This window comes from Seriola lalandi, unplaced genomic scaffold (genome assembly GCF_002814215.2).
Source record: "Seriola lalandi dorsalis isolate HSWRI2012SDOR001 ecotype SW California unplaced genomic scaffold, Sedor1 jcf7180002054885, whole genome shotgun sequence".
NCBI classification, from domain to species: Eukaryota; Metazoa; Chordata; class Actinopteri; order Carangiformes; family Carangidae; genus Seriola; species Seriola lalandi.
In genome coordinates, this window is record NW_019525437.1 from 3489553 (window position 1) to 3561641 (window position 72089).

A 72089-nucleotide genomic window follows, 5' to 3' on the forward strand; every position below is an offset into this window, starting at 1 on the left:
ATCTTTCACCTGAATGAGTTATGTTTAATCAAGCAGTTGTGATTGCATTTGAAACAATCCCACCTAAAAATATATAGATGAGTAAAAAAGAGACACTTCAAAAAGATGTTTTTTACTCATGACTGCACCTTTAATGCTTATTTTGGGGGCCCTTTGTGTCTGAATGGGCCCCAACATCAGCATTAACGAACCGTATCACTGCACAGTGAGGATTTTACATCTTCCACTAGAGGGAGCCAGAGTGATGTAGTGTCTTCTTTTGTTTTGAGTTGACTATCTTAACATAAGTGTGCTTATTGGTAGGTCAGTATAATTATTTCACTTATTAATCATTCAGTTTGATATCTTTTTTTGACTTAGATATAAATTTGCATAAAAACTTTAGTTTCTACTCAAAAAGGGGAATTAATTAATTGCAGTTGCAGTGATGTGAACACAGTTAACATCATTCACTGTTTTGGATATTAATTCCCATTCAGTAAATTATTATTTGTGTGTTGTTTTAAAAAGAAAAAATGTCAGGATCTGCATGTTTTCATGCCTCCACACAGCATCCTCCGTCCCATTCTCATAGACACAATAAATTAGTAATGTCTTTAAGGAACTTTTTCAACTTTGACACAAATGTTTACTTGGACTCAAGGATGAACTGACTAGATTGAGGTAGCTAAAGGTCAAGGTCACGGTGACCTCACAAAATGTGATTTTGGCCTTATGAATGCAATAGCTGCAGAACTCCTCAAGGGGAGTCCCTTCAAATTTGGTACAAACGTTCTCTTGGACTCCAGGTCAAATAGATTAGACTTTGGTAGTCAAAGGTCAAAGGTCAAGGTCACAGTGACCTCAGAAAAAACTTTTTTAGCCATTACTCAAGACATCGTACTGCATTTATGACACACAAATGGTTCATATTTTATGTGACTGGATAGAACAGGGATGTAACCTGAAACGAGTCTGAGTGGCGGAGGTGGTAATTCTAGTTTTTATTTGTATGTTGTTCTTTTTTGTTACATTTCTTTTCTCAGGATCATCATGTTTTTTAAACTTTTGAATGGTGATGTCTTATATATTCTATTGCAAATGACTGTAACTGACTGTAAAAGGTGTTTTATTTTTCACTTAAGTAAACAACCTTACAGTCCTCTTGCAGTCCTCCCCTTAACGCTCCTCTGAGTAAGTGTTTAAACTCACGTCGGCCTCTGTGCCTCCCCTCTCTGAGGTGCTCTCTTCTTGCAGCTGACATTGGCATTTCCATTAGCAGTAGCATCTTTGTACCCTGTCAACATGGTCCATCACCACAAGGCCCTGATCTGTTCACATACTTATCAGCCATGTCATTTATGGATTGGGGGACAGTGAACATGGAAACAGGGTTTGCCTTGACGCAGTTAAAGGCAATGACAGTCCTCACGTGAAAAAGTGCATGTGCAGCTAATGCAGCGGCAGTGTGAAAGTTTCTCGTGCTACAGTTACTTGTTCTTCAGATAGCAGACATTATTTTTGTTCCTCAACTGCTGGTTCAGGATCTCACACAGAGCCAGGGTTATTTCTGTCACTATATATATTAATATGTGCTTGAGGAAATAGGTCTGTAAAAATATATATAATATCTCTTCTGAGCTAATTAGCATGATAATACTCAGAATAACATTCATTTAAAATTTATATAAAATTTTCCCTTCACATAGCTTTCTAATAACAAAAAAAGTCCACACATTTAAAAGATTTGAAAACTATATTTTATATACATTTCAGTATAATTAAACCTTACATATTTGGTTTCTTTTAAAACCTTCAGATCCATTACAAATTTAATTCAGGTCCAGTTTCAAAATAAAATAATTAATTAATTTATTTTTCATATGTTCCATGCCGGGGCAGCATGGTAGGTACACGGTCTCCTCACAGCGAGAAGGTTCTGGGTTGGGACCCTGGGCTTGGGGCCTTTCTGTGTTGAGTTTGCATGTTCTCACTGTGCCTGCATGGGCTCTCTCCAGGTGCTCCGGCTTCCTCCCACAGTCCAAAACACATGCATGTTAGGTTAATTGGTGACTCTAACTTGCTCATAGGTGTGAATGTGCGTGTGAGTGGTGTTTTTTTCTCTATATCACAGCCCCGTGATAGACTGGCAACCTGTCCAGGGTGTAGCTAATGGATGGATGGATGGTCCATGCCAGTGTTTAAAAGTAATAACTTCAGGGAAAGACTGCGGTTATGGTTTAAAGAAGACAAACATTACAAATCTGTACACAATCTCTTCAAACTCAATCAAACACAGGAGAAGGTAAGACATTATGACTTTTAGTGCCTGATGTGGCTCAAGTTCTAAAAAACATTGATACTACACTTCCTATATTGCAGCTCACTTGTGTTTTTTCTTTAGATGCTCATGGAGGTGCATGGTAAATGCCCACATCTTGTAACACAGGCTTTCTGCTATGAAATTGCATATGTAATACAAAATTACTCACAAGAAATTGTTCATAAGACTTGACAACACTCATCAAGAGCCACAGATGACTGTTGTATGACTGTTTTTACAAGTTACTCCCCATGACTAGAAAATTGACTGACATGTTAAACCAGTGGGCTGCTCCTTTAAATAGATAATCAGCATTTTGTATATTTCTCAACCAATCATAATAATCACATAAAAATGCATCAGGAAATAGAAAATAATTATAAGAACTTTATTTATATAGCACTTTTCTTAACAAAGTGACAGAGTGCTTTACAAGAAAAAAGTAAAACCAGATAAAAGAAAAACCCAAAGTACCTGAGCGTAATAAAAAATGTAGAACAGCATAAATTAAAAAACATCTCAAATCAACATTTTACAGAAACATCTGACAGTAAGTGAAAATGGGCAATAAAATATGTAAAAACAATAATAAGGGATAAAACAATATAAATAAAAGATGTATCAGGCATTACCAAAGTTTACAATGTCTGATTTGGGTTGAGAGAGAGTTACACTATAGACTGATTGAGTTTGAGGTTGATAACTAGTTCCAATCTCATATTTTGAGTATTGGCGGTGCAGTGAGTCTTTAGTTTCCTTTTGGATTATGGACAGTGCCTTTAACTGACCTAGAATTTTGACCTTTGACCTAGAATTCCTCTGTCCAATATGTTTAACATGTTCCACTCAACAGGAAGAGACAGAGAGGACCTGACCTTTCATAAATCTCATCATTGTTATTCTGACTTATTTACAAGTGACACATGAAAGCATACCGGCAGCAGCGGAGGACAAAAGTGGGGGTGGAGAGTGTGTGTGTGTGTGTTCACATTGTTTAACTTACTTTACCTTTGTCCTTCAGCAGCAGGCACATGGATGACACTCTGATGCTCTACACCCACAGTTAAATAGTTATAAACTCTCAGGGAGCACGGCTTAAATGATCTGCTTCTCCCGGAGCACAAGTTACAAAACAAATAAAGGCCTGTATCCCCTAAAGCCGTGACCCAGGAGGCTACAGTGTTGGAAACATTCGTCTGAATGAGGCGGTGATGTGGAAAACAAAATGTAACACACGTGTGAGTCGATGAGCAGTTTGTTCCACAACGATGTTGATAGTCAGTGTAAAGTCGAGCTCCAACAGCTTACCTGTACTGGACAAGAATTTACGAGACATCAAATATAACTCGACGCCAACCCTGAGCTGTCCTCAGTAGTGTGAGTTCTTATAGGGCTGGAGATTACACAGTTTGACTGGTCACTCATTCAATCTCAGAGTCCGAGGTTTAGTGAACCTACAGAGAATCTGCAGCTTCCCATCAGTTTTACGAAGCTTTGCAGCAGGTTGCAGCTCATTGATTAGCTGTTTGGTTCACTCTCACTGCTCGTGTAACCTGAGGGCCAAATGTACAATATACTAGTCTATATCAATGAAGGCTAGTCTACAGTAAATGTATGAGTGATATCTGTTTGCAACGATAACTTTCGGTACGCCGAGGGAGGATAAAACAAACAGGGCAGGGTTTTAGGAAAACAGCATAACAATTAATGATCTGTGGAGGTTCTGCAGCAGGAGTCTCCAGATGCCGACGTTCTGCAGCAGGTTTTTGTTCTCCGTCTGCAGTTTCTCTGTGAGGTGTTGAAGTTCTACAAACTTTTGTAATTGCTCATCTTTCTCACTGTCGTCTTGTCGGGCCTCTTCTACTCGTTGCTCAAAGTCGTACATTACTGTCCTCAGATTTTCCATTTTTAGTTCTTAGTTTTTCCAACGGGGATATGTTCTTTATTTTGTGTCTGATTTTGGCTAAAGATCACCCATACACACCCAAACATCAAAAGAGAGCAATCCCACTGTATACAACCTGGCCAGCACTAAACAGCAGACAAGTGACTAGCTGATGAATGTAGTGGAACATTTAGCAGCTAAAGAGCCAGATATTTCCCTCTGTGAGGTTACTCTGTATCTGCACTGACAAGACATATATTGTGTAACTATATCTGACTAAGTACATGCTGAACAAACAGTACCATGGTGAATAGTTCATGACATATCACAGATGCCATCTTTAGCTGCATGTTCACAATACCGACCTCTTCTTAATGCACGACTCTAGAATTAATACTCCCTTTCAGATGCAATTAAATAAGGTGTTAGTATCTGATACTGATTCTGGAGCGATTCAGCTGCCCAGTTTCAACCAACACAGGGTGAACACCGTGTACCAGCTCTTTCTGTGTTCGCTCAGATTTCCCCGGCTGTTTAGCTGAGCACTCACACGTCGCTCAAAGAGCCTGTTTGTAATTACACTCTCTTATGTGACGTTACATTGGATGTTGCAGCTACAGAATATATACCTTAGATGGTAATTAGATAACTAGGTAACCGTAGATGGACACTTGTGCATGTGTGTGGTAGGTGTTTGTGCGGAGTTAAGCTCCATTTTCAGTTCAGCTGTAGATGCAGTGTACATTAAAAGTATGAGCTCAAAATTATGATGCGGAGCAAAGAAAGTAAAAATATATGTTTTTATTTAATTTATTATCGCATTATTCTTCAATCTCATTTTACATTAATGTTTTTCATTCTAAATCAATGTTTTTATGTTCATTTTTCATGTGAAGCACTTGGTAAATGTAATTTCATTGTTGTAAGCACTGTGCTACATTTCTTGTATGAAAGGTATTATTATTATCATCATCATTATTATTATCATTATTATTATTATTATCACCATACATCCAAGTGTTCCAAAGAGGCGTTTCCACTGTTAGGGTCAATATTTTCAATACAGACACCTCAGAGAGTATTACCACAAATACACCATGGATACTTAGTATGTTCACAAACATAATGTTGTCCACCAGCTTTGAAAACTAAAACATGATTACATATAAGAGATTACACAAAAGATATTTTATAATAATAGATAATATATTTCAAAATAAAAACTAAAATATCAAAATATTTGATAATGAAAACATGTATGACACCAATCTGTTGTGACCCTGTGATGACCTTGGGGGTGAGAATTACTGTGTTTTACATTTATTTTACACTTGATATTAATATTAAGTATTTAATATTAGATACACATATTAGAAAAAAAGATGCAGTATAATATTATTTTTTATTTCAGGGTGAAAGTTCATTCTTAACTTTGACTGTAGTTTAACAAAAATAATCTGAACATACACTTACTTACTAATTGTTGTTGCAGCTTTAAACTGCATGTTGCAGTTTTCCTCAGTGGGCAAGTTACTAAAAAAGCTAGTTAGTAAAACTTTTTTTGTCAAACTAATTCATTTAATTTCTTTTGTATATATAAAATCTTTCAGCAAGAGTTTTTCTAACATGGAGCAACAAGTGTCACTCCAGGAAAGTTTGATCACCAGCTGCAGTTCCTGGTCTATTTATCTACCGCTCCATCATCACTTGGCTGTAACTAGGCAGCAGAACCATAAAAGAGCTGCAGATTTCTAGACATGAGATCATGTCAGCGCACTGCGCTCACCATCCTCCATGAATGCACTTTAAGTCAAGGCAAACACAGGTGCCCTCAGTTCTGTCAGACGAGGGGAAGAAGCCCTCTGCGGCCTCCCTCTGTGGTCGACCGGCATGCCAGTCTCATTGTGTGCCCACGCAGCTGTGACCTTCTCAGGGATCATCAGGGAATCTGTCCTACTGATTGAGATTCCAGGTAAGATTAAGTGCGGCCCCTGGAAATCTGTGTCAAGTGTACGGTGTGTCAGCCCTCAAAAGTGTGTGCCCTCATGTGTCTCGTGTGCAGACAGCACCTGAAAGATTTACACTTCACGCAGTGTTAGTGGTCGTCACAGAAAACGTGATATGATACATCTTTAAAACTACCACAACCATACCAGACGCTTTACGCAGCGTATAAGGCTGAAAATACCTCACAGTAAACGCAGCTCTCAATACTGACCAGACTGAGCGCCCCATGTCACTCACTGAGTCTGTTTCCTGACTTCTTGTCTGGGAAACTGTGTGCCAGGACTCTGCCATGTATGATTGCAACATTTTTAATGGGATTTCTTAATGCACTTTTCATAGATAGTTTCACCTTTTGTGATGGTGATTGTGTTAATTTTCTCTTTTTATTCGGTAGTTATCGTTATAATAAACACATATTTTTCATATATATGCATTTTTTATTGTATTAAAACATTTTGGATTAAATAAAGGCTCATAAAGATAGAACCAATAGACCATATTCATACGGTGGCTATCTTCCCCTGATGATACACTCAGGGTGGGAAGCTTGAATGTTGTCACAGAAAGGATAATGTGGAACTGCTGTGTTCCAGGTTGCAAGTCATATAAATGTAAGGAATCAAGCAGATCATTATCATTTAACTGCTTCCAGATCGATGAGCAACAGAAGAGACAATGGAATGTGAAAATCTGGAGGAACATCGAGCCGTATTTCAAGGTAAAACATATTTGATAATCAATTCGCTACCGTCAGACAACAGCTAACGTTAGCATTCAATTACTTCTTAGCTAACATTACTGTTATATAGTGCTACATGATACAATAAGAAAGGAAGAAAGTAATTCTGAAACATCACCACAGATCTCAGACACGTTTATTAAATCTGGAAGTACACACTGGATGTAATCAAGTTGCAGTGTAGCAATTGCTGCCCTGCTATCCTTTCAACCACTTAAATTAGCCGCAGTCATATTACTGTATCACAGTGATGCAGGTTGATCATGAAACTATATCATTTGGATTGATTTATCATCATTTAGTTTTCAATTCAATTCACTTTGATCCACATCAATTAACACAATTTTAAATGTAATAGACTATCATGTCGACTGGCAACTTTATTGTGATGTGTAAGATCTGGCCAGAGTTTTAGTTAAAAATGTTCAAAAACTAACTATTTACTACCACTATCAATAGTTTATGAAAGAGCAACAGTGATGATGTCATGACCAAGACTTTCATCTATTGTATTTCAGAGATATCTACTGAAATGAGCATGCTAACCAACTAGCTGTGTCCCGGACCGTGTTGTAATACCACTTTATGACACTAGATGCTGTGTGAGTCAGTGTAGCATCTAGTCTGCCCTCAGTCCCATGAAGAGGAACAGCTTCCTCCAGAGCTTGAAGTTACACTACAGCTCCTGACTTTAAAAAAAAAGCTCCCGACTAGCATCACAGAAACGCAGAGATTGCTGAAGCTCCTAAAAAGCGATCTTTATCTCCATCCCGAAAGACCGCTCCGACAAGAAACCATGTTCAACGGCAAAGAAAAGCGGCTTCCCGCAGCTGGAGACAGCTCCGGGAGAGTAAAGAGATGCAGTTTGATCACAGAGCAAATGACAAACCGTACAAACAAACAAACATTTCAAGTGGCATAAGTGCATGATATTGATGATTTCGACAGACGTTTTAGCCATTTAGTAAAATTTATCCTGTTCCTGTGGCTGTTATATTTCTTATTTTATTATGACTGTATATTGATTGTATGTGGATCCAGTGAATACACGTTAATCAGTTGACCATGTTGTAACCACTTAACATTACTGTTATGAGATCAGGCATGACTGAAAGTTCACAAGGCCTTTACATTTCTGAGGAGATTTCAGCATACCTCTGTCTTTATCACCTGAGCCAGTACAGATACCGCTTCCTCCTGTCCCACCAACACCACCGGCAGAGAGTGTACAGACACGGTGAGGAGGGTAGGTGAATAAAACTATCCAGCGGGTTCAGGATCTGCTTCTTCCCCTCAGCTGTCACACTTGTCTATACCACTGTGATAATATCAGAGCCACAGTGTATACATGTTCATACTTCTGATTCATAATAACGAATATTTATACCACAGTTATACCACTGTCTTAAACTGTATTTATTTTAGTATATTCATATCTATCCTTACTATTTATTATACACACACAACAGACTTGACATGTTTGAATATAAAGAACTTGTATGATCTAAACTAATTGTTCTATCACATGTTTGTCTATATCAGGACCAGAATTTTATTTATTTTTTATATCGATGTATATTTATCTTTTGACTGTTGAAGTATTTTACCTTTTTATTGTTATTTCCTGTTAATATGTTATTGGATACTCCACCAAAAACCAAGCCAAATATCTTGTTAGTAAAAACGTACCTGGCAATAAACCTTATTTTCTGATTCTACCTTAGTGATGATGTCATCAGCCCTTCTTCATGCTGCTGTAGCCTGACACCCATGTGTCATGCAGTATCCCCTTGCCTTCATATTTTATAGTTAAATAAAAACATACTGTTTGTATAACCAGTACTCATAATTGGTTTCAGTGTTATCAACAATTTTAACTATCAACAATAAATGCACATATAAATAATAAATTATAAGGAACATGAGGAAAACTACAGTATGATTAATACATTACACCTTTAATGTTGTGTAATGAAATGTTTTTTTTTAACTGTAGGTTTAAATGTTTAACAGTTTTTATGGTTGTGTGGTAAAAGCTGACATGCTGGTTCTTGAAAGACTATGGGAGACAGGTGCTGGTGGTCAGGTCAACTAGCAGCTGTCTATGTAACTGGGTTATCATCTGCCTGCTTCTGTTTTATTAGACATCAGAGACTTCAGCTCTGTTCCAGACACTCATTGTACAGTATGCTGCTTTTCATGTCTGAATAACAGCGTCTGGAACATTCCGCAGCTTTGAATGTTTCTCTATTTGCAACTACCAATCTTGTTGGTATGTTTTTTACAAACAAAAAGGTCACACTACATGAAACACACAGGATGTGACAATACTCTTTGTTTAGATATTTCCTGTGACAAACACTAAATAATCCAAAATAATCCAATTGAGTGTGTGCTAAATATAGCACAAGTGGGATACAAACATTTGGCCCGGGGCACACTGTTAAACCCGACAGCAACAGGCACCAGTGTGGCCAATTAGCACAGACAGAGAAGGTAGAGGGACAGGAGGGCGACAGAGGAGTGAGGGAGGATTCAATGTCAAGACCCAAGACTAAAAGACTGAGCTCACTAATGGAAAGGTCAGGAGAATAACACACGACGGTGATAAACACAACAGACGATAACGAGACAATCCGGTGAAGAGGCTGGTGCACGGGAGAAACCTGTGTGCTGGAAAGTCTCATTCCAAAATGTTTAATCAGAGAGTTTAAGTAAAGCTCAATAATCACCCAAAGTCAGTTTAGTTTTTAAGCAGAAACTAAGATCTTGGTGTATGTAAATCTTTGTTGTGACTGAATGTATCTGTCAGCGCCTTGTAGAGTGACACATAGAAGGGTTTTCTGATCTGACCGGAGCAAAATCGCTGCTCTGTGCCTTCCAAAACTGTTACAAATCACTGTTGGGAAAGTACATACTTTTTATGATCAGAAAGTGCTGTAGTTATGGTTTGGTTATGGTTTTAGTTAAAATGACTTAGGCAGCACTGACTGGCAGTAGGAAAACGAGAGACAAACCTTGTGTATTAAAGACCGCTCCGATAAAAATCAAGTGTTTAACCTTGTTAACATCCATATGATGTTTTTATATAATACAAGATAGAAGAAGATATGATGAGTGAAATAGTCATCAACACCATGACTGAGTGTTTCCACCTTGAACTGCAGTGAATCAATGACAGTCTCATAACAAGACTGCCAGGGTCTCATGAGTCACAAAGCTAAGGAACCAATCCTGTCAACTTGTGGGAGGGGGGCAAAATAAACCTGAAACCTTGTCATTACAGAGAGAGAGAGAGAGAGAGTTTAGCATTAGCACAACCGCTAACACTGTGTCAGCACCTGTCAGTTACAAGCTAACAAACAATATAAATGGATAATAGATGCTAACTGCGCTAACTGTTCTGATCCGTCTGCTAGCCTCTGATGTTTCCTCCTCTAACCATCTTGATGCTATCTGCTCTTTAACCTGTCCACCTGGAGCAAGCAGGTGGTGGGCGGGGCACAAGGCCTGATCCAGATTTATCAGTCAGGGAGAAAACCATGTTAAACAAAATATTAGTATTTTTAGAAAGTTTAAAACATGTCTGGAGAGGAACTTTGAAGTCCGATGTTTCCCAAAGTTTTGTTGTAAATGGTAAATGGACTGATAGTCTTATCAGCCACTCAAAGCGCTTTACAATGGAAGCCACATTCACTCATTCATACACACATTCAAAAACTGATTTGGGGTTCAGTATCTTGCACTTTGAACTTCAAAAGTGTCCTTGGGAAGAACTGGGAATCGAACCGACCCTCCAGTTAGTGGACAACCCGCTCTACCTTCTGAACCAAAGGACTATCCATTAGAACCTTGTGGCTCTTTAACGTTACATTACATGAGGGCTTTGTCAATTAACGTAAATGTGTTATTTTGAGAGATTTGTTGAAACCTCTGATGCTGTCGTTTTTATTTAACAGAACAGAATAACCCTTTGGATTGTCTGACATGACGTGGGGGTCGTATTAGCTCACTCAAATATTAATTTTAATCTAAATTTAAATATATTCTTAGTTTATGAACTTAAAAGACATTTATGTTAGTCAATAAAAGATCAAGGAAAAATCAAGGGGTTTGCAAACTTTATATGGCACTGTGTATTTGTCCCAATATCATAAATCAACAATATTAAAATTATATAATTTTAAAGATGAATATTGGAAAACACAATTGTTTTATTGTGTAGTTTGTTGTTAAGAAATTGTGCTATTGTGTTTTAATATCTTTCTTTCCCTTTTCCCCCTTTCCTTTCTGTTAATATATTTTTGATTCATGCTGTTAATTTGTTTTTAATGTATTGATTTTATTTGATTGATTTACTAATGTTTATTTTGCATGGATGAGGATAGCTAATTTACAATACTCATCATCGACCACGCTGCTCTTTTTAGGTAACAACAAACAAGGCAGACATTTTTAAAACCATAATCTGTGTCTTTGCTCTTTCCTCATATCCCCCCACGCCCCCTGTTCCCTCCCCCGCTGTATCTCTCTCCCTCTCTCAGTCTATCATCCCTCCTCTTGCAGAGACACATGGCACTCAGGCATTCCACTCGTTCCATTATAACAAGCCACATTCCCTGGAACACTTCCTCTGCTCTGTTTCTGCTTGTGGTCCCTGGGTCCCAGAGCAGACCACCGCCCCCCCTCCTCCTTTGCACCACACACCCTCTCTTTCCCTCAGCCACCCGCCCGCTCGCCCCCCCTCTCGGGTGCTTATCCCTGGACATCTGTGGCTCCCACTGCAGAGAGCCACAAGCAGCCAGACCTTCCCACTGAGGTGTTTTTCTCCTGACCTGCCTCTCTGTCACTGACACTGGATCAATCAGCCCCAGTCTCCTGGTGGGTGTAAGGAGGAATAGAGCATCCAAACACCAGGACCCTAAAAAGACACACAAACCAGAGGACGGAGAGGGGAAACCCGGGGAGACGGGCTCCATCACACCCATGAGAGACATGGGGGGAAAGGAGAAGAAGATTTTGGTGATTGCAAATGTCCCTAACTACCAAGGGTGAGTTTCTTGCCAACATGCTGACAGTTGAATACAGGAAAGTATCTCTGTATTTTCACCATCCCAAACTGGGACAGTCATTTTGTTGACCTGCCTACATTGAATGTTTGTGCTGGTCTTCAGAGATGCAAAGCAATCTTAAACCTGCATAATGACCATGTTTTGAATTCTAACACCTCTTTTCCTGTGGTATCAGTTACATCCAGTGCAAGGTGCCGTTTGTCAAGTTATCCAGTACGCTGATTAATTAAGTTTATTTTACTCTTTGACCGAGTTTAGCTTGAAATTATATATTTTTTTAAACTAAACTTTTTCTACTTGTGTTTTAAATATGTTGAATTTAAAGACAAAAACCTGAAGTTTCGTTAATTTCGTTCTGATATTTTCCTATATCACATATCATATGTAATATTCCTATTTATCCTACATCACAGTCATGGTTGTCGAGTAGATTTCTGTGCAATAGCTTCACAAATTGAAGAAAAAAAATAATCGATTTTCCTCAATAAAAATAAAAGTGAGAGAAAAATCTAAATGATTAAAGGTTATTGAGTCCAGTGCTGATTCATACATAATTTTTGTGCAACTCTATCTACTGTGGACTAAAATAAGGGCTGCTTTGTTCTTGGCGAAATGGAAAAGTACATTGGGTGGAAGTTCTACAGTTACACTCTTCTGCCGAGGCTGCTGAGTTGTTGTCAGCGTGAAGGATTGGAGGGGCTGTGGCCACCGAATATGTCTGTTGGGGCACAAATGAGTGTGTATATCTGTTCATAGTGTACAGTGCATAGTGTATGTGTGTATCTGTGTGTGTGCTTATGTTAGTTATAGTAGTGTGTTTGTGTGGCTACGGTGTGATGACTGTGCAGAGTTTGTGCATTTTCTAGGAACCCTGTGGCGAGCTGCTGCACTCGTATGTACTCTGCATACGTGTTTCATGCGTGTGCATTGTACATGGCACTTAAAGCAGAAGTTCAGGGTCGCCCGGGTTCGGTAACAATTTGGCTCCGTCGTAAGAGAACACCCCGAGTCCAAGTATTTGCATTGGACACTCTGGAGAGCAAAGGTGATGATACGTTGATCAGGACTTGGCTGTGGCAGCGATGAAAGCTGCAGCGAGCTGGCAGCCTGGAGAGGAGGGAATGTCGAGTTTAGACAGAAAAAAAATAAACCTGTTGAACACTTGATATTATAGTGTCATGCAGTCAACATGTTTAATATGATCCCTATTAATTTGAAAAGTGCCTGCAGTCACTTTAGTATCATTACTAATGAAGGAGTGTGGGATGGGAAATATGTTCAGTGTTTCCTTTTTTTTTTCTGGTGGGCGAGTTTGCAGTTGAACAGTTTGTCCCCTGAATTTTATATTTGAACTTTATTTTTATTTGCCTGATGTCAGACAAAAGACAGATTTGGTTGGGTGACAACATTCTGAACTATTCTATTCTCTTTTCCATACACACACACACACACACACACACACACACACACACATTCACCTCCCCCACATTCCTATGGTTTATAGGATTTGATGGCTGTTTCCATACGACTACTAAACCAGGACAGCAGAGGCCCCTGAGAGAGAGATAGCACCCTGGGGTGAAGACTGTCCATTCGAGATCACCCCTCCTACTCAGGCCATCTGGGACCAGATCCTCTGTCTCTGGCCTGATGCTTAAAAAAAGCCCCTTAATCTGCCCTGTTGCTGTTTTCGTACAATGCTCACATGTAACAAGCAAACCGTAGTAAAGCTAGGCCTTGGATTAGTTACGCACTTTTACATAAGTACGTACTATATACATGCACGCATGCACACAACACAAGCAAACAGGCATACAGCAGACTCTGTGTCTCCCCTCACCACTTCATGTTATCTTAGCTAGAGCGACTACGATGTCTGTTTACCTAGCAGCGGATACACAAAGCAGAAGCTGGGACACTTTATAGGTTCTCTTTTCAGAAATGTTGACTCATTGTGCAATATTTAAGTTTGGATTATTATTCTGCTGTGTGAATGCATCATTTATAGACCTTTTGAAATGTGGAGATGCGTACTTTTTTTATGAATTCTAAAATCTTGTTTTAACCCAAAAAGCCTAAAAACAAGAAATAGCTAACCTCTGATGAAAGGGAAAGAAACCCCTCCAAGAAATTCAAAACTCTTCTTATTTAGATATAAACATGACAAAGTTAGTTACCAACACAAACAAGAGTCATCTGTGTTGTTTGTTTCTGAGGTAGGAAGGCAACCCTCTCACTGCGACCAGCTGTTGATAATCAAGGAATAGCGCAGTTGCGTAAGCTAACTTCTCGCTAAACCACATTTTCTATTTCTACATGTGTTAAATACACAAGATACGAAGTGTAAATACACAAGCTTAGGAGCTGTTTGAAATCAGCTTTCACAGTGGAGGGCTCGACGTTTCCCCCTGCATCCTCTTTGAGCCAAAGACTAGATCCACAGATATTAAACAGAATTCTTGAATGTGTGAGTAAACTAAGCTGAAAATATTCTGGCTCAGATTTATGCAAAACTTTCATTCCTCTTGAGTCTAACTGCAAAAAAACCCCCCAAAAAAAACACGTGTGAACTTCCAGTAAGATTCGGCTCTTTATGTAACACAGAAGGTTTTTTTTTTTTTAACTGTAGGTCAGGTTACAAAGTGAGGACACATTTTTCTTCATGGCTGTCATATTTTCACCTAATTTATTTTCTTACTCCCTCTCTAGCACCATTTTGTGTCCCTGTAATCACCTGAGAAAGAAGAGTGACACAGAGCAGTGTGGTGTTGTCACCTGCTGCTACTGTCTTTCATTGTGTCTCTGTTTTTAACACTCTCCATTGTCCCCCAGCTTGTACCTCGCACAATTATCCTGCCACAGTAAACCCCCAGCTATGTATAGACTTTGATTCAGCATTTGACCACAATCCTGAACATAGAGAAATAATTTCACAACACCCAAAACATCTTGATGGTCTCTCCTCCTATTAGCATTATTTTCATAATCAACACTTATCGTGCACATATTTCTATAGACAGACGGTATAAATAGATTTTCAGGTTTGCAGTGGCATCACTGTGCTCTTGTGGCACATTTGGCATTTTAGTGGGGGATTTGAATGATGCCAACCCCCCTCCTTCTTTCCCTCTTGCTCTTTTTTCATCTAAACATACACTCATGGACTCACACAGTCCTCAGGGTCTCCATGATTCATTGCTACTTTAAGAGTTATGAGACACACGCAGTTCTTCCTATCGGTTACATGGAAGGATTATGATGGAGAAGACAGATAGGGACCCCCCTGCCGTTTTATAGAAGGGGATTACAGAGGGCCGCCAAGCAAAGTAAACATACACAAACTACAGCATTGCTTGGACAGTGACAGGCTCGCTTCTTGCACGCATGCACACATAAAGCAGAGCCGCATACCATACGCAGCACTTACAGGGTGGTTAAAGTAACAACTGCAACGAGTCGAAGGGACCCCAGTGGAAAGCAATTTATTCCTCTTTAATTCCTGTCTGCCCGGCAACAAGAATTGTAGCACCTTCTGCTTCTTAATGGTTTTTCACCGATGGAGGTTTTCCATTTTTGGTGATAGCGCGCCCCCCTCGACCCTCGACCTGTACTACAGAGCACCCAAAATAAAGCCCTTTAAAGTGAGTGACCCAGGGTCAGCCGAAATGCCCGGAGCATCAGGGGGTGCGCCATCTCAGTTCCAGCCAACACCGTCAAAACAGGTGTGAGAGTTCTTGAAAGGCCGTCTTTAAAACACCTAATTTAAAGGAACAGGCTGGGTGGCGGTCAGGTCAGACAACTGTTGTGTCTCACAGTGAGTGATGGAAGGACTCAGCTTCTTTACTTGAGTAAAAGTACATGAATGTAAAAAAAATGACTTATAAAACTAGAAAAAAATAACATGTATTACCACAAGAAAATGTACATTGTGGAGAGTGTTCGAGTATTAGGGCCACATTGAAGAAAAAAAAGAAACGTGAAATTCTGAAAATAAGTCTTAATATTGCGAGAAAAAACACATTTTTTTTGGCTTTTTATGTCTTTAATGGATAGTACAGTAGAGAGACAGGAAATGGGGAGGCAGAGTGAGGGGGAATGACATGCAGTAAAGGGCCGTCTGATGCGGGATTCGAGCCGGGGCCAACTGCAGCGAGGACTGTAGACTCTATATATGGGGCGCCTGCTTAGACCACTACGCCACTCGACGCCCCACTAACATTAATATTTAAGAAAAAAGTTTTATAGAATCAGTTTCGTCACCAACTTTTCAAAGTTTCTCCTTATTTGTGAAACCTAAAGTATAACTTCACAGGATGCTCCATGTTCCTTATTTTAAAGCAGGTTGCTGCTCTTCTGATATTTCCCCACTAAAACATAACAGAACTTAAAATTACAACTCTACCTCTTCCCCTCAATTTGGCCCCAATACTCCGTTATAATCCCTCTGAAAGTCCTGCGATACATGTAGTGAAGTAAAAAGTATTATAATTGCTGCTACAATGTAGTACATAAACAGTATAAAGATTTCTACAGTGTAGTATAGTCTTGTACCTCTGCTTGCAGTTGTCTATTGCACTTTAAAACAACTGACTGCACTGACATAAATAATTGCACTTCGTGCCATATTGGTTTGGATACGGTTATTGGCAATATATCCCAAATATAAACTATATTGTTGAGCCATTGGACTGTTTCTTGAGGCCGCTGCAGTTGAAATCTGTGTTTGTTGAACTAATCATAAAAAATGTATTAGTTTTATATGGAGTCTGGTACAAAATACCTGCTTTGTAAAGAAAATCAAATGACAAATGTGTAATTTAATTATTAAAGTGAATGTATTGTGATGTTTAACGTGGTCTGTAGGTTACATTTTACCTCTCATGGTAATGTAGTCCAGAAATTCTGCAGGGGAATGCCTCATAAAAAAAAATAAAAAATACAATATGCCTTGTGGAGTTGACAGAGATTTTCTTCATAAAATGATATAACATTTCCGGTCAAGAATTCTAAAATATCCTGTCATGAATGCATTATCATACCAACGTCTACCCTGTACCCTGTACTTTGTTACCTTCTAAGGTAATAGTTTTGTTAAGGGATGCACAGTTGGAGATCTGCAGACTAAACCCATTCATTAACATCGTGAGGAAAAAAAAAAAAAAAAGTAAAACCCAAATATAGAATTTGAAGTTCTGCCAACTGTAAATAAATCAGCGAATGTAAAAAGACCAACATAAGGAGCAGTGACAGGTGCACCCCTGGCCACTCTTTTGATTTTAGCACTGGAGTTGAAATCCAACCCTGAGAACTGCCTCTGATGCTGAAGAACAGCCCTGGCTGCTACATAGAGTCTGCACCGAGAGGTTCATGCACTGTGCTGAAACTACAGCCATTCTCTGACCTCTGTAATTGTCAAGCTAAGGCAGGACATTTACACTCTGGAGGTATAAATATCCCCAGTGATCTTCCATGACTCCCCCAGAGGCTCAACAGGTAGAGCACAGCAGAAAGCCAGCTGTCGCTCGCAGGCGTCAGGCCGGATTTCTCCACCACATCATCAGTCATCCCATTTGGATCTGACACACTGCTGCTCACTGGAGGGCTGGATCAAAGCGTATGGAGCGCGCTGCTATTTCAACAACGTAGTTCAGAGTTGGGCAACAGATTAGATGAGAGATTTTGCTATACTGTTTATAACAAGGTAGTCATTCCTTTAATATCACTGGTTGCATCAGGCAAGTGAAAGCAATGTTGCAAATCAGTGAACAGGATTGATTCATTTCATCATCAGATTTACTGACTTCTTCCATCAATTTGTTGTACCACCTTGATTTTTCTGGTGTTTCTGGTTAATTTATCTATAAATACTGTATTTTCCCAATCAAATGTTTACGCGATTTATTGTCTCACATTTTGAAACTGGAGTTAGGACAATAAGACTATTTTCATAATCAATGAACCTGCAAATTGTTTTCTCAATTAATCACTTGCTCTTTAAAAGCAGTTATCAAGACTGTTTTCAAAAGTTGGTGGTGCTAAGTGGCGCTTTTATTTGTCCAAAACACAAAGATATTAAGTTTACTTTCACGTAGAACAAAGAAAAGCAGCAAATCTTCACAATTTAGGGGCTGGAGCGAGATAATGTTTGGCACTAGAGGCACTAACTTCACTCCAGCTCTGATAGTAGTAAAAATCACCTGAATGACCTATTGAGAAATTAATCAGTTAATAGTTTAGTCTATAAAATGTCAGGAAATTTTGAAAAATTTCCTTTTCCCCTGAGAGTTCAAAACCAAAAGATATTTAATTTACAAAGATTTAAATCAGAAAGAAGCAGCAAATTCTCACATTTGAGAGGCTGGAAGTAGCGGTTTGGAAATCTTTACAAGTCACAAATTACTTTAAGTGTCAAAAAAGTGTTATTTCCCTTTGACTGATCATCTCAGCAGTAGATTTATTCCATGGTGAATGTAATGACATGTTTTAGGATAAAGGTTCATAATGTTGTTGTAATTCCAGGTCAGACAAGAAGACTTCCTGTAATGACTCTGTTTCTAAGAAGAATGGAAAGCTCTTTCCATCAGCAGTACCACCACCCATACCCATGTCCCCCATTGTCGAGAAGATGGAGGGGCTGAAAGAGATCCGCAACCGTAGCAACAGCCTTCGCCTGGGGCGACTGGCCTTCTACCGGCACCTGGAGAAGGTGGAGACCATGCGCTGTTTCTGGGAACTCAAGCACGTGGAGCTGGAGGGAGGCAACAACCAGGTAACGAGCACTGCCTCTGTTCTCCTCCTCTCTCTCTTCATCCACACACAACACTACACTCACTACCTGAGAATCCAATTAGATAATTAAATAAATTAGTGATCACTTGACTTGACTTGGGTCTTTTGGGTGACTCAGCTGACATCTGCCTCCCTGCCGCCATATTTGATTTGATGTACTCAATCAAATCTCAACTTTCTCATTTATTAAAAAAACAAGTTGGAGTTTTTGCAAGAAGAATCTTTTCTCCAATCAAAAATTAATTAAACAGCTGCTGAGTGATTTGCTAGAATTTCTAGGTAAATTATGGAGGTGAGACTGCGTGAGAATGACTGTGTCTTTAATAATGTTGTGCCCCCTGATCGCAACACTGCCATGACTTAAAGTTTAATGAGCAGTGTGCAGGTGGGGGGGGGGGGGGGGGGGGGGGGACACGACACATACTGTACAGAGCGAAACAACATACTGTACAGCAGACATGAGTTGGCAAGTACAACGTGCCCTGACAGGTCAACAAGCTCACTAGAGGGAGCTGCAGATCTTTTAATGTTTTTTTTATTGCTTGTTTGAACCTCCTCAACTCACAGCCTGTCACACACACACACACACACACACACACACACAAACACACATACATACTTACATAAAGCCACAGACTGAAATGAATGTTTGGCACTTAGTCAAGGACACACACACGGATCAAAATACCACAAGATGGCGCTCTGGGGCAGCTTGCTCTGCTCATTTAGAGAATGAACACAGAGCAGGGCCTCTGAACATATGAGCCACTGTTAATGTCAAGAGACCAACAAGAGATAATATTAGATGTTAATTTTAAGAGTTTCAGAAAACAGGTAATCTAAAGGTAATCTTAAACCATTAAGCTTATTTTTTATTTTTAAATATTTATATTAAATTATACAGAAGGACAACACTTTCAGTAGCTACATTTTCATCAAATATAAGTTTATATATAAAATATGAAGTGATGTACAGTACAACCCCAGATACTTAGGCTCTATATCACCTGCTGCTGTTGTAGCATTGAAGATTGTATGTTAACTTTTTCAATTTGGTGGCATTTGATGGCCAGAGATGTGGAGTGGTAGCACATGACACTCTATCCAGAGTCCATGTGTACACAGAGATGGGTTGGGTTTATGCAAGATGCAAATTCAAGACCACTTTCATTTTTTAATGTTGGGTTACACTAAAAACGACACTTTATTTCACTTTGTAAACAGCCTGAATCTCATGATATGAGTAACTTGACATTTTTATTATATATATATCTTATTATTTTATATAATAAAAAATATTAAAATACACAGTTTAACCCCTGATATAAGACCTTTAACTGGCATGAAAACCTTTTCACAACTACTGTATGGTCTCCACAGCTGTCTGATCTCAGGGTAGCTTTAACTAAGTGTAGAAAAGCTACACAAAGTGTTTGCATTGTGAGCATTTGTACTTTATGTTGCGTACTTTGTTGTATATATTTTTTGTCTTGTCCAACTGTAAATCTACAGTGACCACGGGACAGCGCTCAGGGAAATGTTTCAGTGATAAACATAGAGGCACCATATGTAATTTAATATCCTCAACCTATCATAGTGCACAGACTCACTCTATCACCTTCCTCTCCATCTCTGAACTCCGACCTCAGCTGCACCTTTTCCTCCACCACCTCTCCTTCTATTTATTTCTCTTTTCTGTGTTTCTGTTCTCTATATTCAGCCATGAGCTAAAAACTGTTCTACGTGTTTATCAGGAGCACGTCAGCCCAACAGCTTCATTACGAACGCTGCCACTTCACTTCTGCTCCGTGCAGAGGTTCTGCTCAGGTTGCCACTAGGGAATATTTTTCCTCCCAGGGGCCCTGCTCTATAACCTCTGTGACCCTTGGATCCCCCCAGCTGTTGCTGCTTGTTAAATAAAGCTAGCTTTAGACTGTTGTGCTACTTTAAAGAATCTATGAGGGAATTTTATGACAACCTAAAAATCTTTTTTGAAGGGATAAGAAAATGTTCACCTTGGTTTATTTTACTTTTTTTGCAATGCTTAAATCAAAATGCCAATGTCCTGTAACTATAACCACACTTTTTTAACTTTCTTTAATATTATATTATTACACATTTCTGCATGTTTCCTGAGGTTGTGAATGGATGGAAACCAACACAAAGAAGAACCCAAATAACTCTTATCATCTCTTAGAGAAACGTGTAAAGGCACCAAGGTTAAAAGTCCTTCATGCTGCAAACCGACGAGTTTAGCAGGGCACTGGGGGTGGGGGTGGGGGGCTGATCTGCCTGAGTGCAGTCGTCGCATTCCACTATCCTGTATAAATCATCAGCTCCATCCAGACAGATAGTTGTCACTCACACAGAGATACTCACAGTCCAAAAAGGAAACTCTGCTGACAGCACCAATGGAGTGGATCTCTACATGTTTGTCTATATATACAGGAGGAATACACAAATGGGGTTTTTGTTTTTAGTTATTAATTTTCAATATCAGAATTTTGCTAAACATTTAGCTTTCTTTAGCCCAGCTGTGAAAACATTTTAAAAGTCATCCTTTCTCTCTCTCTCTCACATAAAGTGGACATACTTTGACCTGTGCAGCATCTGTCCACAGAAAAGATAAACTTAGCACCACACAGATGCAGGTGTTTGTTTACAAGCGTGAGTACTTGTCTACTCATTTGCCATTGTGTGCATTTGCAAAGATGCATGCACACAAATGTGGCTGTTGAAGCGACTGCCTGACAGATATACTTAGGAGCATGCACGTATGAAGTGCTGTGTCTGGAGTTAAAGGATACTGCAAGGGTCTCACTAACATGCCAGCAGCAGCAGAAGGCATCTGATTCTGCGTACAGCAACGACACCCTGAACCCAACACCACCTGTCCCGCTCTCGTCTCAGAGACGGCATGTTCTCTCCTTTTTGGTCCCTCGGTGGGAGGCACGGAGGAAGCCGGGTGGCGGGTGAATGGGTGGGTGGCTGGGTGGGCGGGTGTCTTGACGGCAGAGAGCTCCTGTTCTTGTTTTGAGTCCGTACTGAGCAAGAGATTGAGGATTCAGTGCAGAGCTATAGGAGCCCGACTATTTGATAATCAACACCCGCTGTGTCGCCCTATGTCAACAACTTGCTGCCCGCCACATGAGACTCCTTCGCCACAGGTGGCAGAGAGGCTGAGATAAGACAAGACAGCCCGTGCAGGTGGGCAACAGGGACAGGAAGAGGAAGACATCCATCATGGAGAACTTCCTAAGGGATAAAGACATTTGGATATTAGGGAGTGTGTGTCTGGTGGCCACTTTCCTTTGGCGACGGCTGTGGAAATTATTTTCTGTCAAGAAGAGGGGAAGCACCACACCATCAGACTTACAGGTAATACAGCAGGAGAGGAGTTAGTGCCAAATGAATCTGGGAACATGCCAGAGGGTCTTTTAAGAATCAACACACTGTTGTTTTTTGTAGCATCCGAAAGGTGACAAATTAATAAATGAGTGGAGAAACATTAAGAATGCAGATGCTTCCACACAGGTGCACTGCATGGTACAATTAAGTAGCTAATATCCCATCATGCTCTGTAGCTGCTTCTGATTTTGTGTCTAGATGGCAAGAGGAAAATATCTAAGTGACTTTGAAAGAGGGTTCATTGTTGTGGCTGGTGTTTCAATAGCAACAGTTACTAAAGTGACGTCTGCATTTAGATCTATGGGGTCAGACACAGCGAATATTTGATGCTCGTGCATTAGTGCAATATGTAAGGGAAAACAGAGGAGCAGCTCTTCCTCAGGTGATTGAAAATGTGAATGTAGGACGTGATGATCCACAGTTAAATAGAGAGGGTTGTTATAGAAAAAACAACCGGCACTGATCCACACAGAGATGTGGAAAAAGTGACATGATCAGATCAGTCATCCTTCACCATATTCTCCACAATGTGTGACGTACACCAAGAGTACAGTACAGGTCTGAATGCTTGACCCCTACCGTGAGGTTTTGAGAGGGAGGGGGTCACTGCAAATCAATACAAAGATTGTCTGAGTGATCGCCTTTATCGGATGATGAAACATTTCCATCCTGATGGGGGTGGCCTCTTCCAGTAAGACAATGTGCCCACCCATGGGGCATGAGGGGTCACTGAGCAGTTTGATGAGTATGAAAATGATGTGAAGTTTTCTACTTAAGTATGACATTTAAGGTTTAACTTCTCCTTAGCTAGGGGAGTTATTTAAGGGTGTTGCACAGAATCTCTTAAAAAGGTTTCCTTAGTTAAGGCATTTGCAGCAGTGAAAGAGATTTGCATGTTTCCATGGAGACTGCTGATTTGCTGTCATTCACACTTGTGATACCTGTCATCACTGTTGGGAATAAACTCAGCCATGGTGCAGTTAAGACAGAGTCAGTGGTACCTTAAGTATTTTTTCCTTATTTTGGTCACTAAGGTCTTTTGTGCAACGATTTATATTTTAAGGAAATATTAACTCAGAACATAAGGAAAGTCTTAACTTAAGGTGTTTTGTGCAACCGGCCCCAGAGACTTGTAGAATCAAGGCTAAGAAGCACTGAAGCTGTTCTGGTGGCACATGGTGGCCAACATCTTCCTGACACACTTCATGTTGGTTTTGTCTTTAATTTGTCACCTGTGTAGCGGATTGTAGATTTATGGGAGAGGCCGACAAGCTGCAGGTCTACATGAACCGGAAATTAAGTAATGTATGTTATCATTAATGCTGTTTCATTGCCAAAGTGATGTAATCTAGATGGTTCTGTTTTCTTGTCATTTTGACCGATTTGATCAAAGCTGTTATTGGTGTTCGCTGCCTGCGCCATGCTTGTTTGTCTGTCAGGTAGCAGGACATATGACAAGCCTGACAGCATGTTAGAACGAAGCTCCACAGAACAATGAACAAGCAACCAGGTTTAGGTCTGGCTTTCAATCTGGATCCAGGAATTTAAAGGATTTCTAAACATTTTCACCATTTATTCCTGAAACATTACAATTGTTTGAATTGTAGATCCAATTATTGGTCATCCTGGACACGTGTCGTGTCAGCTTTGTCTTAATAACTTTTCACTCTAAAAAGACTTATTTGAAAAATGTTGAAATAGTAAAATTTATCAGCTGATTCATCTCTGGCATCTGTAACCTTTCTTGCTGTTGGATTTAAATGCTGACGTGCACTAAAAATGTTGCTTTGACAAACCAGTGCAACAACAATAGTCTTTGGCAAGTGAAGCCAAGATTTCATCCATTTCTGTCTGGGGTGGTGTGCGGTCAGTGGAAAAGATTACGTCATCTTACATGCGTCACACACTTGTCACCAGCAGTGACATCTAAATTCTGTCCAACACTACTTAACTCTTCCACTCTATCCAGACAAGCCAGTGCCCTCTACGCAACGCATACCGTGTCTAGTATACACCACTTTATTATGTTAACATAATCCAGCTGGAAGCAAATGTAATTGACTCCTCATAAAGTGTGAGAGCTGTGGTGCTTTTCAGCAGTTAAAGCTTGTCAGTGTACACTCAATGGATTCATTACTCTCTCAGTCTTGTCTCTGCAGAGAGTAGGCTGATTACAACTATTTACAATTAGATCTTTTAATCATTTCTGCTACCTTCAGGGGGGCCATGGCTCAGGTACCATGAGCAGGTACCTGAGCAGGTTAGTTGCAGATCCCTGGGTTTGTGGTTTTATCCCCAGCTCCCCTGAACCCAGGTTGTGTTAGGTTTAAAACTTATGCCAAATCAATAAGAATGCTGCAATCACGTTTTTTCCCGCCGATTCTGATCTATGAGTGAGATCGGCCAATCCACAGCTGACACCAGTCATTTTTGGCATGCATTGCAGATGGCATATGTTATATCAGTCTCACACAACGCTGACTATACAGCACACAGCGCTTCTCTGAGCCACAGACACCAGAGTACTAACCACAGGTGATCGGTTTTAAGGTAATCGTGACTAGAAGCATCAATTCTGATCTGCTGATAACGTATCTTTAATGTTAATCGGCCGATAATGATCGGTGGCCGATCAATCAGGGCATCCCTTCAAATCAAATATGTGCATCCACTGTGGCAACCCCTCACAACAACATCATCATCTCTACTACATTTTAGACAAGTTAAGTTCAAAGGTGTCAACATGTTGTCATGGACAGGTTTCAATCTTAAAATAACAGCTGAGACTGATCTGAGGGGATTCAAAGAAAAGTTTGAACTTCGAATCAAAACTTTCTGAAACCTGGATGCAGAGCAGGTTAATCTGGGTTAAGTGAGATCTGTCCAAGGTGCTGAAACAACCCTGTGTCTCAGTTGACTTCACTTTCCTTCCTTTAAATTCTATTTCTGTAACCGTGTCTCATTCATGACAAATGCCACTGACCTGAACACATGTCGGGGCATCTTCAGCTGAACTGGGAGCATCCTCTTCCTTTTTTTTGTTTAGCCATTTTTTTTGAATTGTTTAAGCCATCTTTTATTCAAATACAGTATTTGAATATGGATTCAGCATTAAATGCCAAACAGATTAATTTATATATAAATACTATAAACACAGTGGTTGTTACGATTTGTTTCTTTAGTTTGCTTCAAGGTGGATAATACAAGAAAATATGAATAAAAAATAATTAAATAATTTTAGAAATAATAAAAAATATGCAGTAAACATAATAACACTTAATTTCCAATTCATGAAGTCAAACTGGTGTAAAAAAAAAAATTGTATTCTTTAAATACGGACACTGAATTCTTTTTATAGAGACATGATGCAAACAATGTTATTGTTATTTCTATTACTATTATCATACCACAATATTTTTAACTGTTTAAATCAGTTTATGGAATTAAGATTGCATTTGTAATCATGCATCAGCAACAGTTATACGCTTTATTTGCATTCAATGAACTGCTGGCTAACTGTTGACATGAGATGCCTCATTCTCTGACACCTCTGTTTTTTTTTTTGACAGTGTGTCAACTTGTGTAAATATAAAAAAATATATGTAACACATCAATTTTAACTGATGAAAAGTTAATAAACTCAAAACTTCCATTACATTTAAAAGTTTATCATTGTGTCTTAGACGAGGGAGATACTGTAACCAAACAAATGGTTTTGTATGAGGCTTGTACAGAGTAATCTGTAGCTTGTGCTAATGCGTGTGAGCATGACTAATGTGAGAAGGGCTTCTCCTGCCTCACATTCTCACACTCAGAGCTGAGACGAAATTAGCACACGAACAAATAGAGAAGGGGCAGAAGAACAGAGCCAATGCTGGTTCCACGTGATGTCATTTAGAAACACAAAGTGGGACTTTAGCCAGTTTTTGTTTTGTGTGTTTTAGAGTTTCTGCAGGTTCAATATAAATTAAAGTTAAATTCAAGACTTTTCAAAACCTTTTAATATCACATATAATGTAACTGAACACCTGATTCATTAAATTGAACTTTCCATAGAACCATATCAAAATATTTAAGATATTTGCAAATGAAATTTAAAGGTTTTTAAACCTTCAAAAACCTTATTGTAGGAAACAGAAATCAATGCCTTTTGACACTTTTGAGACAGACATCCTGTTCATAGATCTTATAGACTAAATAGCACCTTATTTTGAAACTATGTTGGGTCATTAATTTTAAGTACATTATTTTCTGTCTACATTACAGGCCGGTGGTGGTGGTGGTGTAATGGTGTGGTGTGGTAAATGCCACAATCTTTCTTGAGTATTATTGCTGACCATGTGCATCCCTTTATGGCCACAGTTTACCATTTACAATGTGAAAGGTGTCTCTCATAGTGATGAACTTACAGAGAATTATCACCTGATACTGTAGCTCCACCTTGGCTTTACAGAGCTTTATAGCAAGTTTCAGCTCAGTATTACTTTGCAGCTTTACTGCTGTGATTCACTCTCACTGCTCTCATAGTGTCGTTTTCAGGTTGCTGTTCTCAGAGAAAAGGGTTTAAAAACCAGCTAAAAAGCCGGATATTTACCTCATGACTTGGTGGAGATTAGTGGACTTATATTTCCTCAGGTAGCCAGACACACCACTGCAAATAAATAATGTTATATAAGTAACTGTTTGCAAAAACGTTTGCCATATTACCTGAAAAGGTGACAATAAAATATGTCTGCCAACTTTCTTTCCACAGCCCCCAGATGGCCAAAAGAAATTGGTCATTTGGGTGCATTTAAGTCAGACCTTAAATACACATTACTGATGTCAGTGTCTACGTTCGCAAGAGTGAGGAGGAGACAGCAGGAATAAGTCACTTTTTGTGGTTAGGCCTTATGCGACAGGACAAAAAACACTTTTGAATGAGCGGTTCACTTTACCACTGTATATAACATTGACCTGCGTAATTTGTTCATTTGACTGAATTCTGGGAGGAAAGCGAAGCCACAATCAGGCTTCTATGATTGAAAAACAAGAGTTGAAATGTAACCTACATGTCACATTCATAAACTTTAATCCTCAACTCTCCTGGCTCCCAGTTTCTCCCTCTGTCTCTCTCTGGTATGAGGACTCCAGTGGAATGTGCTGTTTTCGCCCGGACTCCTCTGGTGTCCACTTTCAGACGTTTGCATAACTCATTACCTGATACGTAGTGGTGGGGCCAGTAACAAACACACAAACAAACACACTCACACAAGCACAAGCCCATTGCCCTTTCTTACTTTGTGTGGTGAGTTGCAGATGTTCATGTACAACATATGATTTATCATCTTGTGGTCGAGGCCACTAAAGTGCCTCCTCTCCCCTGTCAATCCACAACCTGTCAGCAGCCCACTGACAGGTAGAGACAAACAGTTATGTTTAGATTGGTGAGTTAAATTTATTGTCTGAGTGTGGGCTGGACACCTGCCTCTGTGTTGCTGTTTGCCAATAAAGCAGGGATCACCCGAGATGTAATGTAGACAAATAAACCAAAAATTTGGTTGCAGTGTTCATATCATATTATAGATGCCAATGTTGTTCTCTGCAGTTGTCTAATAGAGACTAAGTTTCATTTCGAGTTGCGAGTAATGCAACTATTTACATCATTAATCAATCTATGGATTAATTTCTTGATTACTCTATTAATCATTTGGTACATAAAATATCAGAAAATAGTGAAAAATTCCCAACACAGCGTCCAAAAGCCACAGTTCAAGACCCAAAAGATATTTGATTTCTTAATTCATCAATCTACTGTCAATCAACTAATCAATTTATAGACTAGTTTCAGCTCCAGGTGTTACAGTTGAGTCCACATGTTATTTTTTTTTATACATTACAGATTTATTATATTTCAGTTATGCAGCATTAAAATTACACCTGACAGTGGCAGGTAAAAGTGATGAGAATTTATGAATGTTTAAACTTAAAACAATAATAACAATAATACATTAAAAAAGCCAACTAATTTTGTATATATTAAGCAGTCTGTTGTCAAGCGTGAACTACTCACAAGCGCCACAGCGAAAGTGAGGTTTGAAAACGGCAAACTAGCATGCAGGTTAGCTTGTGTCGGTTAGCCTAGCGTCTCTTTGTGACGCAGTTAAACAAACAAAAAATACAAAAAAACAAACCAAATGATGCCAAGACATTCAGTCAAATAAACATGTCGGCACTGGGAACAATACTCACCTTGGTGAAGTGAACCAGTATTCCCTTGGTGAGTAAATTCTCAGGAAAAATCAGATAAGGGCAGTAGCACAGGAAGAGGCTGTTTCTTGCTATCTCAAGTAACGAGGTTATGTTTTCACTAATGTCTGCATGTTGGTTTGTTTAATTGTTTGTCAGCAGGATTACACAAGATGTACAGAATTTACTATGAATTTTGTTTTTTTTTCTCTGAAGTCTGGTGTGGGTGAGGGCAGGCTAAATGACAGAAACACCTCTCCACATGGAACCACCACAAACTACATCCTCCAAAATGATCATAAAGTTGATTCAGTGCCGCTGTAAAGCATCTTAGCATCAACTGAACATTATGACATTCCTTAAGGCAGGACTGTTGTTGATAGGCCGCAATAGTTTAAGCTAGGTGTAGCAGATAAACTGGCAAAAAAAAGAAAGTGTATAAATCTAAAGTTACATTTGAATCCAGATGTGACACAGTTTTCACCTAAATGTCTTTTTCTAATTCCACGAGCAAAGGAGCGATAAAGCGAAAGCCTGAATACACTGCCCCTTTGCTAATGGTGCAATGTTGCATTGTATGTTGCAGTGTGCAGTGTATGTCATGTGTGGATGTTGTCGAATGTGACCAAGAGGAGGCAGCACTGCATTTATTTTCCATCTGAAGGATAAGAACATAAAGCAATGGCTGCCTGGTGTAAAGGAAAAGTGTAAAACACTGTGGTACTGAGTATTAAAACTGGTAAGCAGTGATGGGAAGAAAGAAAATTAAATGAAACATGCAAAAACAAAACTATAATATTGAAAGTTTTGAGTCTTGTTACATCCAAAGTGAAGCGTAGTGAATGAGAACAGAATGAAAAGAAGCTGAACTGAACTCAAGGCCAACATGAAGTCACTGATATTTGACTGCAGGCTGTGTTTATGATCTGTCATCATGTAGCAACAGTAGATCTTACATGGCAAACATTGATGAGTTGCATTTGTGTGATTACGTGCAGAAGGGGGGGTTGTAAGTTGGAGTTCAAGGTAACCAGAGAGCAGCTGAGTGTGCTTCTCCACCAAAATGCTGACAAAGGATGTTCTCTTATAACCCACAGATTCCCAGGTGGTCATCAGCAGGGTCTGTATAACAGGAGTTCAGGAGTCTGTTGTCCTCTACTGTCATCTAGTGGTAACAAGACAGAAGTGCATTGTCCTTATAATTCAAATGCTATACAGCCTGGTCATGATTTCATATGTTTTAGCTTTATTAATGCTAACCATTTACTCTTTTGTAACTAAATCCATTACAAAGAACATGATTTTGACCTTATTATTGTCAAAGTTATGTTAATAGGTATTAGTCAGTGGTGGAAAAAATACTTTTACTAGACCTTTTACTTAAGTAAAAGTTGCAATACCACAGTGTAAAAATAATCTGTTGGAAGTAAAAATGTTAGATTATAATTTGAATTATTGTTCTGATCCTGCAAAGTAACTAGTAAGTAAAGTTAACCAACAATGTAGTGAAAATACATACAATATTTGCCTCAGAATTATAGTGGAGTATGAAGCAGCCGAAAATGGAAAAACAAGTATTTAAAAAGAGTGCAGTAATTTTAATAAATCCACTTATTCACGGCTGGAGTTAGAGCAATAAAGACAGCTAAATACATGCACATATTGACCAATTTATGATGCAAACTTTCTAAAACAGCTTAATGAACCGACAAGTTTATAAAGAATATTTAGAAATAAACACAGACAGTTATAGACAGAGCAAACGATGATTAAAGAAATACATTAATGGATAATTACAGTAAGGTCATACAGGTCAGGCTGACTGATCAAGAACTGCCTCTATCTGCCAAATGATTAAAGTCATGTTAATAACATTCAAATATTGGGCCTATTTGCCTCATTAAAGTGACAAATTAAATTATTTTTTATCAAGTTTACGCCAGTTGTTTGTGCTGACACAGAGAAACTGTGTGAAAAACTAGATCCCCTGTTTAAATTCTCCACTAAGCTCTGCTGGGGTTTGTGTGGATGTGTTTTTGTGTGCTTTGGGGGCAGTGGGATTGGAAGTCATTTCTTGGGGTCAGAGGTCACCATTTATCCTGAATCCTCTTTCAAACGCTGGTCCCATTACGCGCAGTTGTCTATATGTTACATCACAAGCAGCTAACTCACGGTAACCGAGGGAAGCTGGTTTGCGTGCTTCTATTTAGGAGTACACATACTTGTGTAGCTTATGTAACATATTTACAGCCCCTCCCCAGCACAAACACACACATATATACACACACTTTGCTGACGTCATACAGCACCTCTATTCCATGAAAGGAATTTTTTAGTGTCTGTCCGAGCTCATAACAGAAAGAGCTGGACGAATGTTATCGCTGCAGCTGAACTGTGAAAGTACAGACTGTCATCAGCCGCTGGTGAGACAAGTAGGTTTGTCAGATAGAAAAGCAGCAGGTGGAACTACAGAGATAATGTGTGGCCTTCTTTCCACTGTCAGGCAGACATTCTCCACCAGCAATGGAAAAAGCACCCAGGAATAACAATTGATTCCATCAATAACAATGCATGTTGCAGCATCAAGCACTGTCCAAATTTACATAATATTATTTTGAATTCTAGTCGTAGTGTTTGCATGTTCTCCCTGTGGCTTCTCTCTGGGTACTCCAGCTTCCTCCCGCAATCCAAAATAAAAAAACATGCCGGTTTAGGTTAATTGGTGTCTCTAAATTCCCTGTAGGTGTGGATGTGAACATGAATGGTTGTTTGTCTCTCTATGTTAGCCCTGTGAAAGAGTGGCAACATGTCCAGGGTGTACACACTGCCCTCGCCCAATGTCAGCTGGGATTGACTCCAGCCCCCCTGGATGTTTGATGTTGATGGATGGATGTTTCCAAAGATACCAAAACTGTGCAAAAATAGATTTGCAGCAGTTTAGAAAAGGACCCTCTGAATGGAAATGTTGAATATTTACATTTCATGTATAGTGCAGCTATAAAAACCTTGCGTCATAGTCATAGTAATTTTAAAGTTACTTTAGGTGGAAATATGGGTAAAGAACTGATGAATTGTAGTAATTGCAGAGAAAATGTAATAATGTTGTAACATTACGTTCATTTGGCAGATGCTTTTGTCCAAAGTTTGCAATCTGTATTAGTACAGAATCCACTGTATGTTGATCACTTGCTGAATTTGATCAGTCAACATCAACGTCAAGCATCCATGCGTTTGGTCTGCACAACACATGAAAGAAAACTCAGTGCAAACAATGCTTTTCACAAACTCAACGCACAAGCTGTTTCAAATGTTTAAAGATATTATGATGAAAAGAAGGCAGATGAACAAATTTAGGTCTGGTGATTTGTTTTCCAGTCGTCCGTCCACTGAATATTTAGCATTTCGTTGGCCATTCAAGTGAAACCTGCTGGTGGAGGTTGACCGGCTTTACAACTTGACAAGGACCCTCTGAATACTATTTGAATTAAATTATTTTTGGTCTCAGTGAGTTTGTCATGATGATGGTGTGGTGAATCCTTAGCGGGCCGGGATGCCAATTGAGAGGGAAACCCTGGATGATTCGGGTGCCCCAGAGCTGGACCGGGGCCCTGGAAGATGCCAGACATCAGGGAGCTGCCACTGAGCTGTTGTCAGGTCAGCCAAAAGTTCCAGTCTATTACTGCTACCTCTCCCCTCCTTATAGTCTGCCTGATTTGAGGAGCAGGCACAGGTTCAGCTCATTAGCCTTGGATTCTCCCAAATCCTTCAAAATATACAGTCTTTGAAAAGGAATCATATTTAGGGCTGAGTATCATTGCTCTATATATCAAGATTTGAATTGCAGTTTGAAAATGAAGGGAAAATAAAAAGCAAAAACACAATCTATTTCTACAAAGTTTGTCAGATAAATGATAATACATCCCCTTAGACTTGCGCCTCAATTTCAGCCTTTGCTTTGCCAAGCTACAGTAGTTAAATGTGGACTCAGCTCATCACTGTGGCACATGTTTGTTGCATGTCACACAGTCTATTATTGCGGCTAGGGGCTGAAGCTCGTTTGCGTTGATGTCGGATTAATGGAGAGTCTCTGGCACCTGAATAAGCATTATGTATTGTCTGCGTCTTCCTGCTGAGTAACTCTATACGTGGTGAGAGCGGCCCGGCTGCGTCAGTCTCATTCCTGAACAGTGCTACTATACCACAGCGGCGCTCATCTTACCATGTAACCTTTTCTGACAGGGGAATTTCAGAGATTGTCCAACAGGGTACAGTTAAACCTCCCTCTGCCCTCAACACCACACCCACACCAATCAACCACCACCCTGCTTAATTGTCAGTCACCTAATCTAGTGGTTGTAGTATATACGCTCTAATGCTCAGTCCTGACATAGGAATGATGGATGACTGTATGACTGTATGACTCTAACACTACTTACTGAACTTATTATCCAGTTTTGGACCTCCACGTTCATGGTACAGAATATTTTTTCACTTATGAAGCCTGATTAGACCTTTATCTACCTTTATCACTGTGTAAGCTTGTGCTTGTTTATGCTTGTCTTTTGGTTGGTCAGTAGTGTCCACTTTGCTTACTGAGTTTTTTGAAGAGTCAGTCGATAACAAGTAGCATCTTGAGCTTCGATATAAACAACTGTAGATTCAAACAAAAATGTAAAAATATTACAGACAAAACACAAACAAGCAAATAGAAAAAAAAGAATCAGTGAGAGATAAAAAGTCACTGGGTTACATGGCCACTATGAAAATAAATATCCATATTTGGGTATATATGTACAAAGACACATCTGTTTGTAATATTTTACATGATACAACACGACAACCTTTATCATTTTATTAGTTCATGACATTTTCAGGGACCTCACGTGATGCTCCACAACTCTTGACCTTGATGAACTAATCAATATTTTGGCGGTATTGTTGCTAGGGTTATTTAGAGTTTGATATACATTCCTTGCTGATAGTTTGAGTCATCCTGCCAGCCAATAGGATATGAATATTTTCCATGTTTGCAAAGTGATAAAAGGGACGGTTCATTCAAGAAAACAATAAAAAGCTATTCGGTGTTGTCTGTCTGTCCGAGTAGAGCTTCTCATTAGATTTGTTTAGTTCTACAGTTGTCATCCAGACACATTGGAGAGCTGTGGTGTTTAGTTTGTGGTGCTCAAAGTGCAAAATTACAGTTGAGCAAAACTCAACATCATATTTTCTAAATAGAATAATATGTTTAGCTGCAATAATCCACATACTTTAGAGAGAGATGATTGGTTGGCAAATGTCAGTAGTTTTCAATAAATCTTTTCACAACAGTATGGAACTATAGTTGGTAACATTTTCTTATGTTTGGAAAGACATGCTTTTGTTCTGTTGATATATTATTTTAGTCTAGTTTTAGGTGAAGTGGCCCTTTAAATTCCTGGAAAGCTCTAGTAGGAACATGTTGCAGTGCTGTGTGACACGCAGTGGAAAACAAAGGTCTCGTAATAATGGTCATGTACTAGGTCAGTGTGGAAACTGATTTCCTGATCAGTGATCTCCTTTGTCCGTTCACTGGAGAAACATGTATTTCTGTAGTACATGCTGTTCTCCGTCTGCACTTGCACAGTGTCCTCTTTCATTCTCACCTTAGCTGGTAAATAGCCACCGGGGATGCGAGTGTTAAACCTGACAGCTGACGAGGGTACTGTACTGGGAACAGTGCTAGGCACAAACAGAGTATAGGTCAGGTTTTTCCGGTGCTGACAGATGGGTGCCAGTATACAGGCGCTGGCGCTTTGTCACCCTGCCTACTCCAGATACTGTTGTACAGAGACGTGGAAAAGTTTGGGGTCAGTGCGCACAGTCAGACATGTCTCAATAAGTGTTAATCGTTTGTGTCTGTTCATGAATATGAACTTCTGTGTCAGTATCTATGTGGATATCTGTGTCAGTCTGTCCTCTTTAATTCTTCACCACAACACATGTGCAGTAAGTTTCCTCTCCCACGATCCCCTTCTCCTGTGGGATCAGCCGATCTTAGGTGTCAGTGGTATCACCTGTTTCCCGGTTTCTTCCGTTGTCTTCTTCTCCCTCAGGTTGCACGGACAGAGAGCCTATATTAAGAAGCTCACCGGATCTTTCCGACTGGTTGATTCCTAATGAAACCAAACGTTTAAGTGGAAAAAGTTTAGTAAAAGTTAAAACCTTCTACTTTAGATGCAATGAGCTCTCTGTTTTGTTTTCATAAAGAGTTACTTGTGTTTAAATATAACATTCAGGTTTTTGGTAGAAAAGAACAAACTTATGAGAAAATGTAAATCTGTGAGTGAATTAGAATCTTAAATGAGCATGATATAGATCATTATTGTCAAAATGAGCAAAAAAAAATGATTTTACTATGAATATAATTCTAAAACTATAATGTTTAAATATTGAGCATAGAGGTTGATTTGGTAAATTTGCACTTAATTATAAATTCAACATCCCAAGCAGAATGATAAACCTGCAATTTCCCTACTTTAAAACAGGACTTGTGATTTTCAGGTGGAACTGGAAATTAGTTGCAATTATGCAACGTTGTGCTGAAACATCCACTGGGTCAAAACAAGTCAGATATGAGAACCGAGTGGCATTTTACAATGTTCAGAAATACCCACAATGCTTGTGTCTTTAACTGAGGTCTCACTGGTTAATAAGCTTTTGCGGCCTTGCACACACTCGCACCTGTCGTCCCACTTCCTATTGTGGAACAATGTGAAAACCATATACTTCCATATTGAATCTGAATATAACAACCATATTTTTTAAAATGTACTGTACACTTACAGTATTCGTACTTTCATGAGTTCTTCATCGTCACATTTGGAGATCCTCTGTTCTTGTTTATTGGCTGTACTTCTTATTTGTCTTACTTTTTACGGCATCATATTTCAGTCCCAGATTCTTAGGATTCTGACACCTGACTGAAGGGCTTTTGAAGTGTCTCAAATGTCACATAGCGATCCTCTCCAGCATCTCCCCCTAACCCCCCATCAATCCCCAACTGCACACCCGAGCCCTCTGCTCTTATCACTGGCCAGTCAGTCCCTGACGTCCAAAGAGGGCTGCGCTTTAATTTGTAGGACAGCTATTTGCTATTCTTAAAACTCAACAGTGTGGTGCTGCATTGGGGGAGACGTCTCTGTTTCCCCTCCACCTCTTTTCTTCTGCCTGTAGCTTTCTCTTGTAATATGGTTTTTGTTTAGTTTTTGCTGTTTGTCTACTGTAAATCAGACATGAGCTCCAGCCTGGTCAACTCTTTAGCCAAGGTTTATGACCCAAATCCTCTTCACGGTCAGAAACCTGGTGGAAGGAAGCTGTCTCTTAATGGATCAGACAGGTCCCAAGCTTCTTCATCATCACCATCCAGCTCCTCTGCTCATGATGCCGCCCTGCGCTGCGTGGAGAGCCGAATGGACTCCCTGAGCTCTCAGATGGAGCGCTTGCTCAACATGCAGCAGATTGTCTTGACTCGGCTGGACGGTCTGTCCCAGGATGTCGGGGGGATGGGTCGGGATCTGGCCTCTATGTGTGAAGAGGGGCACGGGGGACGACGTGGGTCTGGGTTGGAGGCGGCGTGCAGGGAGCTGCGTGGGGCTGTGGAGAGGGCCAGCGAGCGGATGGAGAGTCAGAGACACAGGCTGGAGGGGGTTGAGAAGCTGGTGGAGGGCACGCAGCAGGTGATCAGCTTTATCGGGGAGGTGGTGAAGAGCTCCAGGCTGGTGGAGCTGCTGTTCAAACAGCCTGGAAACAAGGCCAACAAGAAGGTGAGGGGTTAACAAGATGTTCCTCCAAGAAATGGCTCAAAACAACCTCAGAGTCAGAATGTTTTAGATGTTTTCATCTCCGGCATCTGAGGAAGGTGTAATACAATATTTCCATAGTGCTTCTATTACACTCTATGTCTATCCATCCATGACACAAAGTAAAGTCAAAGTGACAAAAAAAACTTTGTTCACTCAACATTTTTTTATGTTAAGTCAGTAACTTCTGATTTTTGAGTTAATTTTACTAATTTGTTCTAATTTTATGTTACAAATTAAAAAAAACACAAATTATTTTATCATTTGACTGAAAACTTTGCGTCAAACTGACGAAAATCTCAAGTAAAACATCCTGTTGATATAATTAAATGCTCAATAAACACAAAGACAAGGGTCACGTGACTCACTTATTTTGTGCCAGGTGTAATCATAACGTTCATGTTACTGCACTGCACTAAACTAAAAGTGTTGAGTGCAAGCTGTTTCCTAACACTTAAGTTGAGTGAACAAATGGGAATTCACAGTGTACTGTGTGTTGTGTTTTTAATGGACACATAGTGAGGGGTCTGATTACATTGCGATCGTAGCAGCAGATGCATTATAAGTGCTGTCTGAAAGGAATCCTCTTGATGGAATATCTGAGCTGTTTGCTATGGCATTATTAATAGTTGGTAAATACATGCAGTGCATCGTCAAACGGCTCGGGTTTTTAAATTTGTTTAAAGCTGCTTCTCTCTCCTCTTTGTTTGATACGGCTCCACGTGACGCTATTATTAGTTCTGCTGTACTGCAACAAGTGCTGCTCTGTAATGTTAAGTAGTTTTCCTTTGTGCAGTGATTGTGTTGTGCCTCTGAGGCATCAGACCGGTTATCTTATCCGAACCAGGTCTGTATCAGCAGTGGGCTGAGCTGCAGCTGCACAGAGTCAGATCAGCACTTAGCCCGGCCTGTTCTCAGGAGGTGACATGACTGCAGTGATTGATTAGATGGGCTGGTGTCCTTGCATGTAACCACACATAGTCTGCATCACATTGTGCACGTGTGTTATTCTGGATGCGTGGTACAGTATGAAGAATGTGCCAAGGACTGAGTCGTAGTTTCTACTGTTCTGTGTTTGCAGGATGTGTGTGTGTGTGTGTGTGTGTGTGTGTGTGTGTGTGTGTGTGTGTGATGGAACATTTCAGATACTTGATTTGAGGCTGTTTTTACGATTGTGGTTCAGTAAACAGATTTATTACACCAGACAGCTTCTGCCAGACATGTAAAATGGCAGAGAAACCTGTGGCAGGGATCGTCTGAACTTAAAAAACCAGTATCATGCATTAAAATGACCTTCTACTGATATTACCCTCGTAATACGTTCTTTAATCAGTGTACAATATTTGTGGGAAAGTGTAAACGAAGCTGTTTCCTGTGTTGTGTGGCACGTCGTCTGCCACAGATGATATGTGACCTTTCCTCTCCCTGGTGGAGGAGGTATCCGTCCCCCCCCAGAACATCGGACTTGTGTTACGGGGGCAACAGCAGCAACAACAACAAAACATTTTGGCTTGCTGTCTGACAATTGTGCAAATGGAAATATCCAGTATATATATCCATGCCGTTGCCATCAGAAATCAGACTCCTGGCTCCTTGACAAGTGAGAAAGTGTTGCTGTAAATTTGAAGCTTTTACACCTGGTTCAAGTGTTGTCCATGTCGCTCACTTTGAGCATCCAGAGTATTATTTCACATTGAGCTCCCACTTTGTATTTGAATGTAATGTACAATGTCTAAAGCTTGATCTTTCTTCTTCTTTGTACAACAAGGCAAAGGATGACAAGGACAAAGCCAAACTGAGCCTGAAGGGCTTGAAGGCCCAGAAGAAGAGGAAGCCCCCGGACACGTCGGGTACGCTTAAACAGGAAGTTACATTTAACCACCAATCACCTGACTTTACACAGCATCTTTGTTCATTGATCTGCTAAAATGTATATGGACATTAAACCTATTATTCATTTATCCATCTACATAACTTTGCCTCAGTAGACTTGCAATGTCTATATTCTGCATGTGGCCATATCCCCTCTTTATTAGCTATCTTTTCACTGTCAAACCGTCCAATGAAGAGACAAGACTAAAGGCTCTGAAGGCTAGATGGTGCGCAGCTCATTACACTCCTTTGGAAATATAGTAGACAGTAGCAGCGTGCACTAGTGACACCATAGAAAATAGTTTGTAATTGTTGATTGGCTGAAGAATAGAGAGACGACTCAGCTATACTCAAACAATGTAAAGTTTGGCCTGAGAGTGTCGTTTGAAGAAAGGCCCTCAAAAGCTTATTAGTTTATATGGTGGCTATTTCAGGACATGTCAGACTCATCTCCACAGTGTATACTTTGATCAGTCCTACCTTCACCTGGTCAGCCATCACCTCAATGTAGGCTCAGTGGTGCTTTGATCTAAACCTCAACTGCACTGTACAATAGTTTGATTGCCATTCTTCATGCCTCTCTCCGTCTCCCTCTCGTGGACATGATATCTCTGTAACGCCTTGACGGAACTTCTTCAAATTTGGCACAAACATTCACTTGGACTCAAGAACTGATTAGATTTCAGTGGTCAAAGGTCAAAGGTCACAGTGACCTATTTTATATGACTCTGGGTGAACAGGGATGTAACCTGAGACTAGTCTGAATGGCAGAGGCAGACAACCACAAGGAGGTAATTCTTGTTGCTAATGTTATCATGCTCACTTTGCTAATTTTGCACGTGAACATGCCAACCTGCTAAAATTAGCAAAGCATGTTAACATTGATCTAAAATACAGCTGATACTGAACTCAGGCATCATCAGAGGGCCATCAATGTCTGTACCAGTTTCCCCCCAACAATCCATCCAGTAGCTGTTGACATATTTTGCTCTGGACCAGTGGTGGTCCGATCAACCGGTGTAAATTTTAGGCATCCTAGGGTCATTGATAATCCGAACACATTCAAATTTGCTGTTTTCATGTGATAACAGTACAGACTGCTGATGTATTTTTGTTTTTCCCACTTCAGATTCATCCTCCCTGACCGAGCCTGTGCTGCAGGAACAGGTGGAAAAGCTCAATAGGCAGAACACCGAGCATTCCCACATCAACGCAGAGGCTGAAGACCAGAGGGGGGAGGACAGAGAAAGACAGGATCAAGCAGAGCTGATCCTGGAAGGGCCGCACACCTCAGCCTCGCAGTCAGAGGAGAGGAAGAAGACAACCAAGGAGAGAGAGGAGGGAGAGGAGGAGGGGGACGTCTTTCAGGACTCGGAGCCTGAGTTGGACGAGGAGAAGGGAGAAGATGTCAGTGCAGAGTCGGCAGGAAAAGTGGAGGATGATGGGAAGAAAAGGCATAAAGGAGAGGCAGGAGAGTCGACAAAATCAGAAAAGTCCCAGAGCATCATCGTAGATGTTTGCAAGACCTCTCTCCTCCCACAGGAAAGGTATTTTTCCACTGAATCACTTTGCTGACACTGGATTATACTTGTTGTTATTTATTTAAGGTTTAATATTTTCCTTTATGAATGTGCGTGCAGCTCTGAGGAGGCCGGTGACGTGGCCACCTGCAGCAAACGCCGTGTCACAGAAGAAGACCTGGTGAAGGACGACCTCAAAAAAAGCAGAGTGGACAGTAAAGTGGAAAACACTGATGGACTAGTGGTGGAGGGGGGCGAGACGCAGGCCTTTAAATCTGATGAAGCCAAGACAGATGTGGAAGAGGAGGAGGGAGAGTCAGGGGTGAAAGAATTTATTATTGGTAAGACATGACGTGTTTAACAATGAAATGTTTGGTATATTGGGAGGGGGGATGGAAAAGTTTTCACAATTTGTTACTTCAGATATGTGATGCTCGATTTTCCAGCTAAGGAAGTATCTTTCCAGGATAGTGACAACACCAACTTTTATTTTGAAATTTAGGCCTTGGCTCAAGTTTTGTCAAATCCTGATCTTAACCATATAACCTTACATTTTTTGTGGTGGAAAGAAAAAGAAGACAGATGCCAAATTCCTTTAGTCTCCATGTAGACTCAACTTAGTTGTTAGTTGGTGACATTTGACTTTTTGTCCCTCAGACTTTGAAGCAGATCCAGTGTCATAACAGCAGGCCTGCTCCAGCGTCACTGACATGTCGGTCGGCACAGCTGGCAGAGCAGATAATGAGACACTGGCATGCTGCTATTTTGATCCACTTTGTTTCTGGGTGGCCGTCGGGCAGAGGTCCATCCTCAGTCCCTGTTTCACTTTCTATATTCGGCAACGGTAATTCCCTCTTTCTCTTAATTTTGTTATCGTTTGTTTTCTGTTTCAGACTCCAGCCCTCCACCGTTGGCACCTTTCGACCACCGCATCGTGACTCCCAAACCCCATCAGATCGCCACCTATTACACCATCAACAGAGATGAAGTCCTGGGAGGGTGAGTGACAAGAAAGCCCACAGAATACTCAGCTCTCCTCACAGCTCTCTGGAGTTTATTTTCATTTCAGTTCGAGCCACAGACACTTCGACACATCGCTCTTCTCTAATGAAATAATAGAGGATCTCACACCCTGTGAAGCGGCGCCTAATCGTTTTTTCCAAGACCTTTTTATTGCCCCCTAAAGGGCAGATGATTCTGAGCCTCGGAAGGCACTTGTGAAAGAACGGGCCTCTCTGATGTAATAGACCAGTGCTAAATCCTGCCTCTCCAACTGGAGATTACCCCTCAGCACGCAAGCACATTTCTAAAATTGCTGACATAATGGCACAGTACATAGCCCTAATTACTGTGTGACTGCAGGAGCCCATTATAATGATGTGTGTGTATGTATGCAAGAGCTGCGGCTAATGATTATTTTCATTATCGATTAAAAAAGTTAAAAAGTAAAAAATGACATCATGACATCAAGTTGGTTTTTTTGTCAATTTACAATGAGATAAAACAGAGAAAGGCAGTTTGAGAGGTTGGGAACCAGCAATTATTTGGAATTTGACCATGTTCAATAACGTGAAACTAAGTTGTTGTTGATAATTCTCTGTCGATTATGTAATCCTTTCAGCACAAGGATAAGTGGTACTTTATAGACTCAAAATCCAATTTCGAGGATGTCTCTTCTTCTACTCCGCCTTTTGTATCTGACTCATGAATGTGTTTGCTTTTCTTTCATTAGGGGACGTTTTGGTCAGGTCCACAAGTGCATGGAGAACTCATCTGGTCTGACGTTGGCTGCCAAGATCATCAAAGCCAGGAGCCAGAAAGAGAAGGTGCGGTAACGATCGGCCAATGGATGCTGAATATGAAACAGAATACACGTTCAGCAATAGTACCGCGATGCCAGCTTCCCCAGACAGTCTAATGGATGTTTTACTTTTATCATTGCTAAGCACCATAAAGGATTAGATGTTAAAAATAGACATGGGCTCAGGAGCCTCAGGGGCGTGGGCATGTGTCAATTTGTCAGCCTCATTGTGTCTTTCTTGCTCTGGGTCATGTGAAAGTGATGGAGCGGGGAGGTCAGATGTCCGAGCATAGCTCTGTGGTTACGTTATCATGTGAAATATTCAGAAAGCTCCGAGCCGACCAAAAGCCCCCCAAACACACGACCAAATCCTCGGCCGGCTCATGTTGCCGTCGCCGATCGTCTGTGACTCCCAGCTTGTCTGTCCTGTTAAATTCACTGTACATATGATTGGACTCTATTGCTGAACTATATACTTTGAATATGCATCGTCTCCCTCTTAAAACGTACAGCAATGATCCACAGTTCAAAACTGTTTGAAAAGCTCATTAGAGGAGCAGTCAGTAGGAGGAGTTGACTTCAGTATCTTCAAATCTATGGATTGGACAAAAGAGAGTCGGTCAGAAAACAGCACGACTCCAATCTTTGAGATAAAGGTACAAACAGAAACCACAGGAGAAACTACACGAGATGTTGATACAGCTCATTTCAGGGTTGATATTTATTTTATTTATTTAATCTTTACTTAATCAGGCAGTCTGGTTGAGATTAAAATCTCTTTTCCAAGAGAGACCTGAGAACAAGAAGCAACGACAAGGCACAATCAACAACAAAGACAACAGAACTACACAATACAAGAAACTAAGAAACAAAGAATTAGCAAAAAACATTTACAAGAGTCATAGAATCCATCAAATAATAAAGATTTAAAATCTCTAAGGGAAATGTTAGACTGTAGTTTGAGGGCGGATATAAGCAGAATCTTTAGTGTCATACTTCAACAAGACAACCATCGGTATCCTACTACTATTTTCTTGACAGCTTAAATGTTTTACACAAATTAAAATGCTGATGTATCATGAGTGAAGGAGCCTGATGTTACTTCAGAGACAGTAACTTCACTTCCACGTCAGAGTTTGCATGTGAGGGAAACAAAAACTGCTAAAAAAATGAGAATACATGTTGTTGTCAGTATTTAACTATGCAGTAGCTTCTATGTTTGCTCGTGGTCTGTGTGCCTGTCTCTGCAGTGTCCCTGTGCAGTTCATGTGTAATTAGTGTTGAACTGTTCTGCTGCCTGTTTGTCTCCTCAGGAGGTGGTGAGGAATGAGATCCAGGTGATGAACCAGCTGAACCACGCCAACCTCATCCAGCTGTACGCCGCCTTCGAGTCCCGCCACGATATCATCCTAGTCATGGAATAGTAAGTCTGTCTAACAGCACCTGTATATATGTGTGTGTGTGTGTGTGTGTGTGTGTGTGTGTGTGTGTGTATGTGTTTTCTAATGTGCTAAATACAACAGAGATACACGCTCTGAATATATGTTTGCTCCTCTTTGTGACGTAGTGTGGAGGGAGGGGAGCTGTTTGACCGCATCATCGATGAGAACTACAACCTGACAGAGCTGGACACGGTGCTGTTTATACGTCAGATCTGTGAAGGGCTGCAGTACATGCATAAAATGTACATCCTGCACCTCGACCTCAAGGTAAACCTACTTCAGCTTAGGATCCCGCCATACTCACGTTCCCTATCTTTATGCTTACTGTTTTTCAACACAAACCTATGCATAAGAAACCACAAGAAATCTCATTTTGGATGACACCTTTAAAAATGGTTTGCAAACAGTCATTTCTGTCCTGTTTTAATGACTCGTTCTCTCGGCTATATACACCACGGAGGGAATTTGATTTAAAAAACCAGCAAGTTAACTGAACTTTATTGGATTCTTTATCTGAGATTGTAATTTCTCTCTTTTGTTCATTTTCAGCCAGAGAACATCCTCTGTGTCAGCAGAGCTACTAACAAGATTAAAATCATTGACTTTGGCCTGGCCAGGAGGTAAAATCTATCCTCTGTTTACAGGTGACATCTTTGTCACCTTATCTTTCATAACATAATTGAATTAATTTTCTCAGTCCCAGATCCAGCTCTCATGGTTCTGGTGTTGTGTCTCTGACAGGTATAAACCCAGAGAGAAGCTGAGGGTCAACTTTGGAACACCTGAATTTTTAGCTCCTGAAGTCATCAACTATGAGTTTGTTTCATTCCCGACAGACATGTGGAGTCTTGGTGTCATCACTTACATGCTGTAAGCTGTTGTTGCAAATTAATGCACACACACATACACGCACGCACGCACGCACGCACGCACGCACGCACACACACACACACATACGGTATAAAAACACAGTCAGTAGTTTCCCTGACCTCTGTTTCTTTCTTCCTGTTCAGGCTCAGTGGTTTGTCTCCGTTTCTGGGGGACGACGACAATGAGACGCTGAACAACATCCTGGCCTGTCAGTGGAACTTTGAGGAGGAGGAGTTTACGGACATCTCAGATGAGGCCAAAGACTTCATCACCCGTCTGCTGGTGAAGAGCAAAAGCTGGAGGATGAGCGCTGCAGAGTCACTCAGACACCCATGGCTCTCAGACCGGAGTCTGCACTACCGCCTAAATCAGAAGGTAATACTGACGTCCTGCATCGTCCATGTACGGCCACAAAACACAGATTCATTTGAAATTTTCTTAAACAGAGCAAAGCCACAATTAAAGCAGTTAGGATTATGGATGCACTGATTCATCTGATCCTCTCTCACTGCAGAAAAACAAGTGCCACTCCACACATGCTCCTTCTCCAGAGAGCTAAGCAGGTGAGACCTATATTTTCTGGCTAGCTAACAATCAGTTAGTAAAACTAAAGCATCTGTTCCTCCTAATACACAAATGTAATATATGTACATACATTGAATTTCCATATATGACATATCCTGTATGTACATATAAAACAAATATGTGTATTTCATATAAACTAATACCTTCATACATCCAGAGGATGTATATATGTGATAATAATATATCCTCTTATAGCTGATAAGTATGCAATCATCACTCTTGATATGGGGATATAGGAATATGTCATATATTAAATTTCTGTATGGGTCATTCCATCAACTGACTAACTTACCCAAACCTTCCTTTGTCTGTTTCCCTCCTAGAAACACTGTGAGGCCCTCAGCATGCCTTCTGACAATGTAGGGCCCCGGAGCCCAACACTGGACCAATGCTGCTGTACCTGTATGGCTACTGGATAACTACTCTCTGCCTTGCCTCCTCATGTTAGCTTAGCCCCGCAGCTCATAGCTCTGACCTGAATCCTGAATAGTAAGAGGCACACAGAAAAAAAGAAAAGAAAAAGAAAAACATACTTTTTCTAATCGCCGCCATCGAGGCTCAGACGGTCTGCTAGCATGGTTACTGTCCTGTGTGGAGCGCAAACCTTCAGACTGAACCAGACTCTGTAGCTCTGTTAATGAGAAGGACTTGTATCGCAATGGTGAATCCAAAACAGTACAACTACAGACTAAAACCTACAACCGCTACATATATCACTGCAGAACAAACCCTGCTGTCAGTGATCAGTTTGTCATGTTGTCCTGGTTTGTTGCATGCTTTGCACTTTTTGACCTATTTCTCCAAGATTCAGCAAACTACAATTCAAAATACAGACTGAATTATGCTATTTAGATCTTTTTTTTTTTTTTTTGGATACATCATTTTTCTTTCTTTGAATTTACAAGTCTTATAAAAAAAATTGTATTCACTCTCAAACTAAAAAAATACATTTAGAACATAAGTTGACATCACACCCCATTTATTTATTTTGTATATAACACAGCACTGCTTTATGCCCCCGTTCCCCTGAAGTGTGAGAATATCTCAATGACTGAATACTTCCTGGTTCGTTACTGGCACATTTTCACTGTAGACTGGATCGCCTTCTGTTTGCATTCATGCCGCTTCGCTTTGGCAGTTTGGAGTAGCCCCGTCACCTTCCATGAAGGCACAACGAACAACAGAATACTACCTATGAATGATTCATGTTTATGACTGAAGTGGATTCTTATGTTCATTTATTTACTGGTTCAACACCAGACTGTACTTGAAGTGCAAAGCTTTTATTCAAGATGGGATGTTTTTTTGTTCAGGGGAGATAAAAAGGATTTCACTTTAGTTTATGCACATTTGTTATGTGTAAATTCACAGTTCAGCCCATTGGGGAGCCAACAACAGTGTGGAAAGTATCACTCAGTGCTTTATTGTCCCAGAGACGGGAAGTTGGATGAACACTTGTCAGTCAGTTGTTGGCTGTTCTATTTGGAAATGGAAAAGCTTTGTGATTTTGAATATTTGTTTATTTGAATTTATGATACTTTTTTTCAAGTTTTTCTTGTGTAATGAGACATAAATAAATGTAGAATATAAATAAGGAAATAAATAAAGCACACTAGAAAATAATTAAGCGTGTTTCTTAAAATGTATTTCTGTGGAAATGAAGTATAGGAATTGAATATTAAATGTAAGACGTTATAAAGAGCTGGGTAAATATATATGAAATCGTGTACATACATCCTGAGAATGTAGATATATATATAGTCCTTTTACATTGTATATTATGTAGATTATGCTTCATATTCCTACATGTCCACACCTTCAATCAACAGTGACCAGAAAGTAAAGTTACAATCTGAGCACATGAATAGTTAAATAAGGAACATTAAGACTTCCTTACTTTTATTCTGAAGGCATTTTGAATAAATATTCAAAATATTATGAATGCCTTTTATTCTGAAGGCATCTTGAATAAATATTCTGAAGGCATTTTTCCTTAAGAATATTAATATCAAATATAAACATTTGATACTTAATATTTATTTGCATTAAATAGAAGCACAAAGTGAAAATAATACATTTTATGTGCATTTTTATTTTAATTTTATGTTCGGTTGTCAGTAAGAGAAGTATTATATGACGCCTTATACCTTACACCATAATTTACTGTAATTAGTTATAATTCAAGAAAGCAAAACTAACTGCAGGCTCTTGAAGTCGGCCTTTCATTGTAAACAGGTTTTGGGGTTTAAAGAAGCTATTTCTATGTCTTGCTAATGCTACATAGCTAACCTTAGCATTAACAACTGTTTATTTACCAGTCCAAAAGAATGTTGTGGGTTGAACATCATCATTAATTCTCTCAACAAGAGCTGTCTCCTGAGTTGGAAAGCAACCCTCTTGTTTTGCTTCTATTTCTATCGCTTCTTTCTTTAGACCAAAGTTAGCATGCTAAACAGCTAGCCCTGGTCCGGTCAGACTGTCTCATCACTTTCCGATACCAAGTCACTGTAGCCTCCAGTCTGCCCTGAAGGAGAAGTGTTGCCCAGAGGATTTATTATAACCTTTTTGTATTGTAATGGCTGAAGCTTTTGGCAAGACTGGTAAGTAAACAGCTGTTAATGCTAACGTTAGTTATGTAGCAACAGCAAAACGTACAGATGGCTCCTTTAAGTATATTCCTCTTTGATGTCAAAATATTCCAGGCCTGACCGCCACCATTTTATGTCCAATGTTTTTGACAAGTTTTATAATCCATCCACACAGTTTGATAATTCACTGAGCACAAAGCACATACAATTTACTGAACACATTAACATATTTCTTATACATATTTCAGTTTACCCTGTTACATTTTTACACCTCCATACACCTGGATTATGAGCTGGTGGGCATGTTTTACTAAATCATGCTCATGGATTCTCTCACATTAAAGAATTGACAAATACTCAGTTAAACCACTAGAGGGCAGCATATCTAACTAATAGCAGAGAACTGTACAAGAAAAACTGACAGAAATTATTTAATTCCATTTAATGATTTGATTTGACTCCTGAGATGTACTGTTTGTATGTCTGTATTAATTTTTGATTGTTCAGTGATTAATGCAGCACTCTGGAGGGTTTGTCATCAGCTGCTGAGAATCCAAACTTCATTTAGAAACCAGCTATATTCCTGTCAGCATCATTCAGCTGAAACAATAAACATCTCTCCGTGCATGCTGAGGGATATTTGGCTGTTGGGAAAGACAACGAGAGAGTTAGAAAGAGAAGATGTGGGTTGAGGTAAAAAAAAATATATATATTTGGGGAGAAAAATGAGGCATTTCTCTCATCACTTGATGTGCTGAGGCAGCAGAACTTCCCAGCTGAAAAATACAACTTCTTTCCCATAAAACATACCAGACAATGAACTATAGTTCTGGGTTTACACCATCCACACAGGGAGCTTTTCACATCCATCAAAATATCAGATTGACATCTTCTTATCGACTTTATTTATCAGTGTAAATCAAAACTCTGAAGCAAGCGGGGAAGAAAGAGAGAAGGAAATCCAGCTCCAACCAAAATTCAATTAGTTAACACAAATAATTTCACAACCTCATCTCAATTAAATCTCCAAGATCTATTTATTTCTGTTTGAGGCTCCAGTAAAATATACAGAGACACAGGCTTTCTTCTCAGCAGTCCTGGGATGAGGAGTAAAGATAATGGGACACAGGGAAATTCACCATTCGAGCTTTTACATTCTTAATGTCAGTGATCGAAGTCAGATAGATGTTATTAATCTTCCTCTGTCACCCTCATGCTTTTGATTTTTCAGCTTCCGCAGTTTTGCCTATGCGGTATGTAGAGGATATACATGTGTGATCCCTTGAGTTGAGATCTGGTGAATTTGGAGGCCATAGCCTAGGTCATGGCATCTCATTTCAGCACGAGCGCAATTCATGATGGTATATATTGCTGATGGTGAACTCACCATATAGTGGACTATATAGGGAGAAGTGAGTGATTTCAAAGACGGCCACATGTTATGTTTTGTTGCAAGCATCAGTGGTCACAGTGATTACGACAGAAGCGAAGGGATAAGTGCGGTGACGCAGTATAAAGAGAGACAAAGTCCAGGTCAGAAGGAGGTTGTGGTGGGTGGATGGGCCAGAATGTCTCTGGGTTATTCAACAAAACACAGGTAAGTGACTCAGGAGAATAGTGTTCGATTCCCATGTGAAACTAGCAGCTTATGGACTATTTTAACCAGATCTCTAAAGTTGAAGAAGTATTTATTTGAACCCAAATCATGGTAACCATGACAACAGAGTTCCGGTACGCCGGCCTTAAGGTTTGGAGACACTCCCATGGGTCCTATCAGAGGGTTGAATAAGCGACCTGTATGTGTCATGACCCGTAAAGTGACTTGAGTTCATGGTTCCTTGTCTTTAATGTTCCCTTGTGTTTCCTGTTTTATTTTGGTAACCATTGTCTTGTCTGGTTTCAGATTCCACGTCCTGTCAAGTTTCCCTCCTGTGTGATTACCTGCCCCGCCCTAATGTGTTTCACCTGTGCCTCATTGTCTCCCATCTCTTAGGGTCCTTTTCTTCCCCTCATGTGTTGCCAGATCGTCTTTACCTCCTTGTGAGCGGTCCAGCATTCTCTTGTGTAGTCCCTCGTGTTTATGTGATTTTGCCTGTTTTCTGACCATCGATTTTTGTCAAATGATTTTGATACTTCTGCCAGATTGACTGATCACCTGTGTACTGATTAAAACTCTGAACCTGACCCTCATCTGAGTCTGCTTTGTGAGTCCACATCCAGTGTGTGTCTGACAGTATGGTTGTTCAGGTCGGAGGACTGGTTGATTTTTAAATATTTAGAATGTTTTTGAATTAGTTTTTGTAGAAATAAAACTAAAATATATGTTACCTGTAAATTAAGTAAACACAAGAAATATTTCAATGAAACAGTAACGGTACTTGGCCAGTCACCAATCTGGCCCTGATTTGAACACTGTGGCCAGGCAGCATGCTTCCCAACCATTAGGCCACCGGAGCGTCTTTCCACTCGCCATCTTAATCCAAAATCAAGGTGATCAATACCTGCTCAGCTTTGTAAGAGCATGACAGCATCTGCATTTGTTGGTTCTTCTTTAATTTATTGATAAATGTGTAATTCGTCTCTCATCTGTGTGTTTGTACAACTCAGTACAAATTTACAGCACTGGCATGGGTGAAATGAAAACAAGCAGGTTGTGCCAGAACTCAACATGGTAAACAGGTCTGCAGATGATTTTCTCAGGGTGTGTCAGGGCTGCAGAGCTTTTAGACTCACAAAGAAAAGAAGGAGAGCCATTTTCCTTTTTGTTCAGGCTGACCCATTTGTTTACCTATTCAGTCTGGCTCATGGACGCTTCGGCAGGGGCAGGTGCATGCCATGGGGGGATATGAACTTGGATCCTTCTGAAGGACAAAAAGTGGAACTACTGCTGTTGGCTCAGTGAGAGAAACCATCCATCTCCTTTTCTTTCAGTTGAACTTAAACCCTGCGCTCCTTCCTGTTCCCACACACACAACACATGTGAAGCTTTCTGCCCAGCAGTCGACACACAGTCAGAGTCAAATACCTCGAAACACACAGCGAGACACCTGCTGCCCAAACAAGAGAAGAGAGGAGGACGAGCCCAGAGCTGTAACAGAGCTGTGTGTTGTTCTCTTTTGATCAGGCAGGGTGGATGAACACACTGCTGTGCTTCTCAGGACCCAAGGCATTTGTTTTTTTTCCTTTTTATATGATGATGTTTATTTTAAACTGTAATGAAATCGCACCTCCCATCATGCTGTGCTCTTCGGGAAGTCAAGCGGTGAGAGAGAGCTTTCACAAGGCTACTGACACTCTCAGCTGGAGCAGATGTTGTCATACATGGTCAAATGTACAAGAATAATAAGAGAGTGGGAGCTGTTTGATCGCTCCTGTTAAGATAGTATCTCAAGTGATGTGGATCTTCTTCTGAAATGAATCCCTCGGTCGGGGTCAATATATCAAGTTCTGCTCCTAAAGTTGTGTTTATGTTGGCCTAGCCACAAGCCAAGTCTATGAAAACACAGCTTTTTCCACACTTATCTTCTACATTTTGGCTCCTCCCATGTTTCATTGAAGCATGAGGCATACCCAAACTAAGATGCCAGGGGTTTCTTTCTGCAAATACCATCCTTCTTTTCACTAAATTTCTCGTGGTTCATCCTGATACATTTTGGCATCCTTGGAAAATTTGAGATCTTTTGGGACCAAAATTTGAACAAAGCTTGTCCGCCCAACATGTTACTGTAAGGGAGAGCTCTGGAGGGATATTGTTTCTCTTGCACTTACTAACCGAAGTGCTGATTCAGTACTATTATACTATACTACTTTCTTAAACATGAAACCAACAGATGTATCATTAACACTTTCTTGTCTGTATTGTTTGATCAGGATGATTATTGAACTACGTTTACACAAATGATGTTTTGTAGTTTATGGTTCATTCTTTATTGGATCTGGAACTTTGACCGTGCTGCTGTAAAACTGACTACACATGTAGATATGTTACAGGGCTGAACACAGGCCCACACACAGAGAAATGTCTTCTCAGTCAATGTCACCATTGTTGCTGCAGGAGATCGATTTCATCGTTTATGTTTGCTTTTATACTCGTTCCTCACTAAAACCCACAATATGACAATTAGTGGATGTAAACAGACAGTAAAAGTTGAGATAATTGTCTTTAAAGAATTGAGGCTAAAAGTCGATGCACATCTCAAAGTCAGAAATCTTAATCTGAACACCAACATCAAGTGTATTACAAAGACAGCGTATATTATCATCAGAGGATACATGTTTAAACAAGGTATACAACTATTCAAGCTTTCATTTCCAGAAGGTTAGACTACTGTAATACTGTTTTCTCAGCTACAGCTCCTTTAGAATGCTGCTGCTGGAGTTCTAACAAAGACCAAGACTGGCTATCAATATCTCAAAAGAATTGATTTCAAAATATTGTTACTTGTCTATAAATAATAAGTAATAATAATCAATAATCACTTATGATTTAAGTACATCTCTGATTTGTTTCCACACCCTCTTGACCTTTTAGGTCATCAGGGACTATAATTTTCCGGGTAGACTTTCAACACATACCCTGGTTTTTTCTCCGCCCACCATTTCTGGTGCCTTGGGAAAGCTACCGTTAGCTACCAAGGAAAACAATAGCGCTATCCTCTTCCCATGCTTACTTTGTGCCATAAATGTAGCCTTCATTTTTCTTTGTAATTTCATGGCCAGTGACAGACAGAATTGTGTTGTAAAAAGGAGGCCAACCAGGACACATCAGATGAGGTCTAGCTCAAAAGCCACGATACCCAAACTTGTCAAATCTGGACTAGACAGACATATATACAACCCTGATCTGATGTGGTATTGATGGTCTACATTTAAGGCTTGGCTTAAAACTGTCCTCTTTGATAAAGCTTATAGTCAGGGCTGGCTCAGGTGAGCCCTGAACCATCCCGTAGTTATGCTGCTTTAGGCCTAAACTGCTGGGGGAACTCCCATGATGGCCGCCCATCCTGAGTCTGGTCCTTTTGGAGGTTTCTTCCTCATCAAGTGCTGCTGGGTTAATTGCACAAGTTACCATCAAGTGCGGCATATACCAAGGTGATGCACTGTCCCCGCTGCCATTCTGCATATAGGCCTGAACTCGCTCAGCCAGATCATCTCAAAGAGTGGCCACGGATACCATAGGTGTGGCTGTGAGTGTGAATGGTTGTCCGTCTCTATGTGTTTGCCCTGCGATGGACTGGCGACCTGTCCAGGGTGTACCCCGCCTCTTGCCCGAAAAGATGCTGGGATAGGCTCCAGCCCCCCTGCGACCCTACTAGAGGATAAGTGGAAGAAAATGGATGGGTGGATGGAAGTGTGGTCGGATGGTATCAAAGAGAGGGAAGATGATCAGAACTGAGGAGGTTGAACTACCAGAAGGTAGCATTACAGATGTTCAGGACAGCTACAAATACCTTGGGACTCCGCAGGCAAATGGGAACCATGAGGAGGCCGCAGGTCCTGAAAAGTCAGCTGAATGGGAACAACAAGGTCCGAGCCATCAACACGTACGCCCTGCCAGTCATCAGATACCCCGCTAAATGCAGACAGCAACAGCGTAAATGGGACGCCATAACCAAGTGGCTGGCATAGTGTACAGGAACATCTGCACTGAGTATGGGCTGGAAGTCCCACAGTCAGAATGGAAGACACCTCCTAAGGTGGTTGAGAATGACCGAGCTAAGATCCTGTGGGGCTTCCAGGTCTAGACTGACAAACTGGTGATGGCTAACCAACCGGACATCATGTTGATCGACAAACAACAGAACAGGCAGTGGTGATAGATGTAGCAATCCCGTGCGACAGCAACATCAGGAAGAAGGAACATGAGAAGCTCGAAAAATACCAAGATCTGGAGAGTAAAGGCAACAGTGCTCCGACATATATATATATATATGTATAACTATATATATACATCTATATATATATACATCTATACATATATATATTAATAATTCATTCTATTAATTCTATTAATTATTTAATTTGCATTTTATTATATTAATATTTTATTGATATTTTTTGTCTTTGATCATTTAATTCCATTGGATTATTTTAATTGTGCTTTGGCAACACATTAAAAAGGTCACTCCAATAAAGCCTGTTGAACTGAATTGAATTGAATTGATAAAACAGCGCAGAACAGTAGTTCTCCCTCCGTCCTGCAGTGGCCGCTGTTCGCAGACAGGCCGCCCTCTCAGACCCTCTCCTCTCTTCTGTTAAGTCTCCTCTGCTAACTCTACTTGCTCTTTTTCCATTGGCTGAGCTACCACGCGCTTCCTTCTACGTCATCCACTTACCAGCGGTGTTGTAGTTTGGATGCTGAGGAAGCTGCTCGTCGGTGCTACTCATTACACTGTAAACACACACACACACGGTTTATGCCGGTTGTGTCAGTCGGTGTGGTAGCAAACTAAACATCCAGCCAGTCAGAGATGGCCCTGTGCTCCGAGCCTGCTAACGCTAGCTCCGCGGGGAACGGACAGCTGATGAAGGAGAGGAAGGTGGCGGTTATTACCGGTATCACCGGACAGGTAACATCACTCAGACCTCAGCCAGTATCTAACTGTGTAAATGACTTGTTCACAGGCACACCCATGAATTTGTTTATGTTGCTCTTTACGTCTTAACGCTTCCTTCGTTGTTTCTGTTTTAGAGAAGGCGTTTGTTTACAATCTGTTAAAACCTGTGTCAGGTGCAGAAACACAGCCTGCCACAGTTCAATCTATGAAAGTGAAATTAGATTCTGATTCGGTTTTTATGGGGGAAAGTTAGGTTTTCTAAACCAGTCCACATATTTTATGAAATCTGGAGTAGATTAATCCAGAGAAGCTAAAGACTGTTTAAAGACACAGTGTCAGAAATGTGAAGGCTTAATTCTGTTTGTGAAAACACAAAATGTGCAATTTAACTGCCCATCCACCCCCCAAAACCAGGCCACATCACACCAGGTCTGTCTTAAAAATCACTATAGATAGGCTTGTCAAATCTGGACTAGATTAACACAGAGAAGCTAAAGACTGTTTCAAACACAGTTTCAGAGATATGAAGGCCTAATTGTGTTTGTAAAAACACACAAAAAGTGCAATTTCTCCCGCTAACTAGGCCACATCAGATCAGGTCTAGCTCAAGAGCCATTATACCCACCAGACTTGTCAAATTTGCAAAACCTTTATGCAAAGTCCAGCCCAATCGGTTGAAGCATGTTGGGTTAAGAGGAGAGAAATGGGGGAGAGAGGAGAAAGTGGAGCGTGGGGGACAGGGGAGAGAGAAGAGAGAGAGACCAGGACCAGTTTATTAGGTTACACATCAGCCACCTGTCACCAGACAGTCAGGCAAGCAGCAGTTTGTACAGGATATGAACAAGTGAAAGTCATACATTCAAAGTTTTACTTGAGTAATTGTAGAGTAAAAGTATCCATTATGTAGAATGGCCCTTTTCAAAATAATGTATAATATATTATTGGATTATATAGATTATATGATATTATATATATATATATATATATATATTTATATATGTTTGTGTGTTTGTATACATAATTTATTGATACTAAAATCACTTTAATGTTGCAGCTGGTAATGGCGGGGCAAATTGCAAAAACTTATACACTGCTGGGTAGACTGTCAATTCCTCCAAGGAATCAATGAAATTTTATCTTAACCTATAATAATCCATCAATAAATACAATTTATTGATTATATTTTGTATCATTAATCTGAATCTGCAAAGAAGCTAGTAATTAAAGTCACCAAATAAATTTGATCGAATAAAAAGTACAATATTTGCCTTTTAATTGTACTGGAGTAGAAGGATAAAGTGGCAGAAAAAGTAAAGTACAAGTACCTCAAAACTGTGTTTTTAAGGTGCTATATGTAAGTATTTACTGTAGCTACATAGCCAACATTAGCATTAACAGATATTTATTTACCAGTCTAGAAGAAAAAATGTGAGTTCAGCATCAAACTTGATTCCTTTACTTGTCAAGAGCTGTCTCCAGTGGCGGACATTACAGTGACTCACTTATTGTACAAAGTGGTTTTGTGGCTAGCTGGTTAACATGCTAACTTAAGCCGACACTGTATCTCCGCAAACAAAATACGTAGACATTTTTTAAGTAACATAAGGACTGTTCACATTCTGTTGATCCTTTCAGTTAACCTTTGAATATTTTAACAGCCTATTATTTGGACATTTACTGCGTATATTCAAAGTACAGTTGATATTGCTTGTTAGCACTCCCACAGAGTAAACAGTTTTTCGACGTGGGAAGGTGCAGTATTATTTTATTTGCTCATTTCCTCTAGGTGTTGTTTACTCCGGTATTGTGTGAGCGTGGCTGGGTATGCTTTGACATTTTTGATGACAATCTGAGTTTATTGATTGGTGAGTTAACCAATGCATGATGGATGTTTAGTCTGGTTCCTCCAGTTCAGCAGTATGGTCTTCTTTCGGGGGGTTAATCCTGTAGTGACAGACTCTTTGGCAGCTTGGGTGCAACAGAAAGACAGTAAGCAGTAAAGTTTTGAGTGATGTAATAATGTGTCGGTTTGCAAAATCTAGGACTATGGATGTGCAGGACAGTGTGCACTGAAGGTGGGGTTCACCTAAGTGGATCACAGCCTGAACAAAACATGTATCAGTATGGCAGAACTGGCTTTACAGGTAGTCATGTGCAGAGTGACAAGTACCAGCATGAGTTTCAGGTTGAATGTCACCACTGGAATGATGACGTTATTAACTGACTGTTGTAGATTCTTTGCTGGCAGGTTGGCAGAGGCCGACTGAGGATGAAAGTTTTCAAAGGATGTCCAAAACAGCTTTTTATATTTATTTCAGCTTTTAGTTTAGTCGATAGTATTAGCCGATATTTGCTTATCACATACTGTTAACTGTTAACAGATATACAAAAAAATAGCTACCAAATCTTACATAGGTTGCATTTCTTTGCATATTTGACCCATTTTCCTTTATTCAAGTTTAATATACTTTAATCATATTTAATTGATTTCTTTTCATGTAGTAGGTATTTATTGTTATATTGTTATTGTGACTGCTGTTTCTAATAATAAAATTTTATATTACCTGTAGAATATACGCGCTCGGTACATATATTTGTCATAACTTTTATTATAACCTGAGGGATCTTTGTTTTATTTACTTGTCTAAAAAATGAATGTTGGCCAAACTATCATCATCAGATTGTTAGTTTTACTCTCAAATATCGATATTGGTATCAACTTTTTAAAGTACAGCATCGTTCAGTCTACTCATTAACACCTCATTTGCTTGTTTGTGTTGTTATCCTCCACGGCCATTTATTTCTTTATTTCTGTACGTTTCTTGACACATTAACAGTCTTACTCACTTGAAGGTAGAAACATGGTTCCAGAGCAGCAGCTGATTTTATCTGAATTTCTTGATGATTTTTTTTTTGAGTGATCGTCTATGAGAACATGATAAAAATGATGTTATCTCAAAAACTATAACAGCTACAAGACCAAATCCTGCTGCACATCTTCCCCATACTTGAGTGCTTCAACTGTATAATACTGGTAGCGATAGCGCAACCAGGGGATGAGAGATCAGCCAACAAATTTTGCAAAATGTTTTTGTTGATGTCTCGGGAAACACAAGGCATAAGGCGCAAAACTGGTGACTGTGGATTCAGTGGATGATCCTGAAGAGATTGATGTAGGCCCTGCCAATTTCTGTCATGAACATTTTTCTGCCATTTTTAATTATATTCAAAAAAATCACCAAAATTGTTACATATCATGTTTGTTAAGCTTCAGCAGGTAAGTTGAGCTGCAAGACGTAGCGAGCTTAAGCAGCTGCAGCAGTTGTGGCTTGCAAAGATCACACACATTTTCTAAGAAAATTGACATTGTTTTTCCATCCTTTTGCTACCTGTAATATCTGGACCATTCGACCATTAGTCCACAGACATTGAATTTCCATCAACGGTTCAGTATGATTTTTCCAATATACAGTGGGTTCAATTCTGGAAATGTAGATTTGGACAAAATGTGATTAAAATCTGCCATCCGTGTTTTGAATTTTTGAGTCGGCGCCTATGCGATGGCATCATTAGCCTTTCAGTATTACTATGATCCCTGTTGTTTTCATTAGTGGTCATGTTATCTCCAACCATTCTTTTCTACAGTAAGAATGGCTCTAAGCTCCTTGGATGAAGGTCCAGGTTACAAGTATTTGAATTTTCACAGAGTTGTAGAACTGCAGGGATTAGTCAGTTAATCAATGCACAATTACATGATATCTGTAAACTTTTTTTTAATCGAATAATCGTTATGTTATTTTTGAACCAAACATTCCCTGGTTCCAAATGTCAGGATGTGGCTCCTTGTCATACATGACAGTCAACTGAACATGTGAAATGTTTTGAACATTTGAAGACGTCACCTTGGATTTTACGGAAACCATATCAGAGATTTCTCATTCGTCTTTAATATCTTGTTGACAAAACGGTGAATTGATTAATCATGGAAATAACTGTCACACAGCTTTGCTATTTCTCATACAAGTGGCAGCAACATGAACCTGTCTGAGACATTTGCATAAGTGTGTGTGTTTGTGTGTGTATTTCGTGTGAACGTGTGGCCTTTGCGGTAGTATGCACATGCAGACGAGCATTGTCAGTTTATGATTTGCATCAGAGCAAATAAGCAGCAGGGAATAAGCAGAGACTTGGGGAAAGTTTCATGGTTTGAGGTGAAAGTCGTCGGTTGACCGTTCCCAGACCGCTATCAGACGGCTTGGAAAGTCATTTTCAGCTTTTCACATTCCTTTGCCAAGCAGCACTTTCCGAAGCTCCGTCTCCCCTCGTCCTCTTTAACAGAAAAAAGAAGAATAACAGTGTTAATTCATTTTTATTTTGGCCGGTCGTGGCGTTACTGTTTGAATACCGAGAGCCCGTTTAGGAGGCAGGCAGGCAGGCATCTGGATAGACCATCACAGAAGTCACTAGCCAGGGCCGTGGGGGTCACAGTGATGCCATAAATCGCTTGGCTAACTACTGTTCATAAATTTCAGGGCAACATGCTGCTCAGTCTGAATATCTTTGACTGCTGTCTCAGTGTGAAGTATTGGGGTGAGAGGGTGTGAGTTATGGGAGACCACCTGAGTGCCAAGGCAGTGCTGCAGAGCCGGGCAGGGGCTCTGGCTGATACTGCTGTTTTACGATCCGGGGTTATGGAGAGGACAGGTTCAACCTCAGTGTTCGACAGTAAAACTTTACTTTGGCTTTGAGGTTCACACTTCTTTCTTCAGCTCCTCCGGTTGGGAAAACAATGCTGCGCAGCGATATGACCCCTCGAGCTGTTTGATGTTCGTCCTGCAAGCCTCTTTTCTTCATCCCTCTGTTGGCGTTTGATACACTTCTCTCATTCCTCCCTCGCCTCGTTCCACCGGCTCCACTGCGAGCAGCGCAGGACAGAGTCTGAACAAGGGCCAACAATAATAATCATAAAGCTAAGAATGCGTATGCACATCTCCTCTGTCGCTCATAATGGATGCTGATGGCTCCTTTAAGGCTGATTCCTTCTCTGAATGAAGTCTGGCAACTTGTAGAAAGACAGGAACAGATGTAAGTTCAGCTGCTAAAGAGAAGATGGTTCACAAGTGAAGTGCACATGCTCAGCGTTGGCGGAGGAGTCACGATAAGATGGTGTCATGATGCACCAATTTAGCATTATGCCAGTTGTCATGTCTGATCCCTGGAGGAAGTGTTTTCAGCTTCTCTGAATTTTATAGACAACTTGCAAAACGTTGAAATGCCAGCAACAGAAAAAGGGTTAAGATGTTGTCGGCCATATTCATTTCCGACTTCAATGTACTCTTATTACTGTTAATAGATTAATTACCCATATGTCTATAGGATAGCTTCAACAACCAATGACACAAAACCTGAATTTAAGCCCACAATCTCCAACCAGAATCTACTGTAATTAATATGGACAAACATCAGAAAGGATCCCGTTTGAAAACAGAAATGTCATCCACTGACATATCAATTTAAATTGAATCAAGTCATGCACTTTTAAAACAACCAGAGTTGCTGTGCAATAATATACAATGAAAAACACACAACATAATAACAGCTAAAATGTGAGGTCTTAACTATCTCACAGTCTGAACAGGGAACAGTTTGAAACAAAAACACAGGGGATAAAGGTGAAAGATAAAACCTTAGGGACACTCAAAAGCCAAAGAAAATGTGAGTCTTAACATATACAGTATATATTATATTATTTTATATATATATATATATATATATATTGAAGAATAGTTAATCGCAGAACTTTTATTGATCTGAAGATGACACTTAATCGTGACAGATTGTTGACCAAATCAACTAGTCCAAAGCAATTTTTGTTAACATAATGTTATTGGTTAGTGTTTGGTCACTTGTATTTCAACACCTTTTTCAGTGTTATAGAATTTGCTGCTTTGATTTCACCTCTTTGCTTCTAGATTATCTTTTTCAGATGAGTAAATTTTTCATTTAATCTGGATCAAAACCACTGACTTGACTTGACAAGAAAACAAGATTATTGTGGCATAACTCTGATGTTGCTCCTTATTACATGTCACTACCAGGCCTGTTCTCTGCACACAGGTTGGGTCGCTTAGTATTAGGGATGAACAATCATTTAAATTATTGTCGAAATCGCAGTATGATGTCCAAATCAGCAGAGCTGTAATTCTTGTTATAAAGGTAAAATGGGTCACAACAACAGACCATAAATGAAGTGTTGTGGTGCTATCAGACGTAAAGGAGTGTGCTTGTTTGGTACAAGACCCAACAAAAATCACATCATCGTCATCATCATCATCATTTTTATATTATTTCAGTGAAAATCAAATGCAAAAATTACTATTATAACTGGAATTATGACTCCTATTGCAATTTCAATATCTGACAAAAAATGATTTTAAACTTTTTTTTATTCACTTTTTTTATTTTTTGCATATCGTTCAGCCCCCCTTAGTATCAGCTGGCATTTGAGTGGCTCCACACAAGCTTTAAGATACTTTTTAAATTAAAATCCAAGAACAGATGAGATACAACCACAGTGTAATGTGAGCAGTTGGGGGTTAAGGGCGTTGCTCATGGGAACCACAGAGACGGGAGCAGGCGCCGCCCTTTCACTTTACCCACCCATCCTGTAGGTTCTGCGACAAGCAACCATGCAGTCACACGGGTTGCTGCTGCTCAGCTGCACAGTTGTCATACATTCATTTGCTTGTCAGGTCACATGGTGAAACGGTCATGAATGCATCTCATATTGGATTTTTCATACATGGCTCAGAATACTCTTTTACTGAGGCAGTAGCTGTGTCTTCAGCATGTGTGTACTTCCTGTATGCAGAAGAAGCCTCTTCTGAACCGCACCGACACCAGGGAGCTGTATTCAGTCATTTGTTTCACTGACACGCCTGAGTGCTCCGGAAAGTAGAAGAGAGGGATTCACACACCAAATATTCCCACTTAATGCTGTGTTTATGTGTGTGTGTGCGTGCTTGTGTGTGTTGTGGTCTGTGATTACAGCTTCATTAAACCATCTCAGGCCTAATTGCAGAGCGGTGGCGTGCTTGGCAGGCCCTGCCTGCGGTCTAAAGAAAGCACATTAAAGTGATTCATTTGTAGCTCATGCACAATGACAAACAAACGCACGTACGGCCATGACCCCTGTGTTTACATACATGCAGGCGCTCACAGGCTGAGCTCTTTAGATTTTGGCCTGGGTCAGATATGTTTTCCATGAGGTCTTTTCCTCCTTCTCCGCAGGTGAACTAAGCCTAATTAGGCATCAAAGGTCACAGAGCTGACCCAGTGATACTGTGTGTTAAGGCTTCAATAGTTCACCCGTCCACTGTTCCACCAGCAGGGGGTACCAAACTCAAAGTGCTGGGGTGTGTCCAAACACATCACACACTTCTTTCTTCTCCTCTGCAGCTGAAGGGATGACAGCAGCTGTGTTGATGTTCTTACTGGTTAAAGTGGTTATCACTTTGATCTGTGCAAATTGCAAAATTCACTGTGTCAGGCTTTTCTTTTGTGTCCTGTGACTATAAACTGGAGATCTTGGGCTCTGGGAAATTATGATGGAGATTTTATTGAACAGATGACTAATCCAGAAAATAAGCATCCCTGCAAAGTAATTGTTAGTTGCAGCCTCCACACAACTTAGATCTATAGATAGATACTTAATTAGTCCAGAGGGAAATTCAGGTATCCTGTAGCTTACAGGACACATATAAAACCCACTACACACCACATATGATAGAAACGGAAAACACAGCAATGAACAGAGTAAAGAATAGGCATAAATAATTAAATATGCAACTTTACTGCACAGCAGTAAGTGTTATACAGATGGTGCAAAATAAATGTAATGCACATAGAAAAAGAGCTGTCTCTGTGAAGCATATGTATATGTAACAGTGACATAGTGAGGCTTATCCATTAGTATATTTCTCCTGGACAGATTGTTTTCATTGTGATAGTTGGGGTTATTAAACATGGGGTTGTGTGAGGTGCTTATCTATAGTCAGTAGGTTCAGATCAGCGCGCTGCTAGTTTAGAGAAGCAGCAGGAAGCACTGGCGCAGAAGCTGAGTGATGAGCTGCTGTGGACGGGGTCAGCAGAAAAATATGTTGAAGTTTGCGCTTTATTTTGAATATTTTCACCACTTTATCTGCAAGCAGCACTTTCCTTTGAAACTACATTCTTTTCAACCGTTGAACTACTGTGTTCCTACGCACAGGCGCCCCTACGCTGAGCTCAGACAGCTGATCTGTGTAGTGAGGTTGCATAGATTGTTTTATTGTCTTCAAAGTAATCTGTTAAGCTTTGTTCACAAGGAGGGTAATTTAGTTTAGCTAAGAAATAGCCTTATCTACGTCACCTGTAGCACTAGGTGCTTGTGGCTTACACTGTATAAATAGACATGTAGAATATCAGACATTTTCCTGATAAAGAAAAATAAGTGCTAAGTGCAAAGAAATGTCCATCCTGGTTAGAGTTATCAATACCTTTGGTCATTATGATAATAACCAAAGTGTGGGCTGCATGTGATATCAAGAACAGTCAAGCAACAGAACTTGGCATTGAATGTCCGGTCAGATTTCTAATCTTGTTTGCTTTGGTCAGAGTACATGACGTAAATCCTAATTTTGCCAGTTTTTGGGTTTATTTTATATAGTTAAAGTTTCTGTGCAGCTGCTTTATGTTAGAAAATGAAAATACCTGAAACGCAGCTAAAGTTTTTTGTAGAGATTAAGTAAATGTGTCGGAGTGATACGACGATGCAAAGTGCAGAAACTGATTTGCTTTCCAGTGGGAAAGGAACACATGCACACAGAGCATTGCCACCTTCTGATATAGATACGTATATATCCTCTTAATGAAACCGCACGGTGATGATGTGATAATGATGATGATGGGAATGTTGATTGGAGCTAATGATAGCGCTGCTGGGGCAGTTCTGAGGAGCCAACATTATTAACATTTTTTAGACACATGGGCCGATTTATTCCAACATCAACATCAGATTTAGTTTTTCCTCAGTCCCATTAACCTCATCTCTTTCTCTGCTGATGTGTTTCTTTTATTCTCTCTGAATACCCTCTTACCGCTCAGCCTTTGTTTTCGGCAGTGTTACATGTTACTCATAGAGATGGGATTTTCTCACAAACATGCATATATATGCACTTAAACACACAATCAGATTTTATCGCATTAAATGTCATTGTTTAACGGCATTATACTGTGTTTGAAGGCTTGAACCAGTTGGAAATTTGAATCCATTTAGTAACAGATTAAAGAAAATGTGTGAATGAGTTTATGCGGTATTAAAGGTTGTCACACCTGTACCTGTCTATAGTACATGGGGTTTTTTTACTGTCTTGCTCCCCCTGCAGACAATCCCAGCTACTACAATCACTCCAGTTAATACGTCATAACACCAGTATGCAAATGTGAAACAATCATTGTCCTGTACTTCAATTGACTTTCACCCTCCAGTTACTGGAGCAGCCCTTTGGCTTGTGTTCACTGTAGCTACAGAGTAAAGAGATCATATTGTGTCAAAGGCCAGAATGAGTCTTTGGGGAGTTTGTGGTATGGCATTGACCTGGCAGGTGAACATAGGTGTGTGTGTATGTGTGTGTGTATGTGTGTGTGTGTGTGTGTGTGTGTGTATGTGTGTGTGTGTGTGTGTGTGTATGTGTGTGTGTGTGTCCTTTGCTCCCACCAAGCGCCCAACTCCCCATAACAGGAAACAGCGAGGTGAGGCCAGGGTTTATGGGCTAATATGCCCTCAAAGGAGCCTCTTGTTTTGAAACAGAGCTGCAGCTCTTCAGGCTTGTTTTCCATATTGGTCTGGCGTGGAACGATTTGACCCTGGCACAGGGGCAGGAAAACATGACACCGGCTGGAGCTTTGAACGCCGTGGGGACGGGCGAGGGGCTGCCAGTGCCCCCACCCCTCCTCTGGGCTAGGCAGAAACAGGTTGGGCATCCATGCCAACTGACCGCCACAGTGCTCAACCTGCAGATGCTGAAAACTATCTCTAGTGCTAAGACAAAAAATCTTTTTTCTAAAACTCATAAAACATTGTTTAGATGTTTAGCACCATTTTAAAGCCCATCCAATTTAGTTTCAGGTAAAAATCAGAGATGGAAGTGATAAGTGTAGAAATCTAAATTAATTAATTGGGGCAAGAAATGGTTAAAAATGGCTGTGATTGGTTTACACCTTCTTCACCACATGTCAGTCTTTTTTTTGACTTGTCACAGCAGGAAATGCTCAGGTGTAAATTATAAGATTAGTAATAGTTGAATTTCATTATCATAGCTTACTGGGATATTTTGTTGTTAGTAACAACTGTGCTTTTCTTAGTAGTGATGAGTAAATAACTGGTCAACATGTCTGTTGAAAAAGGCCTGTTCAGCAAATGACTAAATACGAATGACAGCTGTGAAATGACAGCTACAGTGGACTCTATGAAAACTGAGCAACCTCCATCTGCTGAGACGGGGAAAAGAGTTAGTAAGTTCATTTTGAGTTAAAATAATTTGCTCAAATCACTGTCCATAGATCCATAGATATTAAATATTTCAAGTTTCATGTTAAAGTGTTTTCTTCCAAGTACACTACCATTGTTTCCCAATCATTTCTACACAGTATTTTGCATCATAATGCAAGTTTGGACATTTTGAAATAAACCCCCCCTTTTAAAACTGGAACTCAAAATTCACATAGGTGGGAGGACAATAAAAACATGGTTCTGGTCAAGCAAGTTTCAAATTCCATCAAATCTGCAATGATATCACAGTGAAATAAATGCCCCAACCACCCCAGAGGCAGAGACTTCGGACTTCACTAATGCTCATGATCGTTAAACACGGATCTTAGTTTCTTACTATTTCATACAGCAGCCATAGCTGGCTTCCTGGATACATACTCCATTTTTATTGATCTGTTTTTAACAATTAATAGAAAAGTTAGCATCTAAATGAGATGATATTGATTTGGTTTAAGGCAGACTTATATGGCTCAGGTTCACCACTATTATCAGCTCTGTCTCCTGCAGCCCTGTTTTCACGACCATCAGTTTGTCAGGACTGTGGGTCTATCAGCTTATTTTTCTTCTGCCCCCCCCCCCCCCCCCGCAGTGGCCATAACTCACCTAATGTCGCTTTGATGCAACAAAACAGAGCAATGAAGTCTCTGTATTTTACAGCTTGTTGTTCTCCATTTTGGAGTGTAAAGCTTCTAAGCACAGGTTCGTTGACTTTGCTCCACGGCAGACTTGGCCCACCTGTACGGTCTCTGATGGCGGGGCCTAAAACATCACCGTCCCTGCCTGGCTCTCAGTGCAGGTTCCTGGGTGTCCTCCAACCTCTAGCCCCTCCTAAACCCCATCTCCTCTGCTCCCTGCCCTCCACCTCCACTGTTACCCCCCAGACCTGGAGAGGAAGCGTAGTGCTGGCATGCTGGCAGTGTGAGCACATATGTGTGTGTGTGTGTGTGTGTATAAATGTGTGTGTGCACATATGTGAGGGGGATTGAGCGATGAATGTCATGACTGGTTCGGAATTTTCCAGAGCGCTCCAGAATGTGCGGTCGGAAAGTCTGAGCAGGGAAAAGAGACGAGGAGTAACATGGGTGAGGGGAACAAGACCTTATTGACAGGGCTCGCTCTCTCACACACTCTCTCACATACACACACACACACACACACACACACACACACACACACACACACACACACACACACATCGGCCCTGCGTCTGGCAAAAGCTCCTGATTCATGTGGATGTTACACCTAATGATCCCAGGCCTCAGTATTCAGCTCCAGTGTGCAGGTTTCAGGAGGGTTGTGTTCCAGCACCGTGAAAGACTTTTAGTTTTTTTTTTTTTTTTTTTATCCACATCACGTCCATTAATGTGTCACAGATTTAACAATGTGTACATTTTCACTTTCCAACTGATCCCCTCAGCAGCCAGTTTCCCAAGAGATTTCCCCTTTCCCCTTAAAACAGCTGATGGTGTTTGATACGACCGTACTGTGCAAAGGTTTTAGGCACCAAATGTAAAGTGAGGACGCTTTCTAAAACAATATATATATTTTTTTATTTATCCGTTACAGTCATAGACAGTTCAGTAAACAGAAAGAACCTGAATCAAATCAGTATTTGCTGTGACTCTGTGGGGGCCGGACCACCTGCAGCAGGACTGCTTGTCTTCTGGTCTCTGAAGACAGTTCTTTATGACTGTGTGTGTGTGTGTGTGTGTGTGTGTGTGTGTGTGTGTGGGCTCATTGTCCTGCTGCAGAATGAATCTGGGCCGATCAGTGACTCACCTGCTAGAGCGCGTATTAGTCCTAAACGCAGCGGCCCGGGCTCGAGTCCCACCGGTGGTCTTTTGCTGCATGTCATCCTGTCTCTCTCTCACTGTGGCTTTAATAAAGGCATGAAGAAAAAAAGCGTGAACCTGGATCGATCAGACGCCTCCCTCATGGTGTTATGTGATAAATAAGAATCTTAACTTCTGAAGTGCCTAAAACTTTGCAGTGCTGCTCATTTAGGCATGTGTTGACATAATCATTAATGTTAAGAGGAAAACAAGTCACATGGTTTACCTGTTCATCAGAAAATGGCTTAACTGCTATTGAGTCTTGAGACCATCTCAAGACACCCCTCATCCTAACCCTCATTTTCTGTTTTTGCTTGTCGCCACCATTTTTCATTTCTCTTTTTTTTAAGCCACATTGTTTCAGATTTACATTTAGCAGATGTTTTATTTTGTGTTTTATTCAGATTTTCTTTTTTTTTAAAACTACAATGGCACTCAGTAGAGCGCATACCGCCGCCAAGGCCAAACATATTCTTCCACCAGATCTGGATTATTATCTGGATTGAAGTTGTACAAACTCACAGATCTCAACACCATTAATATGTTTGATTTTTTACATCAAGATCCAAATGGAATTTGACAAAAACATTGAAAAATGCTGCACTAAAATCTGACAGGGTCTTCCCCGGCTCATGCCCCATCTCTCCACTAACTTTGGTGCACATTGGCTCCCTACTTTTTGCTTAAACCTGTTGACAAGCAACCAAACAGACAGACAAAAAACCCTGGTCACGAACTGTGGCTATATTATGTCATATAATTTTGCTATTAGACGGCAGTTATTAGTGGTACCGGCCTGCCTGTGTGTTTAACTGTGTTTGGTTTCAATGAAGCATCGGTTTATGCTCTCCTTGGTTTGTAAAAACAAAAAAACTAATGTAAGAACAACAAAGTTTGTCTCCCAAGAGTCTGTGAATCATTTGCACTTGGTGATATCTTGAATTCACTTGAATTCACTGCCCTGACTTGGGTGGTGAATGTTATGGTAGCACTGCAGTGATTCAGTCGGAAGAAGACAATCTAATCAATATGTCTGAACCACACACTTGTGTATTTTAAAATGCTATTTTATAGGTTTTATATATATGTATAAATTTTGTTGTCTTCTGTCTTTTCAGGATGGTTCCTACCTCGCTGAGTTCCTGCTCGCAAAAGGCTACGAGGTGAGAGAGAAACCGAGACTGCAGACTGAACAGTACCATGAATCTTTTCTTAGGAAGCGTAGACACACACAGTTACACACAAATGAATCCAGACACTCATGAATGCCAACATACACAGACGTACACAGAGCGACATTCCCTTGATAAGCAACATCCAGTCACAGCAGTGTGTGGGAGCTCCGGAGGGATTGTGACGTAACGTGACAGTCCAGCCTTATGCGTGGCGTGACTCACATCTCACCCTGATAAGACCCTTTCTGTACCTCTGGCCTGTTAACCCCTCACCCTTTACCCTGAGGTCGGACCATTAACAGGGAAATAGCTGTTATTATACAGCTGTACGAGTGAGGTCACTAGCTTTCACCTGCTGTGGCATGTGTTCTCAGGAGTGGATGGATGCAGAGGTTAACAAGCTGTTTCTGACTGACTCAGGCTGCATGTGCGGGTTCCACACCCCTGAAAAGCCCATACGTTCAACACACTTGCATAAACATGCATGTTGCACCAGAGCTCGTTGTTGTTTTCCTGACAGTAGCTGCATGACTTCATTTCCCTTTAGATGTGTAGCAGAAAACACACACACACACACACACACACACACACACACGCACACCTTCATGGCAGCCCGGTCAGAGTCACAGACAGCAGAGAGGAAGTGGACTGGATCCAGGTTGGAGATGCTGATGTGATGTGGAGTGGGGGTCGGGTGGTGGGAAAGGGGAGGCAGGGGGGCGTGGGGGTGGGGGTGGCATTAAAGAGGAGTGCACATGCAGGCAGGAAGTGCACAGTGAATAAAGGAAGTCAGGTCAGGGCACAGCGTCCTCCCACTAATGGACTCCCCTTAGATCTGGTCCTGTTATCTTCCCTGAGCAGAGCTTCCTCACACTCTCTCTCACACACACACACACACACACAAACACACAGACACACACACACCCCCTCCTCAGAACATGGAGTACAGATCACAGGGAGCATTAAAAACACCGTCAGCTCGAGCTATGAGACACAATATTGTTCTATCAACTGAAGAAAACATTCAGACTGGTGACAAATTAAAGGGAAAAGCTGAATAAATGAGTGGGAAACACAATGAATACAGATGCTTCCACACAGGTGCACTGCAAGGTACAATAAAGCAATTAACCAGTCATGCCACGTCCAGTCATGCTGTGTGGCAGGTATAAAACAGCTGAGCAGGCCCAGCTGATTCTGATTTTGTATTAAGATAGATAGGTAGATACTTTAAAAGTAATTTTTTGGTCATGTAATTGAAAGGACAGTGAGTATTGACAGGAAATGCAGGAACATGACACGCAGCAAAGAGTATGACCAGCCGGGAGTCGAACCGGGGACTCGCTGCTCAGGGCACTTACCCCCACATGGTACGTGCCCTAATGATTTGGCTATCGGGTTACCCCAGGTAGATCCTTTGTCAATCCTTCGGGATTAACAGTTTATTAACAAGAAAGAATCCCGAGGAAAAATCAGATAGCAAGATGTGTCACTACAAATCAATACAAAGTTGTTCTGAGTGATCACCTTTATCCTACGATGAGACATTTCTGCCCCGATGTGAGTGGTCTCCTCCGGGACGACAATGCCGCCATCCGTAGGGCATGTAGGGGTGAATCATATACCCAGTTGAACACCTATGGGAGATTTTTGAGCGACACGCTCTCCAACGCCATCATCAAAACACCAAACGAGGGAACAGTAGGAAGAAGGGTGTTCAGCCTCCAGTAGAACACATGGTGGCCCCAACACCTTACAATCACACTTCATGTTGGGTTTTTTTGTTTCTTTAATTTGTCATCTGTCTGTAGGTCAAAAGTCTATATAGAACTAGACCATAAAAGTTGTTGTGTGTCAGAGTTTCCCATCCTGCACTGACTCAAGGGTCTCAGTGACCAGTGTTGTTTATTCTTTATTTGCATTCTCAAACATTTGCATTTAAGTGTTTGTTTGCTTCAGCTGTGATTCTGTTCACAAGGTCGGGGGATATAGATGTTAAAGAGGAATCCATTTTCAACATCCAACATCTTACTGAGACACTTTATGTCGGTTTTTCCTTTCCGTTGTTACCAGTCTGTAGTCTGGGTCCAAAGATCTCTTGAAGATGAGAAACATTTTAAGGATACTATGTTATATTTGATAACTTTTAAATCTGTTCTGAGAAAGTACTGGATTGTAAATCAGGGAAAACAAAATAAAAGTATAAGAAAAAAATTACATTTTAAACTGAATCATTTAAGCAAAATACAGAAAACATGACAAACTGTTATCATGTATTGTGTCTAAATTCAAAGACAAAGAGTGTTTGATGTGGCACAGCGTTTATATCTCTCCCTCAAATGTAAAATGAGCCCTGGAAGGACAGGCCAGTGCTGTCACGAAAAGAGAAATATGACTCTATTTTGTGTATTAAATTACCAGATTTTATGACCACATTGTCCCAGTTAAGTAGGACGTATTTGTAATATCCTTGATATCATTGGGACAGGAACGGCTGGTTTCTTATCATCATTATGTGTGTTGTATTGGAGGTTTGAGATTTACAGCTCTTTGCTTCATTTTTTCCAAAACTGAAAATTGTCCAAATGCGAACTGATGACAACCAACTGCTAACTTTGATTAAAATGAATCTGATCTTGAAAAAAAATTTTCTAATGATGCTAAAACTTGCAATGGATAATAGATGTGTTAAATCTGTTAACTAAAGTTTCTTTTATTTTGTGTGATTAATTAGATCATTGTATTTTTTATATATATATTCTTATTATGAAGCCTAAATGTGGAATAAATCTCCTTGTGTCTTTTTCTCTCAGGTTCATGGTATTTTGCGTCGTTCCAGCTCCTTCAACACTGGTCGCATTGAGCATCTTTACCAGAACCCCCAGACACACACTGAAGGCAGTAAGTGTCAGTGCCAGTGTCATCTGCAGAAAGGGTTACAAACCTTTTTTTTTTATATATTCACTATCATGTTACGAATATTAAATCTAATTTCTTTCGCTTCATTTATGTTATTATTGGTAGCGCACAGAGGTGAGAGGAAATGAGGAGGTGACAGATGAGGACAACTCATGAGATGTTGTGATTTACACTGTCAGTATATTAGACTCTCAGGACACCAGGATGTCTTTAACGATGATGAATAACCTCTTCAACAAGTTGGAATTTCTGTGGAAAGAAATTGTTTAATCACGTTGATCTGTCTTTGTTCCAACTAATAATATAAGTTCAGTACTTCTTTGTCACAAAGAACATTCATGAAGTTTGGTTCTTTTATGACTTTATTATGGGTTAACAGAAAAATTGACTAAATCTGCTGGGTCAAAAATATACATACAGCAACATGAATTAGCAATTTTGGTGACTTAGAAAGTTGTGTCAATGAAATGAGCTTCATAGCATGGCCTCTTAACTTCTTGCGAGTGATTATGAGTGACTACAGCGGGTGACTTCTCTGAGGCCATTTAAATAAGGCTCATTGGATACAAACGCCCACAAACGCTACAATGGGAAAGTCAAAGGAGCTCAGCATGGATCTGAAAAAGCGAATCTTTGACTTGAACAAGTCAGGAAAGTCACTTGGAGCCATTTCAAAGCAGCTGCAGGTCCCAAGAGCAACAGTGCAAACAATTGTTTGTAAGTATAAAGTGCATGGCACTGTTTTGTCACTGCCACGATCAGGAAGAAAACACAAGCTATCACCTGCTGCTGAGAGAAAATTGGTCAGGAGGGTGAAGAGTCAACCGAGAAGCACCAAAAAGCAGATCTGCCAAGAATTAGAAGCTGCTGGAACACAGGTGTCAGTGTCCACAGTCAAGCGTGTTTTACATCTCCATGGACTGAGAGGCTGCCGTGCAAAAAGGAAGCCCTTGCTCCAAAAGCGGCACCTTAAGGCTCGACTGAAGTTCGCTGCTGATCACATGGACAAAGATAAGACCTTCTGGAGGGAAGTTCTGTGGTCAGACGAAACAAAAATCAAGCTGTTTGGCCACAATGCCCAGCAATATGTTTGGAAGAGAAAAGGTGAGGCCTTTAACCCCAAGAACACCATGCCTACCGTCAAGCACGGTGGTGGTAGTATTATGCTGTGGGGCTGTTTTGCTGCCAATGGAACTGGTGCTTTACAGAGAGTTAATGGGATAATGAAGAAGATAACATAAAATCATCAGCCCGAAGGTTGGGTCTTGGGCGCAGTTGGGTGTTCCAAAGGGACAATGACCCCAAACACACATCAAAAGTGGTAATGGAATTGCTAAATCAGGCTAGAATTAGGGTTTTAGAATGGCCTTCCCAAAGTCCTGACTTAAATCCCATTGAGAACATGTGGACAATGCTGAAGAAACAAGTCCATGTCAGAAAGCCATCAAATTTAACTGAACTTGCACCAATTCTGTCAAGAGGAGTGGTCAAAGATTCAATGAGAAGCTTGCCAGAAGCTTGTGGATGGCTACCAAAAGTGCCTAATTGAAGTGAAAATGGCCAAGGGACATGTAACCAAATATTAGCACTGCTGTATGTATATTTTTGACCCAGCAGATTTGATCACTTTTTCTGTTAACCCATAAGAAAGTCATAAAAGAACCAAACTTCATGAATGTTTTTTGTGACAAAGAAGTATCTGTTCCAGTCACTCTATCAGAGAAAAATCAGACTTGTAGAAATAACTGGAAACTCAAGAGAGCCATGACATTATGTTCTTTACAAGCGTATATAAACTTTTGACCACAACTGTAGATCATAGAAAAACATCTTCTAAGGAATTAGTCACACTAGAGCGTAGTTGACTTATCACCTCAATTGGCCGTAAGTGAGATTATTTCAATGAGGCCTCACACTTTCAGATCCGTGATGCCTGAGTCTGTTCAAAGCACACAAAGAAAAATAGAGCACAGCTGCTCAGTTTTATTCTTGAGTCTGATATTAGACATAACAAGAAAAAAAAATAAACTAAACAAAGTCATGGTTGTTGAATATGTGAAGAATCAGTA

General features: G+C 40.3%; 2 protein-coding genes across 4 annotated transcripts in view; both read left to right on the forward strand.

The window, feature by feature from the left end:
- Nucleotides 1-11748: 11748 nt before the first annotated feature.
- mylk4b (myosin light chain kinase family, member 4b) lies at nucleotides 11749-45981 on the forward strand. 3 transcript variants are annotated; one of them, XM_023428913.2, is made up of 14 exons: nucleotides 11749-11984; nucleotides 18525-18774; nucleotides 38037-38118; nucleotides 39270-39687; nucleotides 39781-40001; nucleotides 40554-40659; nucleotides 41393-41486; nucleotides 42775-42884; nucleotides 43029-43170; nucleotides 43453-43523; nucleotides 43645-43773; nucleotides 43917-44148; nucleotides 44288-44336; nucleotides 44682-45981. In XM_023428913.2, exons 1-13 carry the CDS (start codon nucleotides 11920-11922, stop codon nucleotides 44330-44332), a joined length of 1965 nt encoding a protein of 654 aa, XP_023284681.1. In that variant the 5' UTR covers nucleotides 11749-11919; the 3' UTR covers nucleotides 44333-44336; nucleotides 44682-45981. The 3 variants fall into 3 exon arrangements, with proteins under 3 accessions (XP_023284681.1, XP_023284682.1, XP_023284680.1); XM_023428914.2 differs by lacking the exons at nucleotides 11749-11984; nucleotides 18525-18774 and adding an exon at nucleotides 21830-22172; XM_023428912.2 differs by lacking the exons at nucleotides 11749-11984; nucleotides 18525-18774 and adding an exon at nucleotides 35512-36232.
- A 7296-nt stretch (nucleotides 45982-53277) lies between these two features.
- gmds (GDP-mannose 4,6-dehydratase) overlaps nucleotides 53278-72089 on the forward strand; it is a 181063-nt gene continuing 162251 nt past the window's right edge. The window contains exons 1-3 of the mRNA XM_023428985.2: nucleotides 53278-53515; nucleotides 67045-67089; nucleotides 69915-70002. Of these exons, the coding sequence (XP_023284753.1) occupies nucleotides 53417-53515; nucleotides 67045-67089; nucleotides 69915-70002 (232 nt within the window). The 5' untranslated portion in view covers nucleotides 53278-53416. The remainder of the gene's footprint in view (nucleotides 53516-67044; nucleotides 67090-69914; nucleotides 70003-72089) is intronic.

Excerpts from the sequence above, each read along its gene's own strand:
- mylk4b (XM_023428912.2), top strand. The coding sequence starts at position 35,702 with ATGAGCTCCAGCCTGGTCAACTCTTTAGCCAAGGTTTATGACCCAAAT. Across the intron at positions 39,688-39,780 it reads TCTCTCCTCCCACAGGAAAG|CTCTGAGGAGGCCGGTGACG; the intron begins GTATTTTTCCAC and ends ATGTGCGTGCAG. Across the intron at positions 43,774-43,916 it reads GGTGTCATCACTTACATGCT|GCTCAGTGGTTTGTCTCCGT; the intron begins GTAAGCTGTTGT and ends CTTCCTGTTCAG.